This window comes from Vicia villosa, linkage group LG3 (genome assembly GCF_029867415.1).
Source record: "Vicia villosa cultivar HV-30 ecotype Madison, WI linkage group LG3, Vvil1.0, whole genome shotgun sequence".
Classification (NCBI taxonomy): Eukaryota; Viridiplantae; Streptophyta; class Magnoliopsida; order Fabales; family Fabaceae; genus Vicia; species Vicia villosa.
In genome coordinates this window covers 51,607,542-51,678,156 of record NC_081182.1, presented here as the reverse complement: position 1 = coordinate 51,678,156, position 70,615 = coordinate 51,607,542, and the positions used below count along the sequence as shown (strand labels likewise).

General features: G+C 34.0%; 8 protein-coding genes and 1 long non-coding RNA gene across 13 annotated transcripts; 4 read left to right on the top strand and 5 right to left on the bottom strand.

Moving 5' to 3' along the window:
* The first annotated feature begins 5,419 nt into the window (after positions 1–5,419).
* Positions 5,420–7,731, top strand: LOC131655704 (agamous-like MADS-box protein MADS9). The gene is made up of 7 exons (XM_058925527.1): positions 5,420–5,830; positions 5,929–5,995; positions 6,342–6,403; positions 6,492–6,591; positions 6,687–6,716; positions 6,917–6,961; positions 7,394–7,731. The coding sequence occupies exons 1-7, from the start codon at positions 5,643–5,645 to the stop codon at positions 7,445–7,447; spliced, it is 546 nt and encodes a 181-aa protein (XP_058781510.1). The 5' UTR covers positions 5,420–5,642; the 3' UTR covers positions 7,448–7,731.
* A 7,205-nt stretch (positions 7,732–14,936) lies between these two features.
* LOC131655703 (uncharacterized) lies at positions 14,937–15,503 on the top strand. The gene is made up of 3 exons (XR_009299854.1): positions 14,937–15,121; positions 15,222–15,305; positions 15,473–15,503. It is a non-coding gene; the product is annotated as an uncharacterized LOC131655703 (long non-coding RNA).
* Positions 15,504–29,382: 13,879 nt separating this feature from the next.
* Positions 29,383–32,148, bottom strand: LOC131658042 (uncharacterized). The gene is made up of 4 exons (XM_058927379.1): positions 31,323–32,148; positions 31,009–31,182; positions 30,041–30,898; positions 29,383–29,960 (listed from the first exon to the last, which is right to left on the bottom strand). Exons 1-4 carry the CDS (start codon positions 32,146–32,148, stop codon positions 29,383–29,385), a joined length of 2,436 nt encoding a protein of 811 aa, XP_058783362.1.
* Positions 32,149–32,328: 180 nt separating this feature from the next.
* Positions 32,329–34,776, bottom strand: LOC131658041 (uncharacterized). Its single transcript, XM_058927378.1, has 5 exons — positions 34,173–34,776; positions 34,033–34,090; positions 33,649–33,969; positions 32,645–33,561; positions 32,329–32,558 (listed from the first exon to the last, which is right to left on the bottom strand). The coding sequence occupies exons 1-5, from the start codon at positions 34,774–34,776 to the stop codon at positions 32,329–32,331; spliced, it is 2,130 nt and encodes a 709-aa protein (XP_058783361.1).
* Positions 34,777–35,752: 976 nt separating this feature from the next.
* LOC131658040 (uncharacterized) lies at positions 35,753–36,718 on the bottom strand. Its single transcript, XM_058927377.1, has 5 exons — positions 36,694–36,718; positions 36,481–36,614; positions 36,165–36,374; positions 36,012–36,065; positions 35,753–35,932 (listed from the first exon to the last, which is right to left on the bottom strand). Exons 1-5 carry the CDS (start codon positions 36,716–36,718, stop codon positions 35,753–35,755), a joined length of 603 nt encoding a protein of 200 aa, XP_058783360.1.
* A 605-nt stretch (positions 36,719–37,323) lies between these two features.
* LOC131658039 (uncharacterized) lies at positions 37,324–38,437 on the bottom strand. Its single transcript, XM_058927376.1, has 4 exons — positions 38,300–38,437; positions 37,784–38,051; positions 37,590–37,680; positions 37,324–37,492 (listed from the first exon to the last, which is right to left on the bottom strand). The coding sequence occupies exons 1-4, from the start codon at positions 38,435–38,437 to the stop codon at positions 37,324–37,326; spliced, it is 666 nt and encodes a 221-aa protein (XP_058783359.1).
* Positions 38,438–45,250: 6,813 nt separating this feature from the next.
* LOC131661391 (histone-lysine N-methyltransferase ASHH2-like) lies at positions 45,251–58,215 on the top strand. 2 transcript variants are annotated; one of them, XM_058930921.1, is made up of 18 exons: positions 45,251–45,462; positions 45,701–48,453; positions 48,657–48,867; positions 49,546–49,712; positions 49,944–50,023; positions 50,869–51,000; positions 51,090–51,206; positions 52,154–52,246; positions 52,362–52,439; positions 52,766–52,822; positions 53,601–54,321; positions 54,399–54,454; positions 54,742–54,821; positions 54,966–55,048; positions 55,160–55,239; positions 56,369–56,448; positions 56,781–56,826; positions 56,989–58,215. In XM_058930921.1, exons 2-18 carry the CDS (start codon positions 45,798–45,800, stop codon positions 58,060–58,062), a joined length of 5,811 nt encoding a protein of 1,936 aa, XP_058786904.1. In that variant the 5' UTR covers positions 45,251–45,462; positions 45,701–45,797; the 3' UTR covers positions 58,063–58,215. The 2 variants fall into 2 exon arrangements, with proteins under 2 accessions (XP_058786904.1, XP_058786903.1); XM_058930920.1 differs by having other exon boundaries at positions 48,654–48,867.
* A 641-nt stretch (positions 58,216–58,856) lies between these two features.
* LOC131661392 (glutathione S-transferase TCHQD-like) lies at positions 58,857–61,521 on the bottom strand. 4 transcript variants are annotated; one of them, XM_058930923.1, is made up of 3 exons: positions 61,328–61,521; positions 60,736–61,017; positions 58,859–60,585 (listed from the first exon to the last, which is right to left on the bottom strand). In XM_058930923.1, the coding sequence occupies exons 2-3, from the start codon at positions 60,942–60,944 to the stop codon at positions 59,991–59,993; spliced, it is 804 nt and encodes a 267-aa protein (XP_058786906.1). In that variant the 5' UTR covers positions 60,945–61,017; positions 61,328–61,521; the 3' UTR covers positions 58,859–59,990. The 4 variants fall into 4 exon arrangements, with proteins under 4 accessions (XP_058786908.1, XP_058786906.1, XP_058786907.1 ...); XM_058930924.1 differs by lacking the exon at positions 61,328–61,521 and adding an exon at positions 61,185–61,308; XM_058930922.1 differs by having other exon boundaries at positions 58,860–60,585; positions 61,324–61,521.
* Positions 61,522–63,905: 2,384 nt separating this feature from the next.
* LOC131658038 (glutathione S-transferase T3-like) lies at positions 63,906–64,436 on the top strand. Its single transcript, XM_058927375.1, has one exon. It carries the CDS (start codon positions 63,906–63,908, stop codon positions 64,434–64,436), a length of 531 nt encoding a protein of 176 aa, XP_058783358.1.
* Positions 64,437–70,615: the final 6,179 nt, after the last annotated feature.

The window sequence follows — 70,615 nt, the reverse complement described above, 5'->3', positions numbered from 1 at the left end:
ATGCTCCCTCACAAAATCAACCATCTGATTGTGTTGTTGTCACATCCAACGCTCGCAAAGCATGCAGGTGTACCATACTCCTCCACCAGCCTGCTACACTTGATCCAGGCGCCCAGCTAAGTGCATTTTCTATTATTATTATTTTTTAATTTCAATTAAATAGTTGTTTTTCTATTTTCTTTATTCTACTATTATAATCATTATTTCTTTTATATTTATTTAGTTATTCCAATAAATTAATTGTTATAATAGATGTATAATTTTTATCGAAAGTTCAAGTTTTTACAATTTTATTCATAATTATGATTATTATTCAAAATTCAATATTATTTTCCAATGAACTGTGTCATCAATTAAATAACTAGGATTACACCAATAATTATTTAATCGATATATTGATTCGAACTCTCGATTTTTCTCCGTTAACTTTGGTATTATTTCAGTTGATATTTTATTCTATTAATCAAGGTTAACTTATACCCTAATCAGGGTTTACGGAGATCGTTCCCTACACTAAAAAATCTTCTTCTTCTGTGCCTTTTTCAGGATTGTCTTTTCAAATGCCTTCCGAATACGCGCCTATCCCAAAAGCCAAAGTTAAGTACTCAGTTTAATTTAATTTAAATTATATTTGATTTATATTTTAAATTAGGGTTTGTTTCGCCTTCATCTTCTTCTGCCTTGTCTCTTTTCAGGGTCAACCTTAAAGCGTCCTATCAACCATATCAGATCAAATCCGAGCTAAGTACCCTTACCTATTTAATTATTTTTTATATATACTTATTTATTCTTTATTTTAGGGTCAATCCCGTTCACCTTTGAATTAGCCATACACTCACCCTAATTTTTTTGCCTTTTCCAGGGTTTGTCAAATTGCCAAAGCCTCGAGTTTGGTAACCCTAAACCCTAACCTTTTATTTTTCTGTTTAATTATTACTTGTGTCAAACCCTATTAAGGGATCCGCTGGTTACAATTTCCCTCCCCCATATTACTGTTTCTTGCCTTATATTATCTGCGTGGTTAGTAAAATAGGGAGTGGCAACCATGAATTAAATTTAGAATCGCTAATTTACAAGATAATATAATTGAATATAATCACGTGATTGGTGCACACACGCACGCTTTTGGGTAACCTCTCTCTGTTGCCTTGTTGCCTGTTGCCTTGTTGCCTGTTACCTTGTGTTTTTTGCAGAATAAGTCAAGTCCCTCGAATACGAGGATACCTCAGCCATGTTGCCTCGATAAAAAGGTCACGACCATAAATGATGCTGCCTTCGATACACAAATGACCTCGACCCTCAGAAGTTGCCTACGAAAAAGGCTGAGGTATCTTCTGGTTGCCTAACGAAAAATGGCTTATTCTGATCCTTGCCTTAGACTACCTGCCCCTCTATGGCATGGGACAGTCTTATGGCAAAGGATGCTTCGATGACCCTTCAACCTCCAAACGAAAGGCTTCTTGCCCTCTTATGGCAAGGATAGACCCTTTCATTCTGAAAGGCTAAAAAGAGACCTATCATCTGAGTTTAAGGTAATTGCCCCTAATTGCTTTGCAATGCTCAAACCTTTTTATTATATTCTTTCTCATATTTTTTCGAAAGGGCAACGCTTATTCACAAGCTAAAGTCCCTATCTCTTTCATCTACATTTTCTAAACAAACGAGCAAGCAAAGCAATTAAGAGCCCATGGAAAACCATGGATGCAAAGGGTGCCTTACACCTTCCCTTTGCATAAATTACCCCCCGAACTCAGATTTCTTTTAAAAGGTTTTTTTCTGTTTCTTTTTGCCTTTCCGAATCTGTTTGGATAAAATAAAAGTCGGTGGCGACTCTTGCTTAACCGCGACATTTTCGATAAAAAGTCAGTTCACCGTATTACAGGAGGCTATGAACAACAACTTGAAGTTACAATTGAGCAACATTAAAGTGTAATTTGAAAATAATTTTTTATGAGGTTAAGCATGTGCACACTAGTCTATTTTATGGGAATCTCTACGAATCAGATTCAAAAGCTACTGTGAGATGCATTGCTGAAGATTTCTTGATGGTTGATTATGTGGGAACAAACACCCAAATCTACAAGTCACAATTCAGGACTTTCCTTTCTTGCCAACAGTTAGAAAATACTCATGAATCCAACAATGTTACAACATAATAAATAAAAATAAATATGTCTAAATAATAATAAATAAAAATAAAGAAATAAAAATAAATATTTGTAGCAGAGTGGCATATACGTCGAGTTGCTTGTAGACAAACATGGAATCATCTCCTAAATATTTGTATAATGTAACCAATGCAGCTGTGCCACAACCATGTTTACCACATCTGGACACACTCTTAAAAAGAGGTATATATCTTGCCTCTAAGAGAGTAAAAGTCTTGTCTGCAAAAATAGTGCAACCAATCAGCATTATCATATAGGCTCTAGCAATATAGTTTAATGAACCAACAACTAGATGACACATGAATAAAGTGTACATCCATTCCAACTTATAATATGCACCACTACAAGCATGGACATGTCGGGTTGCCTCCTCTATAGTCACTTTCATTAGTTGAACGACAAGAAAAACAACATTTTCTTCAGTGATACCTGATAGGGGGTCCTAGAAATCACCCTTGACCGGAAGGTCAAGTAGACAAGAAACACCTTCCAGCTTAATGGTCATCTAATCAAATAACATATGAAAGGGCGATGTCCTTGAATGTCATCTCTCTACAAATGTTGATACTAGGTTTTAGTCAATCCTGCTCAAATTGATTCTCTAGAGTGAAGATAAAACAGAGTCATCCACCTAACTTTGAATCATTGGTGGGAGATATAGGGAACCAAGTCTATCCACTTACTTCCATGCCCTTTAACCTTTAGTTCTTTCTTCGAACCTCTTTCCTAAAAAATTTAAATTTTAAATATAAATTATAAATAATAATTAAAATAAAACATTATTCAATATAAAGTGTCTCAGATTTACTTACCTCACTATTCCATAAATGACGAGCAACATGGTACTCATACTATACGAGAAGAGACGTGTCGTACGACCCGTCACGGTATTGAAGCAGATGCTCTTGAGGTGCACGTACCAAATCTTCTTGTACATCTTTCATCGATTGAGCTCTTCGTCATATACCTCAACGAGAAATAATTCTATTGTTACATCTTTGACGAATCGACGCTAATAAAATTAGTTTTAATTAACTTTGCAACAAAAAAAAAAACAAAATCAATTGACTATCACCCAAGATATCCGGTGGCTAAAAAAACAAGACTGAAGAACTTACTCAAAAGATTTTTGGAAGTAACTCTGTGGACGAGATAACTTGGAAGAAAGACTTTCGGGAGTAAGTTTATGGATCAGATAACTTGGAAGTAAGATTTTTGGGAGTTAAATTTGTGGATCAAAAAATTTGGAAGTAAGACTTTCGATTGTGTTTGGTGGTTCGGAGAACTTGGAAGTAAGAATTTTGGGTGTGTTATGTGGTTCGGAAAACTTGGAAGTAAGAACTTTTGAGTGTTTTGTAAATCGAAGAACCTAGGAGTAAGATGTTTGATAGTGTTTTATGCTTGAGAGAACTTGAAGGTAAGACTTATGACACACAAGATTCTCAAGTTCTCTTAACTTTATTTTAGTGGATCAGATAACTTCAAATTAAAATGAGGGAAAAAATGAAAATTTTGAAACATAAAAGTATTTTGACTAAATCAAATAAATTGTAGGGGATGGAGGATAATGGTAAGGATATGGAGTAAAATTTCTGAATTTTTTAATGAATCATCCAAATCAATGAACATAATTTTGGGTCTATTTGTTTTAAGTTTTAAAAATGATTTTTTTTAAATAAAATTTATGAGGTTTTAAAAAAAAAATTGTATTTTAAAAAAAAAATGAGGTAAACTTTCTTTTTAAAAAATGGTTTTTAATCTTAAAATGAATCAAAATCACAAAACTTGTTTGCTTTAATTTTCCTTCAAATTTTGATTTCTTTTTAAAAAGTTGATGGGATACTACTACTACTAACCCAAGCATGGTAATTAGATTGTTTTGATTTGACTCTGAATTTGTTTAAGAGACACATTATGAATTGAAGATTAGACATAATCTTTAAGTATAGTTTGTCATGTCATGAAGTCTTCCGGCCATAGCACATAGGTAGTGAGTGATTTGAGGGTTGTGGTTTTGGTTTCTACCAACCGCAGACATTTCAAATCATATCAATGGATTCACTCACCACCATCACCATATTTCACCAACAACAAGAACAAAAACAAAACAAGTGCTTATGCCAAATTCCAAATAATACATACTATATCATAACATGCTCTCCATTTTCATGGATAATACTATACCTTGAGTTGAGCCTAGTAGTATACTAGGCATTCATTTTCCTTTTATTCTTTTCTCACAAATAGGAATAATGAAAAATAATGAAATCATTTTTCATTTGATTTGATTTGATGGTTGTGCGGCTGTGAAACACATATGATATAACTATAGTTACACATCACACTCATTCAAACCCTAGACAACACTAGAAACAAAATCACGGACACCAATACAAGTTAAACACCGTTATATCCTTTCTCTCAAACCTTGTTTTACCTATCTATATATAACCATACCCTAAAAATCAACACTAACTTTTACTTTCCAATCAAAAAGCTCAATAACTTACTTTAAAAAAATTATATTTTTTAATAATATATTACTATAAAAATAAATAAAAGTCGCAATTAATACAAAAACAAACAAAAAAAACATCAGGAATGTGCAGGAAAAATAAGTCTGACCTAAGTCCAAGACGAACTATAGAGCAAAAAGCAAAATGACTATCCGTCAGACAAAAAAAAAAAACATCAGAAATGTGCAGGAAAAATAAGTCTAACCTAAGTCCAAGACGAACTACATAGCAAAAAGCAAAATGACTATCCGTCAGACAAAAAAACACAAGTCAGACAAACTAACAATTCGAACTATACTGAAATTCATATAATACAGACCTTTGGAGAAAGAAAGTTGAAGGAAGGAAGACATGACCACCTGCACAAAACATAAACGAAAAGGAGGGAAATTAATCATTCATCGTACTTCTAAATACCTAACGTCTTGAGCGAATCTCGCCCTTAGTTAATTAAAGAAATGATCCAAATAATGACATATCCATCTGAGTGTAGATACAAATTCAAATATGCTACTTATTCACCTTTAAAAAGTGAAATTCTAGTCATTAAACTAAAAAAACCTAGAAAAATGTTAGTAATATCTTCTAACCTAATCAAAGTTTGAGTGTTTGAATATGAGCATTGATCAAACTAATTAAGCTAAAGATGCATAAAGAAAACCAAGGGTTAAGAAAATGGAACACACAAACACAAACAGCTTGAAATGAAAGCAAATTAAGAAAAGATAATAATAATAATAATAAAAGCAGTAGCATTGAATTGGCTTTATCACAAACCCTTAAACAAACACATCCTTTCTGTGCCACTCAGAAAGTTACTCATCCACAAACCTAAAATAGAATGGTCATCTATTACTTTACTTGCTTTCTATATACACCTCTATGAATCACCACTAGCCATTAACATCACACATAGAGAAACCAAAACCAAAACCAGTTTCACAAGAAGATCAAGAAGATGGGAAGAGGTAAGATTGAGATCAAGAGGATTGAAAACTCAAGCAACAGACAAGTTACCTATTCAAAGAGAAAGAATGGTATCCTCAAGAAGGCAAAGGAAATAAGTGTTCTCTGTGATGCTCAAGTTTCTCTTATTCTCTTTGGTGCTTCTGGGAAGATGCATGAATACATCAGTCCCTCCACCACGTAATATTAAGCACTTTTTCTTCTGTTTCCTTTCAAGTAAAAGCAGAAAAATAGCTTATAATATTAATCTCACTTTGTTTTCTTTTTTCTTGGTTTAGGTTGATTGATGTTCTTGACAGATACCAAAGAGCTTCTGGAAAAACTCTCTGGGATGCTAAACATGAGGTAGGTTTGTTTTCATACAAAAAATATTATTATATAGTTATTTTGTTTTTGCTAAAAATATGATGAGGAACAAGAACCAATAATTCTGTGACCAGATCTACATTTGGAACACATAGATATTTCATTGTTATTGAGAAAGGAAAGATGAAAAAGTGAATGAATGTCTCTATGTATGAACAGATCTAGAAATATAACAATATTCATTATTACCTTCCTTTTCTTTGCTAACATATTTCATGTTTTTCACTGACACTGTAACCAGCTTTAGAACTAGATCTACACAATAATCTTCATTTGTTGATGATTTTTTCATTCATTATTCTTTTTTTTTGGATTGAACTCATAGAACCTTAGCAATGAAATTGATAGAATCAAAAAGGAGAATGACAGCATGCAAATTGAACTCAGGTATTATATTTATTTTTATATTAAGTGCCCTAATTGTATATTATATGATAAAATAAACTTTGATTATCTTTGATTATTACATTTTTAGGCACTTGAAGGGAGAGGATATTACTTCATTGAATTACAAAGAGCTTATGTCCCTTGAGGATGCCCTTGAAAATGGCCTGACTGGTGTTAGAGACAAAAAGGCAAAGTCATTTTTCTGATAATTATTATTATAGTTTATTATCATTAATTGTTTTTAAAATGTTGCCTCATAGTTTTCTTTTTGTTTGTGATGCAGATGGAAGTGCATAGGATGTTCAAGAGAAATGTAAGTGTTTTTTTGTTGTTGAATACATATAACTTATATGTATGAGCATAAATACATAAGCAATATTAATATAATATGTCAAACAAACCTCAAATCTTTTGATATAATGGTAAAGGAAAAACTACTAAATCATGTATTTTAACATAAAATACTAGTTTAATTCTTTTTTTTAACTCGTTAATTTCTTTGATAATGCTCAGGGAAAGATTCTGGAAGATGAAAACAAGGAACTCAACTTTCTTTTGGTAAGTGTGATAATCTATGTATTTTTATTGATGATGCGTGAGTTGTCGGGAGTTGAACCCTAAACAAGGAACTCAAATTTTTTTATTTCATGTTCTCCTTGCATGGAACAAAAGCTATTACTAATTTGAGAAATGTATATATGATTTGGATAATTAAATTGGTGTCTTGGGAGTGGTTTCTTGCCGCTAACAAAGATAGTAAGGATCATATCTAATTGGAGTGGTGTATTAATCCGGAGAGATGTTTTGCTTAATTTGCCTTTGTGCGTTCTTTGTATTGGTTTAGAGTTGGTTGTAAATTCGGATTGAGTTATAATGATGTATATAACTTATGTTTGTTTGAGTTAATGAAAACTTTTAATTTTTTTTCAGATTAACTTGTCTATGATCATGTTTTCTTAATGTTGCACTCTTTTCTTTTTTCCAACACAGCAACAACATTTGGCACTTGAGGGCGTAGGAAACATGCATGGACAATGGATTTAATCAGATCATAAGGGAGATACTTTGCTCAATATTATGCCTAAATAGTCATTAATATTCTAAAAGAATGTATGTTGAATTAATGGCTTCTACTATTACTAATTATATATAGTGTGCTCTAAGTCTTGTGTTGTGAACTTAATTGTAATTTTCATTTCTGATTTCAGTAGTGTTTGCTAATTATGTATCATTGGAGACCAATGAGTCTAAACAATATCCAAAAACTTGTCTTTGAAGTGAAATTTATTGGCTTTGAATTTCACTACTAAATAAGTGTGCTTTTTGAATTCTATTTGTAAGCAATGTGAGATTTGAAAATTTTCCTAATAGCACATGATATCAATATTATATGGTTTTTAAGGTGAATATGGTTTGCAACCATAGAATATCTATAATTCACTATTGTTTGGACTAATATTAGTCACAATCATTATTGGGTATAGAAAGTGATTAGTTGTCGTTTCATAAATGTCTTTCTAAATGGATGATAACTAACTTTTTCACACTTTAAGAGACATGTTCGTAACATAGAAGTAGAGATAAGAATGCTTGCTATTCATGACATTTTTTTAATAAGCAAAATGAATTAATTGAAAATAAGGAATACTTTGGCCAATTACAAAAATGACTTTATTCAAAATAGAAGCATTTCATAGGGTTTGAACACTTAAAAAAATGTGGCTGAAACTAATTCAACCCTATATAACTGATTTGTAGGGTAAAAATTAGAGATGACAAACGAACATGTTCGTTCTGTTTAGACTCATCCCACAAAAGATCATAAAAAAATATACGGACTTTGTTAAAGACGTGGGCTAAAATTTTGCCCCGCCCAGCAAAAAATTGAGTGTGGGGCGAGTTAGGCTCTCGGGCATTACACCTTTTAAGCTTGAAAATTGCAAATTTTCATGTTAATGTCTGCGCCCGCAAAATCCTACAAAAATGAGGGAGCGGGACAAATATAATAGAGGATTCGAATCTAAAACTTTGGTCCGTCCCGCAAAAAGTGCAGTCAAAACAAGCATGTCCGACGGATCAAACCCGTTTTGTCACACCTAGTGAAAAGTGCCTTTCCTTATAAGCATGTGTTTAAGTTATATATTATTTGATGTGAGATTCTTAACACACCCCTCACCCTCACGTCCAGGACTGGACGTCTAGAACGTGGAAATAAATGGTGGGTGACTCGAGAGCAGAAACCTGATAATAAGTGGACCACCCAATCATAAACGAGGCATTTGTTTCCCTTACTCTGTCCAAATTTAATTATCATTCTTTGCCACGCACAATTAAAGTAGTCATTCTCTCCAAAAACAATTAGGGTTATGTTAGCTTGATTTTTTGACATATCCCAAATGATTAATGAGTTAAGAAAAAGGTAAAACAATTGAAGAAATTCAGCCAAGTTTGCTGATATTCCTTCAACGAGATGTTAAATGGATGGTTTGACATATTGGTTAAAATGAACGTGTCAAAGTTCCCACGCATGCATTAGTCTTGGGGACTCAGTGAGTTTTTTTGATTGATTTGGAGGATTTTTTGATTGAGGAAGTTGAAATGTAAGATCCTAAGTAATTGTTTTCTAACCTTGTCTGCATGCGAAAGACGCGTGGAAGCAAGGGAAGGGCAAAAAAACATGCAAGCGAAGACGTGCCAACTGCTGAAGAAATGAGTGTTCGCGAAAATTATTCAGATTTCTTTATAATTCGGAAATCCTAGTGTTAGATTTTGGATGTTGCAATTATTACAAAAACTCATTATACTCAAAGTATCCGAGCGAAAGTGAGAAAAAAATTCAACTGCATGCAATGTATGTGTTCAAACACCACATTTTATTTATACAAAATCTTTTACATTAAGTTATTTTCCGACACTTTTACTTTCTATTTAAGTCTTTAATTTCTCTGCATTTACATTCTCTTTCCTCTTTTCACTTTATCCTAAAGATTCCGTCTACGTTGAAATCTATTTCATTTACACAAAAACCATACAAAAATACTAGAAACTTCGTACACATATGTCTTAGGCTCATTTAGTCGATCCTGCAAGTAACCCTTTGGAAAGACTACCGCTTGTTTGCCAAATTTATCAGTGAACAAATTGGCTCGTCCAGTGGAACCCTTTGTGTCAAGGATTAAATTTCAGCTTCTTTTTAGTATTTGCTTATAAAGTTCTTTGATCGTGAAACTTCCGTGTCTTAGTGTCCATGAGATTAAGGAGTAGTAGGATTTCTACAGATTAGCCTAATAAAACAAAAAGAAAATATATTAGAATGGTGAATCCAAGAAACAACAATAATGGAGAACAACCAGCTAATACAATAGGGGAAGACATTGTCACTGTGAGTTCGACTGAAGCATTTACTTCCACAGCCAATGCGGTAGCCATACCGTCAATAGTGCAAAGTGGTCCAATATTATCCCCGACAACAACGTAGAGTCATCCTTTGATTCCTAAGCCAACAACGACTAATGATATTAGGCTCTATATGCCTAGTTTCACGATGCCCTTGAATGGTTGCAAACAACCTTACAGTATGCCTACGTCATTTATGGCAGGTTTGCATACGAACACGTCGACATTCGCTGACAATGCGATGACTACACATTCGCCATTACAAGGGTCGGGATCAACCGTAAGCGATTGTGGTGGAAACACCTAACCCCTAGGCATGAGATTTTCTTCCCAAGCAATGTCTGCGCTCACCACAAATGGCGTTAAGATAGAAAATAGATGAGAGTAACCATGATATGGTTAATTTGCTCACGCGACAGATAGGTATCATAATTAACCTTTGATACAGAATTTGACTCAAAGTTATCAGCATTTAGCAACTCAAATGATACGAATTGTTGTTTTTTTCAGCTCCCCTCAGGCACAAGTTCGACCTAACTTGTTAGTGGTTAGGCCAACTCAAAAGGAAGGAATAATCCTTGGGGAAAACACGGCTAACCAGGGCCAACAATTTGTGTCCCATGTCATCGAACAACTAAGGCCTAGAGAAGTCAAATGACCATCATTCGTTGTAGTCAATCGAAACCAAGATTCTAACAAACTATTTCATCAAATGCGACAAGACGATTTGGTAGAAGAAAACAACCTCGCACCCAAGGTCGAAAGGATAATGATGTGAAATGACGTAATTGTTGGTCTATAGAAGCCAAGTAATTGTTGGACAAACATCAGATAAACATCATACGAAACATAACATAATCGTAAAACAGCAAAAAAACCAAAAACCAGTGCAAACAACATAAACCAGATCTGAAACCATAACAATATTTTTAAAACACACCAATTCCAAGATCAAAAACTTACATACATGAATAAAAATAATCCCAAATCCAACAATAAAATTACCCACAACAAAAAAATTGAAAAGTTCTCTAAAATATAATTTCACTGTGACAAACCCTAAAATCTACACATATAAATAAATCTTGTAAAAAACATGCACATATAAAACGAAATTTTCATGATTATGTTTGATGAACATGATAGAGAATCTGCAAGTATGATCAGTTATATATCTAAGAGTAATGATAAAACCATTTTGAATGTGGAAGATGGAGGATGAGAATAGGGAGGAATAACTCTTGTTTGAACCGGGGTTTCAAATCAAACTCCTCCTCAGGAGGACAGATAGGGCAATTCAGGTGAGATCCAATGTAAATCCAACTTTCTATTCACTTGTGGGATCCAGGCGGTCCAGGGGGAACCATCATGGTTACTCCCCTCTCGAGAATTCATACATCCCTTATCAGTATATGGACAACTATCTCTCGAGCACAGGTTTAGGTTTGGCCTCAATGGGAAAATAAAAACGGAGCACCTAAGAACGTATCTTCACATACCAAGAACTACAAGATCATCCCTTTTATTCTGGGGTAACGGCGGGATCGTACCATTCTCTTGACTCAAAATAGGAGCAGGTTTGAAAAAGGATCTTAGAGTGGTCTCACAGAACTGTTGTCTTTGATTGTGAAGAAAAACCAATAAATGCAATAAATTTAGAAAATAGGAAAATGAAATATTTGGGAAATAAATGAGGAGATTTGTTAGGAAAGACACGTGACTTATTTTGGGATCAGAAAAGGGATGTGGCTTAATATGGGATCAGAAAAATGTATTCTTTTATTATATTATAGATATTTGATGATGAGATATTGAATTAAAAATCACACTATTTTAATTTTTTTATGAGACACTATTGTTATTTTTGAAACGTCAATTTTTTTAGTTTTTAATTTTAATTATTTTAAATTTAAAAAGTGTCTTCCTCAAAGCTTTACAACTTTTAACAACACCATTTAACCTTTTAACATCAATAAAAACTTTAACTTTTCCTAATACACATGGTAATTATTTATTGACGACTATTCAATATTCTTTCAGATAATAATGTTAATGCTAACTTTTCCTTTCAAAACATTAATAAAACTCTATACAATTAACTATTATCCACGCTATGGGTTTCTTTATGTACTGCTACCACCACCCTTTAACTATTATCCACATTATGAGTTTCTCTAATTGCATCGTGCTATGTACTGCTATCTCATTACATATTGTTCTGAACTAGCCAAATTGTTCCAATTGGCTCAATCCACTCATAGGTATAAATAGCCCAATAAGCATTGGCCCAATCCATAGAACCGGCAGGAGGCAATCTCCCCTTCTACCGGGCACGGCTAATCTCTAAATCTTCCACGACTAAGGATTATCCGAGCACCCTGGGCATTCATCCCCGGCAATGGCTAGTTCTTTATGCTCATCTAGTCAAGACTTAGTCAACTATTTCCTATATTTTGGGCCCTGGAATTACGCCCATGCCTACAGATATAGCATGACCCAATCTACACCGAAGAGTACACTATAAATAGCCCCTACCTCTAGAGGGCAAGGTAATCCAAACTTTGGCTAAAAACTCAATACTTTCTGTTGTACTTTTGTTCTCTTTCCTACTTTGACATCGGAGTGTCTTGCAGGTACAACCGCCTTTTTTTCTCTCATCCATCACGGAAGATCAAGTTGTCTGTTGCCGGCCATTTATTCTACATCAACCAGACACATATCATTTTCTATTACAATGGATTACTTGAAAATACAATGAAAAATGGACAATAGTGATTGAAGAGAAATCAACTACACTCCGTAGAGAGAACTTGATGCTTATGATTCAATGAATGAATGAAAGTTTGTAAAGTCACAATTCTATAATATTGGTCACCAATTCTATAATATTGAATTATCTATATTTATCTTGCTATCTTTTTGCTTTTGTATTGTCACAATATATAATTGGTGCTATATATTTTCCTCTTCAACACATATGATGAGTTACCTGTAACACAAATTACCCGCAACATAAAGCAAATAAACATTCATGTTTACAAAATCAACAAAATTAATAGCACTCTTAGTATATTTATGATGCATAAGAACATTATTACTTTAAGAAAGTAATATCAAAGGCACTCTTAGTATTATGAATATTGAGTTACAATATTGAAATCCAACAGCAAGAGATTAGAGTGCAGTACTGTAGGAATGTCAATTTTGCATTCAAATGTTCACAATTCTCTAAACGTTTAAGACAAATTATTTCCCCAATCAAAACAAATAGAGAAATGTAAAATATATACTTGTTTTGCCCAAGGCTGTTTATATTATATTTAACCTCTACTTGCAATAGAACACACCACCTGACACAATCTTAATTTCTCTCCTGCAATACCCACACATCAAATAAAAGTTAAAATGAATTAAGAAAAGTATTCGATGAGCTTCAAACAAAGAAATGAATTCATAAACCAAACACAATTCAATCTATTAACACCTCAAAGTACTCATAAACTTAAAGGACAATACAAGGAAGTCAAACATCAGCATTACACACAAGTTCAAAAATCCAACACTTTTCAACAGTATGCATCAGGGGTGGACAAACGGTCACCACCCGACGGAGTCCGACCGAACCGACGGGAGTTTGGAGCTACGGGTCGATTTTGTTCGGGTTACGGGTATCAGTGGAAGATTTAATTGGGTGTGAATGGATATGAACTGTCGGTTTCGGTGTTGGAAATTTCACCCGTCGGAATCCGCAACCGACCGATTTATATTATATGTTTGTATATGTTTGTTTCAGAACTGGGATGGGCTTAAATGCAATTGGCCTAGAAGCTCAGATTAGGGCTATTAATTTGTCATTTTCAATCTCCTTTTCACTTTCTCTCATTCCCATCTAGGGTTACAGCCGCCACCATCATCCTTAATTCCCCGTCGTCATTCCATTTCAATGCCGCTCGAAGCTTCAAGCTATCACCATCGTTCTCATCGTCATCCATGATCCTCTTCTAGGGTAAGTCTAATGCTTTCTCCCCTACTCAGTTGGTTTTCTTCTTCATGATTCCGTGGCTTACTAAAGACTTACTTATCACCTAATTTTGTTCATTGATTTACATGTTAAAAGCTGGTTTGTGATGTAGCTATGGAGTTATGATCAACTGAGATTACTTCACAATTTCAAGAGGTAGTTTCTCTTCATGTCAACTCTTACATTTTCTTAAATTCAGATTTTGGTTATTGTTTTGTTTTGGTGAATGTTTTCTGCTTAGATCTCTTCTATTTTCTGCAAGTTTATCAAGTTATAAAAAAAGTTGGAGATATGCACAGATTTGGAGAAATCAGAGCTGGAGATAGGCAAAGTAACTGTTGGTTTTCTTCTGTTTTGTCTGTATTTGAGTTATGTATTGTGTATGCTTATTGTCTTGAGTATGCTTATTTGAGTTATGTATGAGTGTAGAATTTTTTGGACCAGAAGTTGCAGGATAAGGTATAGATACTCATAGTCATTCTCATTCAAAAAGAGATATTGATATTGGGAGCTTGTGTTAACTCATTCTCATTTAAAAAAGTGAGATTGATATTTAGTAATAGTAAATTGCATTATTTTCACTGATAGTTCTTTGATTTTGCAGTGCTACTTCAACCAAGTGTTGGTGACAAGGTCTTGATATGAGAACTACCTAGTTAAGCATTTTATCTTTCATTTTTTTGATATATTGCTGAAGTGTTAAATAAATTGCACTGAAGCTGATAGTTTTGGACCATTCTCTTTTGATGTTAGAGTATTTAAACTCCTTGAACTTATCTCCTGATGAATACCAAATGCTTGTTGATTATTGATGTTATGATTTGGTGTGAAGATTTGCCAAATTTTTCTTAATTATTGTCGTAACTATTATTCTTTACACAATATTTTGACTCTAGATGTTTTTCTCAAATGAAATGCAGGTTTTGGTGTGTCTCAAGAATGTACTGGAGTTAAATGAGAATTATGGAGATAATTTTCATTTTTAATGATTTTTAATATGCTGGTTTTATGCTTTTGGTGAAAGATCTTCAAACAGAGGTATTGTTTGATACACCTTGCTTATGGTAAATTGATGAGTTGTAAGTCTTAAATTATATAATTCTTAGATCACTTCATTAGTAGTTTTGTGGTCTTGATTTTAGGTTGGTTTGATAATTATAAATTTTGACTGCAGGAGATATGTGCATATGCCCTAAAAATCAATTTGTATACAGTCTAACGTTGGTGTCTGATGTTGGTCCTGCAGAAAGTTTATGCAAGATGTAATGTTTCATGGTCAATGCTCAATACTACTTGAAGAGGTGATGTATAGGTTTTTTATTTGGGGTTGAGAAACTTTTATTTTGACTACTCATGATAGTTTCATTTCACTTATTGTTGTGAAGTAGGGAATGTTTGCAGAGTTTAAAATCAAGGTATTTATCCTTCATGGCCCATTGGTTAGAGCCATGCCTGCTCATGCTTAGAGTATCAGGAGAAATCAAGGTACATACACATACCTTTGTGTTTTTTTTTTATAAATTTTGAAATTTAAAATATGTTTACATCTCTAATCTAGGAGTAACTATCTAACTGGTTATGTTTGTTGTAGATTTTTAGCAGGATTGATTTAGATAAATAACATATGGCATAACTGGTTATGTTTGTTGCAGATTTTTAGTGGGGCTGATTTAGAGAAAAAAACATATGGTAAGTTGTTCCAAATATGACCCTTTGATTTAAAGATTTCATGTTAGTAAATTAACTTGTGGTATGATATGGTAGTTCTGTGTAATTCTGTGTATGTTAATAAATTGACTTATTATAATTTGTTTTGTTCCATCTGTGAAATTCTGTTTTTATTTCTTGGTAAGGAATTTTTTAATGTGTATAGATGATTATAAAGTGTTTTGTTTGGATTTTTTGGATAATTATAAATAATATTTAAACTTATTTTATTTGTGTGTTTTATGGATGATTTATTAGAGTTTATGAGTTTTAATGATGATAGGGAGTAAAATCAAATATTGACTGTTTGCAATTATTTATAAACTTAGTGAAATTCTTTTGAATTTATGAGTTTTAATTTTATGATGTTAATTAAGTTTAAATAGCATTAAATTAATATTATTTATATTTATCAATTTTGAATTTTGTTATGTATTAATTATCATTCATAGAATTGTTATACTTGTTATTATTATTTCTATTTCTACTAGAACTGTTATAATTGTTTCTATTTAGCAATTTTAGAGAGATTTTGTTGATAATATTCAACTTGCAATCTCTAATCCTCTAACTATCTTTTATGTTACAGGATTTGAAATAATTTAAATATGTTGAAGAATTAATGAATTTAGGCTTTGGAGAATGGAGATAATTTATTATTTGTATTGTTTATGATATTGTAATATTATATAATTTTTTATTGAATTTTTTATTTATGTTATTTAGAAATTTCAAGATAAGGAATTATTTAATTTTTAATTGTCTTTAGATAATTTAGCAAAAAATGAAAGTTTAATTTAAAGGATTAAATTTCTTTAAATAATTCAATTTTTCTATAATAAATTATTTATTCACAATTTTTAAAAAATAAGAAACAAAAGTTCATTGTGTTTTAGGGCTGAAATATTCATGGCCCAATAACAAATAAAATTAGTGTTTTGGGTTTTTTTGGTCGAACAGAGTCAAACAAAAATATACAAAATTGTGATTATAAGAATGGGCTCAAGTTTTCAAATAAGCCAACTATCCGAAAAAAACCGATTTTACTAACCGAACCCGATTTAAACCGAATCCGAAAAAACCGATAATTAATTTGGTTGAAATTGGGCCAATAGATTGCACCTGAGGGTTGGGCCGGATTGGGGTTTTGGGCCCGAACCCAAACCGGCCCGAATCGATGTCCACCCCTAGTATGCATAACAAATGAGCACTGCCATCAACCACACACTACAATTGCAATAATCATTACCTTGAAGAAGCAATTTCTTCTTTGATATGCCCGCCCTTCCTTTTTGACTTGTTATCCATCTCTACTTTTGCAACCTACAGATTATAAGATAACTTAGAACAAAATAGAGAACAAAATCATGAGTATTCAATTATCTAAGTGACAAGTTATGTACCTTCTTGACCCGCCCCTTAATCTTACTGACTGTTCAAATAGTTGCACCTTCAAATCGAATATCTTGCATGGATAACTAACCATTTTGATTTTCATCACTATCCCAACAACATGATTAAACTCAACGACAACTACACTTGCAGTAATCCTAAAGTTGTACTGAAATCATATACAACCTTTCAGTCACTAAGCAAAACAAAAACAGTAAAAGAAAAGAAAACAACAAAACCATAGAAATACAAAATGCAAGATATCATCTATCATTGATAAATAGTCGTGTTAAGTCATAGAACATCATCGATCATCAGTTATTTCTCTAGTCAAACTCCCGTTGATTTCAAGATATCCTGTAATCGTAGCAATAAAAAAGAAACACAATTATTCTTTTTCCACCCCTTTGAAAGAACATTTTATTTTACATATGATCAAATAAGTTTTTCTCACATTGAATTGCTTGTACGCAACGTTTGTCTCCAACCATTGTTTGTCCATGGCCACAAAAGAAACGCTATAAAGTAAATCAAATGCCCATTCATTTTCTGCAAATAGTGACAGTGATATAAGAATGTTAAGAAATCAGTCTTCAAAACTATGCCACAGTTTTGATCAATTCAACTTTTATACAATTTATAATTCTCACCTGAAAGCATTTGTAGAAAAACTGTTCTAATTAAAGTCCTAGGTTTAGCTCCAATAGAAGAAACTTGCCAGCATTAGCAATATTGTGTTCATTTAAGATGAAACTGTCCTAATCAAACTCATTGTTAATCCAAATAGGCATAAAAAACTTAGGAACAAAATGCATTGTGACAATAAGGCTCATCCTCGTGACGTACGTGCTGCATTAATGCTAAGGAAATAACCAGAATTCAGAATGCATTGTGACACCAAAAACTAGAATTCTTACTTTGGAGCAAAATGCATTGTGACACCAAAAACCAGAATTCACCTTCAATATGAAACAAACACACAAGATTTGTATGCAAACCATAAATGCCAAGGAAATAATTAAGGTTTAACATTTGCATAATCATGAAAGTAATATTTGTGCCAGCAACAACAAAGGGATGATGAGCCAAAATATAACCTGAAATCAGTGGAAGGATCTCTTCACTGCCATCCCATTTCTTTCCATTGATCAGAAACCAAACCTTGGAGCTCATGACCGGAGAATGAAGCAGACTAAAGAGCTCTCAAAGCATCCTGTCGTTGAAAGAATTTCTAAACGAGTGACTCAAAATAAAGGTTAAAAAATCTTTGATCGATAACACCTTATATAGTCGAACAACATTGGGATGCTTTATTAACTTCATCGTAGTTACTTCCTGCTTGAACTGCAAAATACATTACACATCATAATTCAATTCCTAACTAATCAAAAACCAAAATTCACCTTGAATATGAAACAAACACACAAAATCACTAACTATATGAAACAAACACACCAAAAATCAGAATTCACCTTCAATATGAACCAAACACACAATATTTATATGAAAACCATAAATGCTAAGGTAATAATTAAAGTTCATAAGTTCAAAATCATCATAAATTACTCACAGACATCAAATATCAGTCACCTTCTTTTTCAATATTTGCATACACATGGCTACTGCATATCATTCAATCATCAGCAAAATCAATTTAGTGAAGAAATTTATTTGATGTGCTTCCACCAATGTATGCAAAATATTTATGGACAGTTTACATCCAAACCGGTCAACAATGAAAGCCCTCCCATATTTATGGGCTGTTCACCTTGTTGTACCATCACGAAAGCTGAATCTCAAGCTACAATGAACAACGCATCATTACTCTATTAGTTGTAGAACAAAGACATCTTTACAAGCTGAATCAGAAGCGGAAATAAGAGGAGGAAGAAGGGAAGATGAATGGTATTCAAAGTGAGAGGAAAATATTAGTTGCAACTTGCAAAACAAAGATAGTATTTTTACAAACGCAAAAATAAAATAAAATTCCACAGTGAGAAAAAAAATGTTAATTGCAGAACAAAAATAATATTACTCACATACACTCATCGTGAATATAAAACCTTAACCCTCACAAGATCTATTTTCTTAGCAATCGTATCATCCTGTACAAAATCCCAAATACATCAACCTGCAAAAGTTTCAAAACTGAAAACAACAAAAGAAATATGGATTGGAGAAGAGGAGTACGCTTCACCCCCTTCCCGACCACGAACCAACAACAACGCTGGCCACCCGCTCCGAAGTCCCACCATCCCTTAACAACACCTCACCCCGCGTCTAAGAGAGAGGAAGAAGGTATCAAAAATGAGAGAACACAAAGAAAGAGATAGGGTGGAGAAAGATAGCGGCTATGTTAGGGTTTGTTAGGAAAAGTGAGTGACGAGAGAAAATGGGAGAGAGAAAGACTGATATAAGTGTGAGAAAACTTTTAGGAAAAAACCAATGGATATTAAGAAACACCCAATAAAAATATTGGAAGGGAAATGCCACTTGGAGGAATGAATAAATGTGATTCGTGGAAATAAATTTTGAATTAGAAAATTACAATAAATGAATTTTTTAAGGGTGATTATTTTCTCATTAAGGATAAATTAGGGTGTTTGGTGGTATGTTTTATTCTTAGTTAGGTAGTTTATTAGACAACATTTAACATAGAAATGTGAACGTGACAACATAACAAGGAAGGATGGACTTTCCAATACATTGAATCTTATTATATTATAAACTAGTGGGAAACCCGTGCGTCCGCACGGGTTCTGGTGTCGGTTTGTGTATCGCTTTGTTAAGAATAAAAAATGAAAATAAAAATAGAATCGATTAAAAAAATTAGAATAGGTTAATGAATTTGCTTTTAAATAAATATATGAAATGGGAAAAAAAATTGGTTATTAGTATATATAACAATGGAAAAAACATGGGTTGATATTAAAAATTTGTAGAAATAAAAATAATGGGATGAGTTTTTAAATATTGTGTTATAAATATTTAAAGAGAGAAAATAAATAATTATAATGTTTATGTAGTCAAAATTAGTGGGACCTATATGTCAAAACTTGGAAAAAAAATTGAAATGCAAAAAGGGCAATAAAAAAAAGCAATATTAGAGTTTATAAAAAATATAGTTGACATCACAAAGTACTAAAGACAAATTTTCCCAATTAGTAATGTATCTGATATAATAGTTGCAACAATTTTGTTTTTGTTAAAAAGGACAAAAATTGTACTACCTTTAATGGGCCAGCATAAAGACATTAGGCTAAATATAGTATTAATAGGCCCAAGACATATACATGCAACAGAAGCACATATAAGGGTTGGAAGGAGAAGTTGAGTTAGATATTTTCCCGAAGAGTTAGGGTTTCTGGACGGTGAGGAAAAGTTTGTCGTCGGAGCAACGATCGTTATTCGCGGTGCAATGACGGATTCCGGACCATATGACATCCCCCAACGGTTAGTTGCATGTATTTATATTGTTCTGATATTGTATTAGTTATGCAGTTTTTGCTTAAATGTGAGCAGCTTTCATGGGTTTATGTTCTTATGAGTCCAATGTTCATCTTTGTCGTTTTAATGTTTCCATATCTTGTTGAAATATCAGGACCAAAGAACAACTTCGAATGGAGGACAGCTGGGAAAGGCTGAAGAGGGAGATTGAGATTCGCCGGGTCTTGGAGCTGATAAGTGTTGTGGGTAAATGGAGGAGAGGTTGGGAGAGAGTCAACCGAAGGAAGTGGGTGGGATGCCTCTGGAAACGCGAGAGTCACTTTAGGCGTGTAATGGGAATTCTCGACAAACGAATTACTTCAATAAAATGGAAGGCAGGATGGCAATCCGCCCACTCTGGAAAAGCTGAAGGAATTGCCGTAGATGAGGTTGTTTTTGGTTCTGGGGGTAGGAAAAGGAAGTCCCGAAGAGAGGCCGAATGTAATGTAATTGTATTGTCTTCTGACTCCGAAAGGTAAAACCTTGACACGATATATGTTACTTAGAAACTATGATTCGAGGTGATACTTATGTAAAAATGTTTTGATAGAAGATGTTTTTGATGTTCTTTTGGATGTAGGGAAGAACAACATGGTCAAGAATTTGATAAGTGTAAGAAGAGGCAAATGAGTAAGGAAGGACAAAGTACAACAGTTGAAGAAAGGTATAACTTAGAGTAACTATTTGGTAGTTACAAATCAAAAGTATAATAATAATTTGCCTAATGTGAAATAATTAGGAAGACTGGTTCAATTTGTTTGTTCTTGTTGTAGGGAAGGGACTGTTGGCACAGGATGCAAAAAGGTTGATAACAGCAGAAAGAAGCAATGTGGACCAAGTGGCAGTGTGAAAGAAAGGAGCTCTGACTGGAAAGGAAAAGAAGTAATGGGAGAGGCTGAGGAGGACCACGTTTCTATTTCAACTGATGAGCCAAGGTAGATATATCAAATTCTGTTAAATATTTAGAAGGTAATCCAGAACCAAAGTGAGAACTTAAATGTTTTGATTGATTCTATAAATCATAGAAGGCATTACAGCGTAGATTGTGAAAACCTGTTATGTTATAGTAATAGGGTATAGTTAATTATAGAATAGTTTTAAATGCCTACAATTACATTCAGGAATCATGATGAGTTTGTTGTTATCGAAAATGAAAAAAGCTGGATCAAGGAGGTCACCAAGCCTGCAACAATGGGGACTCAGGTTATGGTAAGTGATATATTAAAACTCTATATCTGCATGACATTATTTAGATAGTTCTTGTGAGTTCATCCTGTAGCAAATTATAACTGGAGCAATGTATAATTAATTGTAGCAAATTCCTGCTGATGTAATCACTGGGTGTGAAATGGAAGGCAAGACCAGCATCATGTTGTATGACAGGGACAGACATAAGGGCTATAAATGTGTTCTCAAGAAGAGAGATGGGAAGACTGAAATGTTTCTGTGCAGGGGGTGGTATGAGTTTGCCAAAAGCCAAACCTTCAAGAAAGGTGATATTTTGCAGTTCACCATTAGGTACCCTCCTGTGGAAGAAATTGTTGTCTCTGTTTGCCGTGGGAATCAGTTAAGAATGTGATGCCTCTTAGTTGTGTTTTGTTATTGCAGATTGTGTATTAAGTGGTGTGATTCGCAGTGTTATAAGTAATGTTGTTGTAATATTTTGCTGGACAACCAAACATGGAATGTGTGTACTATGGTATATGGTGATTTAAGTAACTTTTGTTGTATTCTGTGTTGTTTACATTTTCTTTCTGGGTTTTGGTTGGCTATATATATATATATATATATATATATATATATGGAATGTGGTTATTTAAGTAATTATATTTGTTTTCATTAATAATTTGGAAGGAATGTAAAAGTTGTTATTAAAAGGGTGTTAAAATTTTGGTAAAAAAAAAACATGACAGAATATTTTATTGGAAAAGTAAATTTGAAAGAATATGTTAAAAATAAGTTTTAGAGATTAGTTTATATGACGAATTAAATGAGATGTATAAGGTCAATATATAAGGTTAGTATTAAGAAAAAATTAGATAGTGTGGAAAATATAAGATTATAGGAAAAATAAATGGTGTGGTTAATACTTATGGATGTAATTTACATTGAATATAAAACTCATTTACAAATAAGAATAATGAAATTATTGGAATATTGATTTATTTAATAAACTGAAATAATTTAAAATGAAATTACATATGAATTAAAAAAACGGGATATATATTAAAGATTAGAAGATATGTTTGAGTAATTGCAAAGAAGGTATAATTGCATTAAAATTTAGAAGATATATTGAGTAAAATTATCATTAAATGTGACACTTAGAAATTTAAAATAGTTTTTTAGATATCAAGATATTTGAAAGAAATATATGATTTAGTAATAATAATTAGAAAATAGATAACAAAATATCTGAAACAATGCTGATAAGAAAGAGTAGTTATATTTTTTACATCTACAATACAGGGAAAAAAATAAATAAATAAATAAAAAAGTAACTGTAAGGAAATGAAAAGGTGAAATATAAAGGGAAGTGTTCCATGACATTAGTTACATTTATCTCGAACCATCCATTCAAGTTATTGTTCTTCTTTCCCTAGACCAACCTTCTACAGTGTCCCAAATGGAAGGAGACGCACAAAATCTAAGGTCGGCAACAGCGAAGACTACGAATTCAAGGTATGTTACCGAACTTGATACTGCGAACCCCACTGCATGCACCGTCGTGTCGCACCGTCAACCTATTGTTTACATGAGGTTTGTTCCCAAAGACACTGTTTATGTGTGTTAGTGTCGTAACACATCATTGTTACAGAAAAAACGGTTGATTTCATGTATTAGGTTTTACAGGTTGATTGCATGTTGTGATTCTTAGTTTGGTTTGTGTAGATTTGTATCGTAGACCGTCCACGCAGGCTATATAAATTGTTTATTAAAGTATAGTATATGGTAAGATCGTTTTTGACACAGTAATCGTCACAGCGATTGGTAGTTAACGTGTTTTTTTATGCAGAACTGAAGATGGTTGCCGTATAATGCAACCTTCTGGGAAACGTACGCGGAGTTCCACTCTCAAAGCTATGTTGGAGGAATTAGAACGTGCAAAGAGGGAGAGGAAAGATGCAATGGAGGAGATCACCGGATCGCAGGTGAAAACTGAACCTGGAAGTGAGGATGAACCTCCTGTTGAGAAGTGTATAGGTGGACAGTTGGGGCAAGAAGGAATAGGAGGTTTCCATAAAGGAAAAGGAATAGGAAATGTAGTCGGATCTGGTGTTAGTTCTGAGAGAAACATGTATCATGCAACTCTTTATCGTAGATATTTATCCAGAAGGTTTCAGTTTAATTGATTAATTACAATGAACATGAAAAGTATTTGTTAAATTCTGGTTCAACATGTATAAATCAGGAAATAATATGATATTGTTTTGTCTGTGTACCTATGCAGGAGTAATAAACGTGGCAAAGCATTGGCAAATATACATGGAAAGGCTGCATCAGTTGGTAATTGTGAATCATCCGCAAGGTTGGAGAAGAAAGGAAAGGGGAAAGTTATATACTCAGGAAGTGCAGGTGGTGCGACCGATAGGTAATTGTGTTATAAACATGTGTACATACTGCAAGGTCTTATATAACTTTAAAAGTTATGTGTAGTATATGGTGAGGTTTTGTTTTTTAACAGATTTTATCATGTTTACAATTCATGTTCGTTAATTTGATAGCTGTTATGTTTTTCCATGAAGGATTGATGTTGAACCGAATCGACTGGCTTCTTCCAAGCATAACAAAGATCATAAGGCTGTAAATGAATTAGTCAAGAAGAACCCATCAATGAGAAAACGCAAGGCGGTAGTCGGTTTGTCGAAAGAAATCTTGCATGGTAAGGGGAAGTGTAACATGGTAAATCGTAAAAGTGTCAGATGTGTTCAAGGTGGACCTGGAAGCAAGGACAAAAAGAAGGGCAAGGTTGAAGAGACATATCCTGGACCTGTTGGTGGAATTCCGGCTCGGAAAGAATACTTTACAGTCGTATCTGATAGTGAAAGATTGCACACTGAAGGGTAAACATTTATTGTTTTGTTGTATTAAAATCGGTTTCCAAAGTAAATGATTCCCCATGAATTTAGTCAAATTACATAATGTACACTCCCATTTATGAGGAGGAGGAAGAAGAGTACTGGATACGTGAAGTCATGGATCCAAAGAATATGTGTACCAATGTTTTGGTAAGTGACTCATTTACGTGAAATTGTATATCCAGCGTAGCAAGTATGATATAGATAAATGTTTATAATTTATGTCCGTTGTGCAGCAATTTCCGGCATATGTAATCAACAGTTGTCTTCATGGAAGAAAAGGGAGAATAGTTATCTACGATGTAGATAAGGAAGTGCCGTATTACTGCGAGATTAAGAAGAGGGCTTTGAAGAAGGAGATGTACTTGATAGGTGGCTGGTACGATTTTGCAAAGGAAGCAGAACTGAAAGTTGGTGACAAACTGCACTTTGTCATCCGATACCCACCAGTGGATGAAATAATGGTTCATGTTGAGCGTCGCGGTTCGGTGTAACTTTTGGTGATTTATTAATCAGTAGTTTTCAATGCCTTTGTTCAGGCATTTGGTATTATACTCTTAATTAACAGACAATGTTTTGTAGTGTTTGCTGGTTATGACTTAAGAACCTGGCATTTTGTTATTTTGTATTGGTGATTTTATAGTAAGTTTTTTTATTCCAAGTTTTTTTGTGTCCATTGAAGTTAAGTTATGCTTTTCCTGCAATACTTCATATTGCATGGGATTTGGAAAAAGTTTTGATCAGTAGTCTTTAAAATAGTTTTAAGTGTGTGTATATTTAATTAATATATATATATATATATATATATATAGCAGATTTTAAACAGCAATTGTAACAACAGGAGAATTATAAATATATTGTTATAGTGTTGAAAGTTGACTAATAGGTTGTGCATGGGAGTTACATTAGGCAGAAGTGTCGAATGTGAATAAACAAATTTTATTATTCCGAATGCCCATTTAACAAATTTGACATAGGTTAATGATTAAATAATAATAAATTGGGGTAAAAGAGTGCATAAATGGCCAAAAAAAATTGGTGTTTTGTTAAAAAAAGTTAAAAGTGGTTAATGTTGCAACCGATATAAATTTAAGTACCTTAATGGTTAGTGTTGTAATAGAGACAATAGAGATAATAAGTTATAGAATAAAAAATAAGAGTATGGCATTGTTCCAATAAAATTATTGGGCTTAGGAATCAGATGGGCTTTAGGTCCATGGTATTGATCCATTATCCGCAAAGTATGTATGATGAATAAATATTTAATGCAAATTAGTGCCGAAACATTGTATTCGGCTGCCGTTATTGTAAAACTTGGAACATTTTGACTCTTTCACATTTAGTGTTCATCAAGCTGTAGGAAAATGGCCAGTAATGGTTACGGGAACCCATTTTACGGTCAACGACCAGAAAGGTGAGTAATAAATTGGTTGTTTATTGTTTTCTGCCTAATAAATGTTAGGTTATATTTGTTGGAAAAGTTCAGCAACAAAACTGGTTGCATAAATAACTGGTTCTAAACTATAAAATAATAATGTAGGTCACTTCGATCACTTGAAGCTGAGGCCAGATGGAGAAGAATGAAGATCGATAAAGAGATGGAATTGTTCGTCCAGAACAGGTCGGTTGAAAGCGAAAAGGAAATGGCATCGGAACTGGGTAACAGGGTTGTTGGTTCTTCTGGTACCAAAAGGAGAAATGAAGTGGGTAACTCAAGTGAGGACACGAAGATTGTGAAAAAAGAATGTGAGTGGATTGACTGTGTAGTTGATGCCGAGGATGCAAAGGTGAGTGCGATTGAAAAGGGTGAGTTCCTAAAAGAAGATCGGGTTTCGAAGAAAATGAAAAGTGTGATAGGTGGTGGGACTGAGTTTTCAAAAGAAGATAGGGTTTCGAAGAAAATGAAAAGTGTGATAGGTAGTGGATCATCATGTATTTCCATATCCTCAGACAGTGACAGGTTTTGTTTAACATTTTTTTCATTAATCTTATACATGTAAAAGTTATAGTATGGAAAAAAGCTTCTTATGTAACTGTTTTTTATTAACAGTTCGGAAGATGAAGATGAGTTGAAAGAAAAAATAGTTGGAAGGACCACAACATACCATGTATGGAAATTGAAAGTAAAGTGTGGGGAAACAGTTAGAAAACATCTGTTGGTGAGTTGGTCATTTTAGAAAAATATCACACATTAGTAATAACAATGAGTTGGGCCATGAAATTATTGAGTTACAATTATGTTGTATTCTGCAGGAAATCCCTCACAAAGTTGTTGGGATGGATTTATTGAAGGACGATCAGGTGCTACAGATTCACGATGTTGATACAGGAAAACACTATGCTTGTGAAGTCCACCTTGCAGAGAAGAAGAATAAGGTTGTTAGGTTCATAGGACGTGGGTGGTATGAGTTTGCCAATGAGAGGGAACTCAAAAAAGGAGACAAGCTGGTTTTTGCCGTTCGCAGTCCTCGTGCATCAAGAATAGTGGTTACTGTTGTGAATCGTTGAAAGTTGGGTTCGGATATCATGAGTTACTCTGTTTAAATGTCATTTTGGTGTGCAAAACTAATGAAGGTTGTGTCTTGCATAGGTTGTTGCTGAACCTTTTTTGTCTAAGTAATAGAAGCATTTATGAAGTTCGGTTTCTGTTAATTATGGTAAATGTAATATTGCTGCCTGTTTTGTAATATACATTGAATCAAATCCTACTGCAAGTTTTATGTGTTATAACTTGATATACCCTCTTGTAGTTGAAATTTTGGCATGTTTGCACATGTACGTGTATGAAAAAAATTTATATTAGTGAGTTATTAGTAAAAATAACAATGTATAGAAATAAATATAATAGAATGATTCTGTAAATATATTGCTATAAATCTGTAAATTGGGTAATTTAATATTTAGATTATATATTTAGTATTAATTAGTAAAACCCAATAGTAACTAATAGTATGTGATTATAATAATGTTAAGCGCAAACGATAATTTGTTTGTGAAAATAAAATGCAAATATTGTAACATGGAATTAAGACAAATATGATTAATCAATGGATTTTATATACATGACATTTTTTATTTGGACACCTGACATCAAATCTAAACCTAATAGTGTCACCAACTTTAAACATATTGGTTTGACAGAATTCTTCCCAGTCGGGTCCTAACTTTGTCGGGTACGTAGTGTTTATGTATGCCAAATTCAGGATTGTCCTCGTACCATTATCACAGCACAAGTTGAGACAGTTGTAGTTGTAATCTTTTAAAAGTGCAGCAAAGTCTTCATCCAATCTCTGTAGATAGCAGGAACCAGGAAAATCAAAGCATTAGAAGTAAAAAAAGTTGTAAGAAACTGTAAAAAACAAATTCTTCTTACCAATTTGGTTTGACATAGTTCAACATTTGTTAGACCGAGGTCGAAAACCATAATGTTGTTTGCTCCCCAAAACCTGCTATGGTAAAACGGCAATTGCTCGATATCCTCTATATTTTTTATGTTGAGGATGCTAAAATTGTCATCCATATAGTAACCCACCTCAAGAACGGCATTGGAGGGGCAATTATAAAAATCTTCAACGTCTTTCCATCCACTAATTATAAGTGGATGAATTTCATCTTTGTTATAAATGAGGACGTGATGCACTCCTTGGTTGTTGAGGATGGTCCATGTTTTAGTTATGTTGTTGCCAAAACGACATATAAATTTGGGATCAATTTCTGCAAATTTCTGCCAATTAATATAGAAGTTATTAAAGAATGCAAAAATAGGTGTCTTAGGAAGCTATTAAATAATGCAAAAGCACTAAAATAAACATAAGTTGAAACCTGTTCAGATAACTTTGCTATCGTGAAGGAGTATTCCAAATCACTGTGAGAAAGTTTTCCCATCAAAGCCATGTGAAATTTCTTCTGGTTGTTGTTGGGGTAGAAAAAGAGATTTTACTGTGTTTGATTTATGTTCACAAGTTGAGGGACCATATATATAGAGAAAAGCATAGTATACCAAAGATGAATAGTACCCCTAAGTATTGTTAAATATTGTGCATAGGATTCCATATAAAATAGTGCATGGGACCCTAATAATGAAAATATAGTGCAACCCATTGCATGTGAAAAGTGGTAGGACCTGATATGCAGGAGATAAGGAATATATTCTATTAGCATGTGATATGTGGTGGGCCTCTTTGCCTAGAAGTTGCCGTAAAGAAAAGTAAAAAACTTCCTGGGAGAATATATTCCAACAGGGACGTGACCATGTGATGCCAAAGTAGAGTCCCAGATGAAAGTAAATTTCGGACAAAGAAATGATGCATTATTGAAATAGTTATGTTAAAGAAGAAACCAGATTCTACACATAAGTGGAAGAAAACAGGACAATAAAGAACTGGTGTTCAGATAATGGAAAAAAAGCAATATGGAATTTGTCTAAGATGAAGGCTAAAGCATTGCTATGGCGTGAATCATTAAAAATCATACTGCATTCTCAGGTAAAACATTCATATTGTTGCGATTATGATGGGTTGGTTTCTGTGAATATGAAATGGATATTGATTGTAGTTGCATAGTAAAAAATTAGACTTTATGTTTCTTTTTTTCATCTTTGTAGGTTTTGGTAGGGTTACAAAATTTGGAGTAATTGAGTTTTTTACTGCAAATAAAGAGAAGTGATACAATAATGTTTGCAATGATACTTTGACAGACAAAATTAAATAGTCAAGCGTTGGTGTTAAAGTTGGATGGGTTCCTCTGAACTTTGATTGATCTGCACAGGAAGGTATGTTTTATTAGAATGCAAAATTAGGACATTTAGAGGGTATAAAAACGACAGTTTGTACAGGTTAGAAAATTTTATCAACAAATATTGAGAACTATTAACTGGCAAAAAGACATATACGTACCGTCTATATGTTGTTAAAAACCTCCTTATATACAACATTACATGTTGAAAGCTTTGGGATGTTTTTATCATCATGTATCAATATCTTGATACCTCTTTTAGTTGTAACTCGTGAAACGGCAACATAAATCTGTCCATGTGTGAAAACATCTCGAGGTATATAGAGTCCAACCCAATCCAACGATTGGCCTTGAGATTTGTTAATGGTCATGGCGTAGGCTACAATAACAGGAAATTGTCGTCTTGATAACTTGAATGGCCAAGGTGATTGAGACAGGGACATATCCATTCGCGGGATGTATATAACTTTCCCATTATTGTTATCACCCATCAATTTGGCCTCAAGCACATGAGCAGCCATATTAGTTATTATAAGCCTTGTCCCATTACACAGACCTTGGGATTGATCAATGTTTCGCATAAGCATGATTGGTGTTCCAACCTTTAACTTTAAGTGATGGTTGGGTAGGCCAGAAGTTCTTAAGGAGCTGAGGAATTTTGGGCTAAGGACCTGAAGAATATTGCTGTCATGGATTTCTGATCGATCCACTGAGTTAGAGCTGTAGTAATCTCTTATTTCCCCTATAAAACTATCCATTAGGAAAGACATAACAATATATAGTGGAAGCAAGATCGTGTATATAGGTAAAGCAGAGCTATACCTGGCATAATGGCAAGGATATGGTCATTGATATTGTCAACAATGTCCAAAGTGGAAGCAAGAATGGCCCTATTTTTTAGATAATCAGTCGATTGGTAACAATTTAAGAAATCAGGATACGTACTCTCCACTATAGCTTGAATAGGGTCATCGAAGTCTGTAATTAAAAGTTCGGGTGGTATGTCAATGTTAGCATAACCGTCGTTAGGTTCAGAAATTCGTCCCTCTCCTATCTTTAAAAGCCAATCAGAGAAATCCGCAATTTCCTTTTTATCTTGCTCAGTTGGTCCGGAGGATAGACGCATGTTTTTGGTCAAATTCAATACTTTAACATAATGCCAAATGTAGGAAGCGTTAATTGTTGAATGGACAATGTCAGAACGACTTCCTCCAGGTACAACGGGTAATATCTGACGAAAATCCCCACCAAAAATCACAACCTTGCCTCCGAAAATAGTATCGGAGTTACCGTAATTACTCATGACATCCTTCAAAGTCCTGTCCAGCGTTTCAAAACAATATTTGTGTGCCATTGGGGCCTCGTCCCATATAATCAGCTTTGCCTCCCTTAGAAGACCAGCGCTAGGGTCATTGAAATTAATTTTGCAAGTCGAGTTCTCAACACATGGAACTGGCAACTTGAACTTGGAATGAGCTGTACGACCCCCTGGCAACAAAAGAGATGCTATCCCACTTGTTGCAACAGTTAGACAAATCTCATGCTTAGATCTCAATGCACTTGCAAGTGTTCTCCACATATATGTCTTACCGGTTCCGCCGTAACCGTGCAGGAAGAAGACACCACCTTGTTGTTTGTTGACGGCATCCATGATTTGGTCGAAAATCTTCCTCTGTTCGTCTTGTAAAGATCATAATAAGAAATAGTATATAATTAGATAGTTATTGACATATTTTGACATAAGCATGTAATATAGTTATAAGAAATATGTTAAACTTTGATTTTATTACCAGTGAGACACTTGAATAGCTTATCAAATTCCACCTTCATGTCCTGGATATTGTACTGTCTTTCATCGTAAATAAGCCGGTTTCCTAGTTGTTGAATAACATAGTCATTCGGATAAGGTATGGGCTTGAAATCATGCAGGGTGCGATGGTTAAGTTGCAGCATTTTTTCAATCTCTATCAATGTCAGCTGCTTGATTGCATCATCCGGTAATGTCAAATCTGTGGTTTGTAGTAAGAAGGCATCGTTACGTTGTAGTAAGATCACAACAATATGATACATTACGTGGTAGTTAAGAATATAAATAGCATGTGACGACAAAGTTCTGTACCTGGATTGTTGGCAATTTGTTTTTGTTCGTACAAGAGACCATCGGCTAATAGAATCCATGATTCCTTCCATACATGGGCAGGACGGTTTACAGCACCTGATAAAAACATAACAACAAACAGCTTTCTAAGATAATGACCTGTCCCCCAAGCGCTTGCCTCCTTTAACGCACATATGTATTCTCGATCGTCATCTAAGAATCCCATAGCAAAGCATGCTTCTCTAAAGGTGTCATATTGTGTTTCACCGACCCTCCTGATATCTTCATAGCAAGTTGGGCCCTTAGCCACCGTCAACATCATCCTCAAATAGAAAAGTTCACCGGTTGTCGGTGGAACCCACACCAAATGTCCGATAGTGAACCCTCTTTTACGTGGCTTCCACATTCTGTTTCTCTTAACATAAACAAACTTTGTAACAAATTCACCATATGTCAATGACCGGGCTTCCGCATATGTTGCATTTGCTACAAGCCAAGACGTGAACATGGATTCTGTTACGCTTGCACTTTCTAATACATGCTCCATTTGTTCACAATCTTTATAATAGACAGCCTTTTCACCGATGAGATGGAAAAACATTCGCTCAACAGCAGGTTTCCTTCCATGAACCTTGTATGAAAATATTCGCCAACACGCCTCACTCGGAGAAACATACCTACAATCGAGATATTGTTTGATCTCATCTACACATTCATGTTGTTGTCCGGTGTTTGCCTTAGAAGCAACCACACTTGCACCAATTCTGTCATATCCTTTGTGAATGTATTTGAATAGATACTTGATAGAAGTGCATTGGTTACACCATTCCATATTAATATGTGCTTGATATTTCAACAATAACCGAGTGTTATAGGGGACAACATTTCTATTATCCAACTTGATATTATTTTTGGTAATGACATGGGTGTTTGATCTTCTTCTATATAATGGATAACCTTCAGCATTAACAACCGTATCTTTGATGAAATTTTTTGGATAATATTTAGAACATTACCGATTTCTCATACAGCGTGAATCAGGCCGCGAAAGACCGCACGGTCCATGAATCATATGGGATTTCACCAGTGCGTATAAAGCAGGATGAATTTCAGGATCAGGAATCTCTGTGCAAATTATGTTATCAATGTCGGACGGAGTTGGATACTTGCTTTGGGGGTGCAAGAAGATCAAAATGTGTGCATGGGGTAAGCCTCGCTTTTGAAACTCAATTGTATACATAACTGCATATGTTAGTCATAAAGAACTGGTAAATGTGAATAATAAAGAAGAGTTAATAGTTAGAAAGTTAATGGTGTGGAAAACTTACATGCCATAACTTTTCCAAGAATATGTTTTTTTGTTAGGTCAACCATAAGCTCTTTAAACTTGATGTTGAAAACTTTAGCAACAATGTCTGGCCTATCATGGGGTTTTAAGTTTTTCGGGGACAGCAACCGTGTAATCTCAGGCCAATTTGGGTTGCATGTGAACGTGATAAACAAATCTGGGAACCCCAATCTGCTTGAAATGGCCATACCATCGAAGTACAGTTGATCCATGTACCGTTTGCTTCCCACAAAAGAAGAAGGTACAACAACACGTTTACCTTGTTTGTTACCTGGATTCTTTTCTCCCTGGTCACACCTTTGTTGCAAATTATTGTATTTTCCGACCCTTAACTTTGATTGATTATTTCGTAGCCAATTGAGACGTTCTGATTCCATCATAGCGTAACCATCAACCAAAAATTGTTGAAAAAGTTTCCTTGAGTACAATAATGTTTTAGGTTCATCTGTGCGTTCTTGGAGACGAAAACACAGCCAATCCTTGATAGATTGCCTATTCTTCCTTGTAACAGTTGTCTCATCTCGATACTTGTGAAGGATATTATTCCGGTAACCGTCTTCACCGTAGCAAAAAATCAATGGGTATTGATATGAAAGATAACTTGGATTGAATTCATCAATTCTTTGTAATTTACCACTCCGGTATTGGACCACAAGGTCTCTCATTTCACCTGTGTCAACATCTCCAACAATAAGGGCAGCAACCTCCGCAACAGTCGGCATATTATACACACGACCATCGTCATGTCTATCACTGATAAGTTTCAGCCTTAATTCGACGTATGGATTGGCCTTAAACATATCACGTGCCATTCTAAATGCTTTCACAAGAACATTGTTATCATCCAACATCCTCTTTAACTTAGCTACAATAGCTGTTTCAATAGATGTATTGTCCCTGAAAAACATAATAGCAAACATGGCATTATTCGTTTAAGCAATAGGTAAAACAGAAAGGTAAATGTTGGAATAGAATCCTCATTACTTGAAACAACGCATTCTATTTGTAATTTCGTGGTCAGTGTCGTAAATGTACAATTGGGCATATTGTGGTAGTGCACCCTGCAGTGGTACAAGACTGCCTATCCGGTGACATGTTTGACCGTGAAGGCGCATCGTTGGAGGACCTCCTCCCTTGGGAATGGTGGTGTCAAATTTCATCCCCGGAGATGTAAAAGAAAACATTGCATTGTATGTTCTTATATTGGCCTGAAAGTTCTTGCTCTCAGGATCAGTTTTGTGATGAAGTAACTTTTCTAACAGTAAAGGTGGTTGTTTCATGTATGGTAAAACAATTTTACCGCTCCTGCAACACAATTCGAATTTTGGAACATTGGTATGTTTTCTCATATTTTTGCACTCTGCATACCACATGCAAGCTTGGCAAATTAAACATTCCCACACCGGGTCACCAATGTCAGAATAAGCTGCAGAAATGATAAAAATTCGTAACAAATGGGTAGCAATTTAACCGGATATAATGTCAAAAGAAGTTAAATAGCAACTTACACTGGTTGTGTTGATCAAGAATATCATGAGGTTCCATGGAATCATCTGAATCAGAGTTGTGTCCAAATGAGTCGCAATCTTCAGAATCTCCATTGGAATCATCGGAGGAATAACTTGTTCTACTTACATTAGGATTAGGATAGGAACCATAATGTGGATTTGTTATATCAGGAGGAGTGTGGGGATTGTTAAGAGCAGCAGGGGTTGTAATGAGTAGTTGTTTTTGGGTGAATCTTTGCCGCTTGCTGATGTTTGATGATTCACCTACATGGAACGATGGAGAAGTGTCTGCATTGTTGAAACGGTTGAACAGATTCACCCTATTGGCAGCAATAATTCTTGATCTTTTTTTGTTTTGCAAAATGTCCAAATGCCACTGAGATGGTAGAGTGTGGGAGTCGTTAGAGTTAGTGGACTGGAGAGGATATCTTGTTGCAGTGTCCCTGGAACAGCCGGGCAATGTCCCAGCAGTAGGTGTTGATGTTGGTTCGTTTTCTTTGTTCTGGCCCAGGTTAGAGAGTTTCTTTTTTGACAACAAAAGCCTCCTCCTTTTTCTTGCAAGAGTTGTTGTGGAATCATGTCCATTAAAGGAGTTACCATCCATTGAAATTTAATAAGTTGAATTGAAGAAGTTGATTGTATGAAATGTAGTTTAAACCAAGTGATGGATGTACGTTGATTATATTTGAGAACAGAAAAAACCAGACATGTCAATGCTTTGGACTAAGGAGGGAACCATTTGTTCCTTATTCAAAAAAAAAAAAAGAGGGAAAGAGGATTACATTTTTGAAAAAGCTGGGAAAATTTCAAATTTGAAATTAGGGCAGTTTTAAATAAAAAAATGAGTTGTGTTCAGAATATCCTCTACATAAGAAAACAAATTAAGGGAAAAAAATTGTTAAATAAAAGTAGCACCAGATTATAGGCTGTAGCAGGCTGTACTTTTTCACAATTTCTTGAATCATTGTGCAGGTATGAAGCCTAATCGATGGAAGTGTGACATGAAAGGGGGCTACCTTTCCACAAAAGCAGATAGCAAATCAATTGACTCAAGTAAGTGTCTAATAAATTATTATTTAAATAAGTTGTACTACTTGATACAAAAGTTAAAGTAATTTTAATAGACATAATTCTCTGTATCCTCGTTTAATATTCTTTATTAAGTTAGAATGTAGCATATACTTTTCCTGTGGTTTCCCAAAATTTTGAGGCAGAAGTAAAGTAGCTCTTTGTGAGATGCTGAAGTACATAATTATATTAGCCTGATACGATATATAAAAGATATAAAGTTTGGGAATTGGCTGTCTCATTGATACAAATATATGCAGCACTGATTCGTGAAATAGAACTACAAAAAAATGCAGTCGAGTAATTTTGTTAAAACATCAGATAGTAAAGTAATACCGAAACCATACGTTACATTGGATTCACAGTAGTATGATACTGTAACATTAGCTGCGTTAATCGAACAGTAGTCGAATATAATCCTTATATAATATGACCCTAATTAATAGCCAAAATGTTATATTACAACAAAATATGTAGTTTCAAAATAGAATCCTTCCATAAAACATTATAAACTATTTTTCAATATTCACCAATTTCCTAATGATTCTGGTCGGTTTCTTAAGTTTAGTGGAAGACAAATCTCCTTCGCTGTGTGTTGTATGACCTGTAGATTCAATGGATGGATCGGGGCTCTGTCTTTTAGCCGTAGGTGTGAGTGGTTCACTGTGCAATTTGGAAGTTATTTCAGGATCCTGCAGTTAAAAAGAAGTGAGAACGAAGTAAATTGATGGCGGTAAATAAGTGGCATTTGTATAGGACTTAAAACCACACCGTAACAATGTCTGAATCATCAAGAGGAACAGCCTCATCAACACTCTCTTTGATCTAAAAATTAAACCAATAAAAGAAATTCAGAAATAAAACTCGACATGTATTCAACTAAATTAGAAGACAAAGTTAGACACAGCGCAAGACAAATGTTACATGGTTCACAGGGGCGGAAAGCTGTTGTGTATTAACTGTAGTTGCATCCACCCATTCAGCTTTTAGTTGATCCACAATAGGTTTCTCTTTCACTAACATGATGACCGAGCAATTAGACCAATCTGGTTTCCACTTGACTTTGAAGGCAAGCTCCTGATCCAGGAGCTTGTCAAGTGCCAGTGGAAAATCGAGGGGATCAAATATTCCAGCCTACATAAAAATAAAAATATACACCGTATGTAATTATATGCAGTAATTATACACCCCTGTTGCACCAGTATGTTATCAAAATCATCAGTGAAATTTTAGTTGCTACCTGAAACATGGTTTCGCGCATATGAGCAGCCGAGACTTCCAATAGTTCTTCACTCTCCTTGTCCCACAAAACAAACTTGCATTTTGTACCAGCATGAAGAACACCCACCTCTATTTTATACCTAAGCTTGTAGCCTTAAAAATGTAAGTTCAGATTGCACAGACAAAAATGGTGTGAAAAACAGTTGATATGAAAAATTATTGGCGTTTAGACCTGAAAATGGCAGTTTCAGTGTCATGTCCCTTGACACACTTGTAGGGAGGTTTATCACCAGTCACTTTGTTCGGGCATTCATGGCATGCCTGGTAGTACCAGCCATATTTTGAGGCAAAGATTTTTGTGATTGTGGCAACCGTAGCACAAAAAGTGGTCTGAGTTTACAAAACGGCGGTAAACAGAAGATCAAATGTAATAACAGTTAGACTATATATGATAAAAAAAAAATGAAAGATTAGTACGTCTTTGAGTTTAACGATTTGCTCAAGAGGAAGAAGAACAGCATTAGACAACAATTTTTGGGTAGGTGATTGGCGAGAACTGTATGAGTTTTGCGACCTTCCCTGAGACTGCTGGCTGCGAAGTCCCGAGACAGCCACTATAGTATCCTGTGTAAGCCTAAAGACGAAAATAACATTGTCAGAGTTAATTAAGAAGGATGATACAAAGTGCAGGATATTGTAATAAACCAAGTCAGGACATTTTAGCAAATTGTTTGATTGTTTCCATGTCTTCATTAATAGACACTTTGGTGACATTGTAAGTATTGGTAACAAATAGAGGATATTTGCCTGAAAAGACAAAATAAGTTAATAAGAATATGTACTTCAAAACCTAAAACACACGTTATGAACCGTATGAACCAGTATGGGAGTAATTTATACCAAAAGCTTCTTTGACTTTGGCATATTGAATCATAATCACAACAGGAATTGCAGTATCGACCTGCTGTTCAACGTAGTTGATAAACTGCACCGCGTACGCCTCCCATAACGTAACCGTTATAGTGTTGTTGCTACAGAAAAGAACATTTAAACTACGATATCAGTAAACATATAAGATATAAAGGGATACCATTAACATGTATGAAAGGTAACAAACAAACTTTAAACCTCAAGTCGCGAATGACAAAGTTGACCTGTTGCTTTTTACTTCCCACCTGGACCTGTGTGTACCCAATTTCATCAACCACTCCGATAACATCTGTACAGGTCATTGGGAAAACGTGCATCAGGTTAAACCAAATATGAGATGCAGAGTTCTATATAGAATATCAGATTGTATGAAAACGTAAATAGAGTTTAACCTAAAAGTTGATCTTTATTCCATTTCCCAGTTAAAATATCAAGGAAAGGAGTGAGCCTGCAAGCCTTTTCCTGAATCTGATGTACATTTCTATCCCCAACTTTTGTCCCACCAGTAAATTTAAGGAGGTACTTGTGAGCAGAAGGTTTGAACAGCAGATCATTCAGCTGAACTTGGAAGTTTGCAATAGTGTAAGTATCATTAACAACAAACAGCGAATCAAAATTCTGCCTATAAATGGGAGGTACGATAACATGAATATCACTTCCCTAAAAAAAACAAAAGAAACAAAATCCATCAATATCAAATAAATCATAAGAATGCTGCCCACATCAAGCGATTACAAACACAAATAATACACTTTTTAACACCTCCATGCAACCAAATATAAACCTATTAGAACAAAGGCACACGCTTTACACAAAAGAAATGAGGAATCCAAAATATAGCAACTCACGAACAGTTTATATGAAACAACAAAAAAACAATGGCTTTTCGCAAAAATGTTGAAACTAACCTCAGAATCATAAACAACCATCTCGAAATGTTCTTTGTTGTTAGAGATGACACTCCATTTGTGATGTATTTTAACAGCAACTTTCCAAAGTTCCTTTTCATCGTTAATATCAGAGATCTTTTCCAACGGTCGTGCCATTTTATTGGCTCAAGGTAGGGTTCAAACAATGGCTACAGTTCGGTTCGCAGAAGAAGTTTTCCAATGGTTTTTAGGGTTTGAAACGTAGAAGTTGAGAGAAAGGTGAGTGACAGAAGAGGAAGAGGGAGAAAATCTCCAAGATTGCATCTGGGATTGTGATTAGAAAGCAACATTGGGAGTAAGGAAAACCTGAAAAAGGGTACGGTTTGTGTTTAGAGGAGCAACTTTCCTCAACCATTTCGGTTACATCACAAACAATAGGACAAATAGTACATTAGTTGACCAATAGAGAGAGCTGCAACAGAAACTAATAGTTTGATGATAACCAAAGTCAGAATTTAGTCCCAAAAAGTAATATTTGGACTCATTTTAACCCTCAATTTCATAGGTGGCATTTTTTAAGCAAAGGGCATGTTGGTCTTTGCCAGGTACTTGTATTTTCTTATTTTATAGATTTTTGTCCAAGTCTCAATTTCAATAAAATATAAAATATTTATTATGAAAGTCGAATATTTTACTTTAAAAAAAGTTAAGATGTTGTATTATCATTTAATAATAAATTAATTTTTTAATTTTTTTAATATTAGAATATAAGATAGCACAACTCATTTAAATAAAATTAAATAATTTTTTATTAATTAAATTGATAATAATAATTATTTTATATTTGAATGATAAAATAAAAATAAAGATAAGAAAGTGGTAGAAAAAAATGACAAAGAATAAAAAATAAAATTAAAAGACTGAGAGAAAAAATGTGTATTAGTAAATTAACATAATTTTCTCTAAAAAGAAGACATTATAAAAAATAAAATAAAAAGTTTATTTTAATCAAACTGAAAATATAAAATATTTATTTCATAACAATGAGTTAAAAGTTTAAATTAATAATTTTTGGCAAAATACCCTTTTTCGTCCCTTAACTTTCACTCGGGGTCCATTTTGGTCCCACAATTTTTAAAAAGTTCACATAACTCCCTTATCTTTTAAAATGGTGCCACATTTATCCTTCCGTTTGGTTCCGTTAGTTGTCTCATTATTTTATCATAAACGTGGCATTACGTGGCATTTTAAGAGTGCCGATGTGTCAAATACAGTATTATAGGGTTATTTTCTCATTTCCACTAAGTACCATTTTCCAGAATACTTCATTTCTCTTGTCCATAGAAGACGAAAAGCTCGAAGAAACTCTGAGTACCCTTCTCGTCTGTGCATTGCAATCTGAAGGAATAGCGAGGATTGACACCACTGAATCACAACAGGTATGTCATTTAGGGTTCGTATTTATGTTTCGTATCTAGGTTTCGTTTTTAGGGTTCTCTTTTAGGGTTCGTGTTTAGGGTCCGCTTTTAGGGTTCGTAAATCAGGGATTGTTAATTTAGGGTTTGTTTGTTCTGATTTAGGGTTATTAAAGCACGAATTTTATTTAGGGTTTGCTTTGCTTCAGGTGTAATGGACGAGTTTCTGAATTTAACCATTCACCATAGTGGTGGATTCGTTGATATTAACAATGGTCTGTATGAAGGAGGAGACGTTGCAAAGTTGAGAATAGATGCAGATACGTGGGGTTATTTTGAATTTGTTGGTGTTCTTAAGGAATTAGGTTATAGAGAGTTTGAGAGAATTTGGTACAGAGATCCTACTTAAGGCATGCTTGAATTAGTTGATGATAAAGGAGCCTTAGATATAGCTGATCTTTATAGGGTGCACTTAAAGGTTGACATATATATTCAACACACAGTAGCTCAGCCAGAATTTTCTGATATTCCTATTGAAGCAGAAGAGTTAATGTCAAAAATTAATGAGGAATTTGCTGGTCTGGATGAAGATAATGTTGTGAGGGCAGAAGATAATGTTGTGATGGCAGAAGATAATGTTGTGAGGGCAGAAGATAATGTTGTGATGGCAGAAGATAATGTTGTGAGGGCAGAAGATAATGTTTTGATGGATGATGACAATGTTGTGAGGGATGAAGAGACTATTGTGAGTGAAGACTGCACTGCTGTGAAGGATGGAGAGAATATTGTGAGGGAAGATTGCACTACTGTGAGGGAAGATTGCACTACTGTGAGGGATGAAGAGACTATTGTGAGGGATGAAGAGACTATTGTGAGGGAAGAGGTACATACTGTGAGGGATGAGGACAATGTGGGTGAGGTGAATGATGGGTCTACTACTGATAGTGGAGATGATAGTGCTGATGAAAATTATGAGAGTGCTATGGAAGTGGGATTTGATGATTCATCTGATGGCTTTGAAGAATTAGAGGAAGAAGATTTGGATGATCTTCTTGAAGATCTAGAGGGGGAACAAAGCAAACAACAGTTGGATAAAGATGGTTTGGAAGAGGAAATAGCAAATGATAGTGAGGAACTTGAAAGTGGTTGTGATAGTGAAGAAGGTGATGTTAAACATAAGAGTTACCCAATGTTTAATGTGAAGAAGGACATGGCAGATTATAAGTGGGAAGTAGGAGTGTACTTTAGGTCAAAGGATGACTTCAAGGAAGCTATAACATCATATGCTGTGCAAAGTGGAAGAAATATGAGGTTTACAAAGAATGACAAAGTGAGGGTGAGGGTTAAATGCAAGGATGGGTGTCAATGGGAAGCATATTGTGCTAAATTGCCAAATGAAGAAACATGGCAACTAAGGAAATTGGTTGACAAGCATGAGTGCAGTAGAGAGTATAATGTGAAAATGTTGACCACTAAATGGCTGAGCAAGAGAATTCAAAACTCTCTGAAAACCAATCCAAGGATGAAGATTAAGGACATAAAGGCAAAGGCTCAAAGGAAGTGGAATGTGGGTGTTAACAAGACTAAGGCTATAAGGGCAAGATTTAAGGCTAGAGACATGGTGGATGGATCTTTCTTAGGGGATTATACAAGGATTTATGATTATTGCCATGAGTTGCTAAGAGCTAACCCAGGGTCTACTATCAAGATTAATGTTGATCCAGTCCCAGATGGTAGTGAGGACCAAAGACCATATTTCAAAAGGCTGTATGTTTGCTTTGCAGCATGTAAGGAAAGCTTTAAGTTATCTAGGCACATCATTGGTCTAGATGGTTGCTTCTTAAAGGGGTTGTGTGGTGGCCAAATTCTAGCTGCAATAGGGAGAGATCCAAATGACCAGATGCTTCCAGTTGCATTTGCAGTTGTGGAAGGAGAAAACAGGGATAGCTGGACCTGGTTTTTGCAGTTGCTGATTGATGACCTAGGTGGTCAAGAAGAGTGTTTGACATACACATTCATCTCAGACCAGCAAAAGGTCATGGTTTATTTTGTTTGTGCAGAATTATGTCTTTAGTATCACATTACACTTTTTCATTGATGCATTATATTCTTATGTGAATTTTCAGGGTCTACTACCAGCAATGGATGAACTTTTGCCAGGTGTTGAACAAAGATTCTGTGTGAGGCACCTTTATAATAACTTCAGGAAGAACTATCCTGGTAAAATGTTGAAAGATGCTATTTGGAAAGCTGCAAGGTCAACCTATGTACAAGCTTGGGAGGACAGGACTGATTGTGAAATGCAGTAGATGCAAAAAGTCAGGGCACAACAAAGCTACATGTAAGGTGATAGGGCCTGCACAGCCAACTACTCAACAAACATCACAACAAATTCCTCAAGGGCCTGCACAGCCAACTACTCAACAAACATCACAAGTAACAACTTCACAGCCAGCTACTCAACAAGTTAGTGCACAACCAGCTACTCAACAAAGTCAACCAGCTTCTCAGACATCCAGAACAAGACAAAGTCCTGCAAAAAAGGCAACAACAAGCAAGGCAAAAAAGCTGGGTGTGAGAAGGCCACAGACTCCTTGGGTACCACCAGGACCAACCACAAGACTAGGTGCATCAAAAATTGGGCCAACAACTAGGAGGACAACACCAACAAAGAGAGCCTCATTCAAGAAGAATGTCTAGCACTTTAGATTTTATATTAGTTATTTAGCACTTTTGGAACTTATTAACAATTATGGTTTTATGTAATTTGTCTGGTAATTTGTCTGGTTTTATGCACTTTTGTAATGTTTGGAATCCTAACTGGTGTATTATAAGTACTCTGCAAGTCTAATGTATCTTTTGAACCTCTATGGCACTTTTGTTTAATGTGATGCTCTGTTCTGGTTGCATTATAAGCATTTTGTTGTGATACTCTGTTTTCAAAATTACAACACTAAACTGAACTGGTACATAATTCTGAACTGGTACATATTTCTGAACTGGTACATAATTGTACATAATTGATACATAACTGAACACAACATAATGCTTTCAATTTGTTCATAAAACTGGTACATAACTGGTTATAATTGGTTCATAAGACTGGAAAGCTGATTTATACACAATTGATACATAATTGAACACAACATAATGCTTTCAATTTGAAGATTAAACCTGGTACATAACTGGTTCATAAAACTGGTACACAATACTATTTCACTAACATAAAACCTAATCCTTAATAAAACAGGTTACAAACAAAATTATGATAATCATCAAGCTACAACATTTTCCATATTTCATCATCTTCTTCAATTGACTCTGTATGTGATCAGTCTCTTTCTTTATTTCTTCAGTTGACAATCTAATTTTGGCAAACTCCTCTTGTATGTGTTCAATATTCTTTCCAATCTTCTCCAACCTAACCATCATGATTTGCCCATTGTTTTCTTCAGATTCTTCGCAGAACCACTCGAAAAACCCACACCCGGGATGATCAGGCCCCTACATGTCACACACCCTCATGTTCAATTTCATAAATCTAATAAACCAACACTATAAATTAACACTCTGTGAAAAATAACGTACCTTAAAATGAGGACACCCTCAAAATTGTCTTCCAAAACTCTTAGTGGTCTTTGCCCTTCTTAGAATGGCCTTATCTCCACAGTAGCAAACTTGTTTCCATGGCAGTTCCGACTTCGTACCAAGCTGAGAGATGAAACTTTCATGGCTTCCTTGTAACATAGTTGACGAAGAAGTGGACGATTTCATTGTTCTGGATTCAGATAAACCCTAGCAGCCCGTAAATTATTCTCACGATGGTGTTTATTCAACAAACCCTAGCCCCCAAATTGATAAGAATTCGTTTTCCAGAAGTAACATTCCTTTTAATGAAGGAGAAGAAGATCCAGGTCATACGCCACGCTGGCAACTCTAAACGGACGTTTCAATGAAATAGACGGAAAGGATAAACCTGACACCATTTTAAAAGATAAGGGAGTTATGTGAACTTTTTAAAAATTGTGGGACCAAAATGGACCCCGAGTGAAAGTTAAGGGACGAAAAAGGGTATTTTGCCATAATTTTTTTAATTTTTAACAATAAAGGAAAATATATTAAAAACACATAATTTGTTTAAGCAAAATAAAATAAAATGACTATTATAAAATAGTATATAGGTGATTAAAATAATTAATATAAATTGTTATCTCTTTTAATATGATATAATTTATTTTTATTTTATATTTCACACATTTTTAGCATTTGAATTTGATAATGAACAAATCGAAGAAGAAAAGTGAAAACCTCATAATAAAAAATATTCCTCTCAAATTAAGGAAAAAAAAAAGAGATAATAAATAATTATAAACATTATATTATATCTCAATTTAAGAATAATTAATTATATCAAATTTAATTAGCATTTTTCTATCTAGTAACTCTATTATTTTAAAATTTATCTATAATTACATATATTTTTCAAAATTTATTTTATATATATATATATATATGTATATATTAAAATTATTAATTTATAAATATTAATAACTTTGTTATAAGTATAAAAAAATATTGTCAAATTGAATTAAACTATAGATTCAAAGTTTTTAATTATTTAATTCAATTAACATATATTAATTGAACTATCTTACCTAATTAAAATTTATTATATTATATATTTATCATCTTTAGACCTCAATCCTATGTAATGTATATCGAATAGTATCAGGTAGTTTTTTTTCGGTGTCATGTTGTTCGATTTTGTTATTTTTACGTGGTTAGAAACAGATTGGTAATCTTATTATCGAATAGTATCAGTTAGTTTTTTTTTTCGGTGTCATGTTGTTCAGTTTTGTTATTTTTACGTGGTTAGAAACAGATTGGTGTAATAACATTTTGTAATCTTTCAAGTATGTCTTGTACTTGCAGGAAGGTTTATTTGTTTGTAATATATCTTTTAATTTTTTATTATTAATTCAATATTATTTTTAATTTATTAAATTAGGTTTTTTGAAATTATCAAAAAGTTTTCTAAAATTTTATGTCTTTCTATTTTGTCGTTATTTAATCAATATTTTCATTAATTGTAATGACATATTTATTTTTAAAAAATACTCTTTTCTTTGACTTTACATTTTTATTTTCTATCTTATGAAAGTACTAAAAAATATAATATTATTTTCCACTTTTGTAAAGTTTCTTTTCGTTTTACTTTTTTTTCTATCTTTGTTTCAATAACCATCTAATATAAAGTGCAAAAAAATGAAAAATAAATATTCTTAAATTAATATTATAAAAGACTAAATTATGTTTTCTTCTAGAAGCTAAAATAACATTTCATTCAAAACAATGTTATTTACTTATATGGCAACTATTTAATCATAGTAATTGATTTAATATTAATTTTTTTTTTTTATGAATTTTTCATATATATCCAATTAAACTCTCTTTATAAAAAAAATAAATCAAACTCTAATAATTAAAATTGAAATAAAATATAATAAAATAAAATAATAACAAATCGCAGAAAGATACACCGGTCTGATACAAATTGTATTCCCTTAATCTGAAACCCTATTTTTCTATTTTCCTGTTTTTGTTTTTCAATAATTTTGTTTTCGTTGAAGTCACCACACCAACCATCCCTCTCTCAAGTAACCCTTTGCGCGCGACGGAGACTCAACTCTCTCCTCGACCAGAGGGAAAAGATTTTTTTTTTTTATTCTATTTTTATTTTTCACAATTTCATTCTTCATTATCCTCAATCTCCTCAATTCTCACCAGGTATATCTTCAACAATTTCAATCTTCAATTTTCTTACTTCAATTTTTATTTTTATTTATTTTCCCCAAATTATTAGTATTGTTGTCGTTATCGTCGGCATTATTAAATTCTGAAGCTAGGGTTTTATTTTTATTCGATTTTTATTTCGATTTCGTCTCTTTCCCTGCTTGCAGAGGTTCTCAGAATGATGATGTTACTTTCTAGGGTTTTCATTATGTGCTATGATTTTTATTTGCAGGTAGTGTTAATTCTTCAAGCTCATGCATTGTGCTACCTCAGGTGGTGATTGTTGTTTTTGTTAATCAGAGAGTGAAGTAGATTTGTTTGTGATTGGAATGGGCTCATGTGGTGAACCTGCAGCTGTTGGTGATCCTGTTGGATTGTCTGTAATTGAGCAGCAGCCTTTGAACTCGGGGTTTCCGGAGTCGTGTTCGGAAGATCCTTGTAATGTTTTAGACCTTGATGGTATGGCGGATGGTTTTATGGGAGAGGGGCATGTGGGTTGTTCTGGAAGCTTTGTTGATGTTAATACTGAGGGGTCTGGAGATGGTTTGAGGAATGAATGTGAGATTGATGATTTGTTACAGTTGGAGATGGGTGCTGAAGATGGTTGTCGGAATAGTTTGGGGGTTTGTTCCGAGGAAATTGACGTTTCCGAATTTATAAGTGATGGACTGCTGCACTCGGAGGGAAATTTTCAAGAGGAAGGTAAGGTTGACCTGCCAAATGATTTGCAGAAGGATTGTGGCGAACAGGGTGAGCAGAAGGATGAGAAGAGTGTTGTTTTACCATTGGCAGGAGATGATTCGGAAGCTGTGGAGGATAAAAACGACAGTGGTGATTTGATAGCAAGGGCTGTCAACTGTGTGCTTGGTGCTGGGCATTCTGACGTTTCCCTTGAGTCGGATTTCATGAGAGATTGGCTAGTTGATTGCATCCAAAAAGATGAGCCAGAGGGGCTTATGAGAAATGCAGAGAGCTTGCCGAAGGTTGAAGAAAATTGTGATTATGATGGTTTAGATGGGATGGAAGCCAATTCTTGCTGGCAGATATCTTCTTCGTTGGATGTGGAAGTGCCGTCAGGTGCTTTATTTGTAGACACAAAACTAGAAAGCACAAGTGATAAGCTGCACGATCAAAAAAATGGCGTGGATTGTGACAGTGCTTGCGAAGAAAAGATAAGAGCCACTGTTGATAAAGAAATCACTGATGATTCACGTGTACAATCATTGCCGTCACCAGATTTTCATAGGACCTCGAGGACTTCACCTGTAGTTGATTCACTATGTCAGCCTACCTCGCTGGATCCAGGGAATGAATTGAAGAATGACATATTGCAAATAGAAGATAATTTCTGTATATTGAAGGATAGTTCTGCAGATGCAACTGGTAACTCTACCATTAGAAAATCATTTTGTCCAGAATCAGGACAGTCCTCTTCTGTTTTAATCACCAGTAGCTCTCCAAAGGATGTGCCAGTTCTTCTATCCAAGGGTAACGATGTTTCCATCAAGGATACTTGTGCTGTAGACAATCCTGGACAGACAAATAATGATGGACAAGAAGCTGTTGAAGTTGATTGTATCACTGAAAGCATACTGTTACCTTCTCAAAGTAACAGTCAAACAACCAAATTTGGTCGTAATACACAAACCAGAAAGGCTTCTAGAAAATCCACAAACAAAGCCAGTGTAACACATCCAAGCGGGGGTATGAAGTTAAATTTAGAGGCTGCTAGGAAGAAAAGAAGTTGTTTATCCAAACCAGCTAGGTCTTCTGCCTGGGGATTACTGGGGAATGTTGAACAGTTTTTTCAGTATGAAAATGAGCTTGATGTTAGTGAAGCCATGTGCCAGAATGTTGGAAAGGCTAGAAACAACTGTCAAGGTGGGAAAACAACTAAGAATGGTACAAGTTCTAGCTCATTAAATTCAGTTCCAAAGGATAATGTTTCAACTTCAACTACTCGTTTTCGTCTGAAGATCAAGTATGGAAAAGAAAATGATTTAACGGGTTCTGCTTCCTACAAGGGGCCTGATTCAGGTTCTCAGAAAGTAACCAGCAAATCTGCTGATAAACTTTCCGTAGTGTTGGCTTTAAACAGTTTAGAGCCATTCAGAAAAGACCCAGACAAGGATTGTGTGGTTCTAAATGGACACACTGTAAATAGCCAGTTAGAAAATTCTAAAATAACAGAAAAATCAGAAGGGGATGTAGAGGAACCATGTCATGCAGTTCCTCCAGAGAGAGTGGTTGAGGCATTAGTTAAGCCAATTAATAATTCAGCCATAGATCCCGGAACATCACCTGATTCAGAAGTTATTGATTCAATTCCTGAAGTCCAGGCTGGAGAAAGACATGAAGATGTAAATGTTTATGTGTTAGGTTCTTCTAATGAGTTAAATTCTAATTTGGATGTTACCTTCCGGAAGAGAGGGAAGAAAAAAGACAGCCTTATTGGTTCAGGCAATTGTATCACTGAGGATGGATCGCATGGTCAACCAGGTAATAATGGAGCTATGCATTCAAAAAACCATAGACAGAAGAACTGTAGTGATGTGGTTAGCTCTCTAGAATTGTCTACTTCCACTGAGCTAAGCAAATCTATAAAGAGTAAAGAATTGGCGGCAAAATCATTGCCCCTCTCGGGAGAGACTGTACTCGGAGGTTCCGCTAAGGGTTTGAAAGTTCAAAGTCACGTGACAGTCAAGACAGTTGGCAAAACATCTGGTGATCATGAAGTTTCTGAATTCAAGGGTTCTGAGGATTTGCCATCTTCTACAAGACCTTTGGGTCGTAAACTACCTAAAAGTCTTGAACCTACTAGTAAATTTAGCAAGGCCAAAACCAACGCTTCTGACTCGACAAGCAGGAAAAAGACTACTACTAGACGCAAGGAGAAACAGAAAGAGCCAGTTAAAAAAAGTGAAGTCAAGGGAAAGGGCCTCTCTCTCAAAGTTACACGTGAAGTGGAAGATTGTCCTCATCCAGGTAATTTTATATGTCAGACAGCCTGCACCATAATGTGATATTATTCTTGCATTTGGAATCATCTTTGATATTCCTTTTTTAAAAAAACGTTCGATGATGTTCCTTGATTCCTTCTTGACCGTCTAATTGTTGCTTTCTAGTGTTGTTATTTCTTAATCTCACATGTTGCTTGCAAATAAATGTTTTTCGTGTCATGTCAGCAGATGTAGATGGAAATCAAAAGTTGGACGCCGTTGTAAAAATTAATCCCAGTGACAACAGAGTATCAGTCAATGCAGACATCATACCTGGTTCGGGTTTGGGAGAACAACCTCAGTCACCGCGTAATGCATGGGTGAGTTGTGATGATTGCCATAAGTGGCGGCGGATTCCAGCTCTGCTTGCAGATCGGATTGATGAAACTAACTGCACCTGGTATACAATCTTCCTTTCATATTAGTTATTATCCATTACCAATTTTTTGTAATTCTTGAATAGAAGCTGAAGAGAAAGAATATGATATAAACATATATTTTTTATGATACAGTTAGTTTTAAAACAAATGTTTTTCATGTAACTCTTGCTTCTAACTAATTGACTATGGAACATCAATTGATGTATGGGTTATTGGTTTTATATTGGGCCTAGCTCATCCTTATGAAATCGGATTGTAAGGTGAGTGAGACAACTCTTTATAAACTCATTTTATACCTTATTGGTATTTAATGCGGGACCCAGGGTTTTTCCTAATACACCCCCTTCACGCTCCTATTGGGGTTTTTGCTTTAGATATAAATGATGGGTGGCTTGATTGATTGATTCCGATGCCATATTAGGTTTTATATTAGGCCTAACTCATCTTTGCAAAACCAGCTTGTAAGGTGGGATGCCACTTTTAATAAACGCATTTTAGTCCTTATCTCTATCCAATGTGGGTCTTGGGATTTGTCCCAATATGGGTTTCAATTACAATTCTTAATTATATAGGTCTTGTTTTGTATTTGCAGTTAACTTGTTTTTACATAGAGGTACATTTGGTAAATACTTTTTACATAATATTCCCAAATTTTAATTTATTAACTTGTTCTTGTCATGGGTGATTTTCTTTTGAAGGACTTGCAAGGACAGTGGTGATAAAGCGTTTGCTGATTGTGCTATTCCTCAAGAAAAATCAAATGCAGAGATTAATGCAGAATTAGGATTATCATATGCATCTGGTGAAGAAGATGTACGAGACGACTCCAAAAATTATAAGGAATTGGAATCTCGACTACCAATGGGTGTGTGGTATTAGCTAGAAAGTGTTGTTGTTGTTATTATTATTATTATTATTATTATTATTATTATTATTATTATTATTATTATTATTATTATTATTATTATTATTATTATTATTATTATTATTATTATTATTAACAGAATTAACATTGAAACTAAACTATTCTAGCCTCTTAGAAATGTCATTTAATCTTCCTTGCTGTCTGATACACACTTTGCTTTTTGCATTGCAGTTTCCCAAGGGTCATCTTTCACCCACATTTCCACCAACGAGTTTCTGCACCGCAATCCGAAAACTCATACTCTTGACGAGGTCCTAGATTGTTCTAACTTTTTGTTTGTTACATGTAATCATCATATTACGTTATTGACCGAGTTCAAAATAGGTTTTAGTATACATATGATCATGCTGATGTACTCTCTCCGGACTCAAATATTAGTAATAAAAGTCATTTTTGATCTCAGATCTACTCAAATTCCTTACTTCATCATATTTAATATTATATCGTTCCAAATATCCTTTAGCTAATGCTCGTAGTTTCAAGAATTCACTTATGTTTTTGATTATACCAATACAATTAAGAGAAGTTAGATTGTTAATTAACTTTCTTAATTAGTATGTAATCAGTTAATTCGCTTATATATGAGTATATAAGTAGTATGTACTTAAATGTCAAAACTGGTCAAGTTGCTTTGCTTCTTAGATGAGCAAATGTTCTTTATTTTTTATTTATATGTGCATTCTTTTTATATTCTTCTCTTCCTTTCTTTCTAATTTCTCTCCTTTTAAAAATAGTTATAAGTTTCCTCTCTTTTAATAATACAAAGAGCATACACTTTAATATTCCTGAATTCTTTTGGACTCTCGTGTACAATATGATAATGGATGTGCATTGCAGAGAATGGAATGGATTATTGGCCCTCCATTATATATGAGGATGAGTTGTATGCTTTGAATAAGTAATTTAATTACTACATATATGGGACTTTCTTATTTTGCTCTCACATTAGTTGCCGATAGCTTTAATTTTACATTTTGTTTAAGATTTATACATACAGTCATGCGGGATATCTCATAAGTTTCAATTAAGCTTTCTGAATTTGCAAATTTGCGCATCAATTTTATATCGATTATTGAGTGTACCTCTGAACTTGTAGGTAATGGTTTGCCATTGCGAGCCACCTCCAGAAGGCAAGTTGGGATGTGGGGATGAATGTCTAAACCGGATACTTAACATTGAATGTGTGGAAGGAACTTGCCCATGTGGGGACCGTTGTTCTAATCAGCAGGTTTCTAAACTAAACATTTTCCCTCTAAAATATACTTGTATCAGGCCTTGCCAAAGAGCATGATTGTGATTTTAAATGTTCAATTTCAGTTCCAAAAGCGCAAGTATTCCAGACTGAAATGGTTTAAATGTGGGAAAAAGGGTTATGGACTGAAGGCACTTGAGCGGGTACCGAAAGGCCACTTTATTATTGAATACGTTGGAGAGGTGACTTTGACAATATTATTCTTCCTTTCTGTTATCTCTATACTGATGTAATAATTTTACATATTATTTTATTTTAATGTACCAAATATTGACTTTTAAGGCGGAACCTCATAATCTTATAACTCATTGGTCATTTGTGGGTTGGTTATATATTTTAGCTGAAAATTTTGGGGAAGGAAGAATTAACGTTATCTTTAACAAAGTCATAGGTAAAAGTCAAGTTATAACTGTATTGCTTCACTTCCTCATTTCTTTCTTTCCTCCTTCGATATTGTTGTGAATTCTATCCTCCTGAATATTTCTTTTTGGCGCTGGAAAAAATGTGACTTCATGTTGTTGATCAACTGAGTCATATTAGGAATTAGTTGGGAGTGTACTAGTTTGGTTTGGGTTGATCACTACCGATATTCTTCACTGGGATTAAGAATGGATATTATTGCCTATTTTTTTTTTTTTTGAGCTATTGAATTTATTCTTTAAATAGTGGTGAAGAGCCATTACAAATTTTGGTTGAATAGTGTGGCCAGAGAATATTGTATTGATCCCTACTGCACTCACAGATGTGAAAGGCTTTTGGGCTTGGATTATATACAAATAACACATTTGTATTGAATTTAACATATTACAAGTATTAGCAATAGATTAGCTAAGATGGGTTTGGTCTACTTAAAATCAGTATAACCTAATCTGATAGCCTGTGTATCTAGGCTAGGGCCAAAGAATAGCTTATGTTTAACTGTGGGTATTTTTCTTGTAAGGAAAGACCGGGAGGGGGTTTTCTTTGCAGAGTGATTCATGTTTATTTATTTATGATACATTATTATGCCTAATAGAGTTATCGTTTGTCTTGCTCTTCTACGCAGGGATATCATGCAATAAGTTTATTTATACATGCATTGATGATGCATACCTTTGTATTCATAATATCTGATTCATGTTTCAAACAGGTCCTTGATAATCATGCATATGAGGAGCGTCAAAGAGAGTATGCTTTGAAGGGTCATAGACATTTCTATTTTATGACCTTGAACGGCAGTGAGGTATCACTTTATCCTACATCTGCATACTTAACTTGAAACAACTTCATTTGTTTTTTATCTAAGAAATCTTTAATTTGTTACTTCTATTTTTTAATTCACATCTCTTTATTTACAGGTGATAGATGCAAGTGCAAAAGGAAATTTGGGGCGTTTCATTAATCATAGTTGTGATCCTAACTGTCAGACAGAAAAAGTGAGTATTATTTTCTCTAACTTCTTTGTTGTTTTCTAGGATGAAAAAAATGTCGTATTTGAGAAGCTTAATTCTCTTTGCAGTTTCATTGGAAAATATATTCATGCTATATTAGCGTACAAGTGTATATGAAATTTTAAGACATGCATCGCTGTACTGTGATTACTGTCATCATCTTGGGTTCTTTCCTATCCATAATGGGCAATATCTATTTTTTTTCTTCAGAATATATCCTTAATGTATTTTTGTACAGTGACTGGACCATGAAATTCATAATTCTCTTGTTTACGCATCAATTGACATCGATTTACATCTTTTTTCAACAGTGGGTGGTTAATGGGGAAATCTGTATTGGATTGTTTGCATTGCGGCATATCAAGCAGGTGTGCTTTCAACCTCTGATATTACTTTCATGAATAGTTCTTGGTTAATTCCATTAAATTTTGTAGCTCTGTATTTTTGAATTTTTTTTGCTGTTGTTTTTAAGTTGTTGAGTCTTTGTATTAGTTATGTCAACTTATTTTCCTGTATGCTTGTCTGTTTTGCATCATGATTATTAATCACGCAGGACAATTTGAAAATGTTTACTTTCAGACTAGGAGTCCGAAAACAATTAAATTTTACACCTCTCCTCTACCTGTGAAATAATATGAATGTTTGGTCAGTTGAGCCAAACTTATTCCACAGAAATGCTTAATTGAATTGAGAAAGTCTTTGATCAATGCTTGTTGCACTTTCTCTTTTATGCCTGTAATTTTATAAAGTCAAGTTGTTTGAACATTCCATTCTTACTAGAAATTTCATGTATATTTTATTTCTTACTTGTCCTGGCCAATGCTATTTAGTACCCTGATTATGCTTTCTCCTTTTTTACTTTTATTTTTTAATTTGCGAGAGTGAGAGAGAGAGAGATAAGTGTCCGCTTCATGCGTAGATTAACCATATTTGTAGATATATGTAAATTTGTTTCCAATCCATAATCATTTGTGAACATTATTAGGTATAAAACAATTCATGCAGTTAATAAAATAGATCTACAAGGGGTTTCTTAGCTTATGAATTTGGAATATGAAACTTAGCTGTTAATTCCTTTCTTTGGCTGTAAGCATGTACGGGAATTATTCTGTGTCAAGCTGATGTTTTTATGTCGACCTTCCCCAGGATGAAGAATTGACGTTTGATTACAACTATGTAAGGGTTTCTGGTGCTGCTGCTAAAAAATGTTATTGTGGCTCACCTAAATGTCGAGGTTATATAGGTGGTGGTGATTCACTTAAAGATGAGCTTATAGTTCAAGGTGATTCAGATGATGAGTTTCCTGAACCATTGATGCTCACTGAAAATGGTGAAGTTGAGGACTGCACACGTATGCCCAAGTACTATGATAATGTCGATACAGAATCTTCTAGGCGTTCATTTACAGACATGGATGTATTGGACAAGTCTGCAACTGCTATAGATGCAGATGGTTCTCCAGAGAAAGATAGTTCTATGAACCATGCCTCTGCTGTTTCCCTGTTGCACAGTTCGGTTGAAGTGGAAGACTCAAAAGGCAGTTTACCATCTTCTGATCGAATAGAAGAAATTTCCCAACAAATGGAGGATACAACAAGCAAACCCATGCCAGCTGTCAGCAAAGTATTGTCGAATTCTACTGATAGTAGAGAATCAAAGTCTGAAATGGTTGAAGGCGGAAATGGTTTTTCACAATCACATCTGCCTGTGAAAACTCCTCAAAGAAGTGCTTCTGGTAAAAAGGCTAAAGTCATTGCTAATGCTGCAAATGCCCTTACAGCTGAGGTGGCAGCCAATCGATTGCCAGTGTCATCTATCAAACACAAAAAAGTAGTCGAAGGTTCTTCCAATGCACGGTTTGAAGCAGGTTTGTCATCCTTAATTAGTATGGCAACATGGTTATTTAAGCAGGTTATAATGGATAAACCTTTTCCTTAACTGCAGTTCAGGGGAAACTTAATGAGTTGCTGGATGGAAATGGGGGAATAAGCAAAAGAAAAGTAAGTACTTTATGCATGCAGGTTCTGGTGTGCTTTCTTGCAGTTTCATATCTATGTTCTGTAACAAAGCAAGAAACTTCTACCTTACTGCTGTAGTATTTTAATTTTACGTTGGTAGTATAATCAATTATGAGAAATAGTTTGTGTCTTTTGTCATATTCCCTTCAATTTTGTTTCTTGATGCCTTATTAGTGGAGGTATTATTGGACTTGTTACCTTGCCAGTTTTATGGTTTCTCAGTTTGCATCATTAATCATTTGACTCACCCCACCGCTTTCTTGTCACAGGATGCCACCAAAGGCTACTTGAAACTATTGCTTCTCACCGTGGCTTCAGGTGATAGAATTAATGGTGAAGCAATTCAGAGGTCATCTCTTCTCCTTTATCCTCATAATTAGTTTACTCTTCCTTCATTAAGCATATTTATAGTTAAACACACTTATTATAGACTTGTTCAATGTTTAAGGACATATACATGATCGCTAAAAGAAAATAAATCTATTTGTTGCAGCAATCGAGATCTTTCCATGATCCTTGACGCTCTTCTGAAAACAAAATCTAGAGCCGTGCTGAATGATGTAATTAGTAAAAATGGTAATCTATATTTGTTTAGCATTTAATGAAGACTTTTTCCCATATATCGGGAATATGAGACCCATCACACCTTTGGCTGTTTTGTAAATTAACTAAAGTATTGGCTTTCAGGTTTACAGATGTTGCATAAGATCTTGAAGCAGTACAGGCAAGACTTTAAAAAAATTCCAATACTCCGAAAGCTTCTTAAGGTACTTAGATTGGAATCTACTCATATTTTTGTTCCTAAGGGAGAGTGAGGATTATTTTAAATATTTATTGCTTGATTCAAGTTTTGGGAAGTTAGAGGAGGGGAGGGGGAGCAATATCTCTCCCGGTCCAAGAGAAGAACCTGCTTAAAATTTTGACTCAAGTGTCCTTTTAGTGTTACTTTTAATATTTGAAAGTTGAAAAAAGTAAATTTACACTTTCCCTCCATTAAAATCTCTCCTTTCACCTCGTTGAACCTAACGTAACACAAATCCCTCCGCTACGCTCTCCTTCCCTCCTCTCTCCTCCCCCTATTGAACCAAACAAACCCCAGTATTACATGTACATCCCATAAACAACCCCTAGGATTACGTGTACATCCTTCCATTTCAAATGATTGCGCTGCACATTGTTGGATCAAAAGTTGTCTATGGTATAACTCTATAGTAAAGTCTGTGTTGTGAATTTGAACTTTTGTCATGTTTTCTATCCTTACATAAGATTTCATAATAGACATTATTTGTGTGGGGTCACTTTGGTTCTAAGGTGAGATACAGGGACAATAATACTATACTTTTGTTTCATTAATTTTTTAGAGATAAGTGCTCCATGCAGTGTAGTTTATCTTCTAATTTTATAAACCCTTGTGATATGTGTAGTTTTACATCTAATTGGGTGTGTGCCTTTCCTAATGCCTACTAAATTGGGGAGGTTTGCGGAGTGGTTGGAAACAATATTTATGTTGACATTGTCGTTGTCTTTCTGAATATAATTTGTGTTATATTCACTCTTCATGAATTTGTACGATGCTGTTTGAAATGGTCATTTAAAGCTAGCGTGCAATTTGTAACTGTGGTTCAATGCCCATATTTTGATATTTGTGTGATGTTTATGCCATTTTTTTCTATCATTTTAGATGTTAGCTAATCTCCTTAGTCATTGATTTTTAATGTTAAAATATGGTAAATATTCTCTTTGGGGATATATTTGATTTGACCATCATCCTATACTCTTCACTATGTTGATAGCTGGCTGGTAGATCCTAATATTTTTTTTGCTTTCTTCTTTTTTACCTCTAAATGGAGGATTAAGAGATTATAGAGCATGCGCCTAAACAATTTTCTTTTACAGGTCTTAGAGTACCTGGCAGCAGGCAAGGTTTTGACACCGGAACATATCAAGAGTGGCCCTCCTTGTCGTGGAATGGAGAGGTCAGGGAATTTCAAATTTACCCTTCTCAAATTTATTAAAGCTATTCAAAAAATTGCTGAATCAGTTAACAGTTTTAAATTTGACTTTTTATTCATTGCCTATTTTGTTTGGGCTATATTATGATTGGCACAAACTACAAATACATGTTTTTTAAGTGCTTAGAAGCATGACACGTGTTACTTTAGTGTTTCCTTTTCCATGTTATGAGACAATTTCTAATGATTTCTCCCTGCCAATTCATTACACTATTATCTTTGGTGTAACTCAATTGAAACTATTCTATTTCTCTCTAAGTTTCTATTCTTTTACTAACAATTGGTTTCATGTTCAGTTTTAGGGAATCAATGCTGTCTCTGACAGAGCACGATGACAAACAGGTATCGCCATGACCCACCTATTGTAAATTGATATATTGATTTCAGCTTAGTCGAGTAATGTGTATAATTCCCAAAATATGCTGTTTTTTTATTATTGTTTTTTAGTCAAAATGTATTAATGGGTAGGGGTTTGAATATTTTCACTCTTGTTTGCACATGTAGGTTCATCAAATTGCTCGAAGCTTCCGAGACAGATGGATTCCAAGACATAGCAGAAAACGTGGCTATATGGACAGGGATGATAATAGGGAATCTCACAGAGATTTCAACTGTAACAGATTTTCAGTATCTCATAATCATAGGCAAGAACAGCGAGTAAGACCTAAGGAAGCAATTGATTGTGGTCAGCAGTCAAAGCCTGTGACAACTTCAACTTCAGTAGATGCTGGTGCCCAGGAGAGTTGTTCTACACTGTCTTTGGATGGAGTTGAGATCAAGGGGGAGAAGAAACGCAAGCGCAAGAGCCGATGGGATCAACCGGCCGAACCAAATTCATATTCTGATGCTGTTATTGGCTCTACCAATGAAAGCCTCAATGAAGAAATTCCACCAGGGTTTTCATGTCCAATACGGTCATTAAACAGTGCACTAAACTCTGGTGGTCCTGTTTTGCCAAATGCAAGTCATCCTGGATGGCCCTCTAGTTTGGTTACTGGTCAGCCAAAACAGAAATTTAATTCTCGTTTGCCTGTCTCATATGGAATGCCATGGTATGTTGCCCAGCAATATGGAACTCCTCATGCTGAAATCAAAGGGGGTTGGGTCACTGCTCCTGGTGTGCCTTTCAACCCATTTCCTCCATTACCCCCACATCCACGGGATATCAAAGACTGTCAGCCTTCTAATACTGATGGCATGGAAGTTGATCAACCTGCTGAAGTTAAGCAACGGGAAACCGATGGTCTGGTTAATTGTTGCTCAGAATCAGATGATACGACTCCCAGCACAACTGGTGCTAAGTTTGAAGACACAAACCTTGAATGCAATAATGATAAACACGACCCCAAGCGATTGAAGGGTGACTCCAATGATTTGGGAAAGAATGACTTTAGACAGCAGAAATGGAATAATTCAAAAATACATCGAACATGGTTCAAGAGGAATGCAGGAAAATGTAATGGGAACAACTCTAGTGGTGATGTGTGCAGTGTAGATGTAGGAGATGTATTAAAAGAATCAAAAGTTAATAGTTATTCGAAGGATGCAAACTGTAGAGATGAGACAGGTGGGAAATAATATTTATTAGTATTCACAACAGCAAAAACATTACTATTCACAGGAAAAAAAGAAATTGTTTTTTGTTTTCTTTTTTCATCTATATACATTAATGTATGATCAATTCATTTGTTTCTGGATCTATTATTCAATGAAAATTCATTTGTTCCTGGATCCATTATTCAATGAAAATTTCATTCAATTACAGCATTCCTCCTTCACTTTATAGGATGCATTGTATATTTCAAATGAGAATTTTGGTCCATGATGAGCTAATTTTGTGATAAGGCTGATGACTATTGACATGGATTATTCTATTTATAATATATCAATGGTTGTTAGAAACATGTCTGTCTGTGGAGGAAAGCAAACTTGTTTGAACCATACTACTCCCCACTTTCTGGACTGTACTTAGAGGCTCCTGCTCTTTTGGATACCGATCTCCCCGAGCCTTCAAGAGGTAGGTGTTTCTATAGACTTGCATAATTCTCTCAAAAAATAGAAAACCTGTGACTCTCCCTTCGCTCATTGACGCTCTTGCTATCAAATACTTCTGTCTGATTTATTATTTGAATTCAAATCATTTATCTCTCTTGTATCAATTTGTATGTATGCAAAAGTTATTCCAAAAGATTCAAAAGTATAGCTGTGAATGTAATTAGGAGGAAGTGTTTCAGCTTCATTATGTTACATTGTTGAAATCTTTTTGGGTTTTGCTTTCTCAACTCTTGTGTTTGGCTGAATTTGATCTGTCCGATTTTAAATGCCAACCAAGGCTAATTGGCGAGGATGTGAATTACAACCAAGAAAGGTGATAGCATTTTTTGAGCTTTGAAGCCCTTTTTCAATTAATATTTTTCCTTTCTTGATTTTTTATTTATCATTTATTGGACACTTGTTAGTAAGACCTGTTTTTGGGGTCTGCTCATTAAATCTGACAAAGTTGATCTTTCCATTGTTTTAAGCAGAGAGAACTCCAGTTATTTGAAGTGGTGTATTATATACCCAGTTTTAACCATTTGATAAATCCATCACGTACTTCATTAATGAATTCAACTATTAAAATTATGAGTGTTTCAGTACACTGTACACCATTTTCAAGGGTCACCCTTTATGTACATACATGATACAACACTGGGTTGCATTAGTTGGAAAAGAGTATGAAAAGACCTTGTTTTCAGCTTCCAAAGAAATTTGATAATTGATGCCTTGTTTGCAGATTATTTATGTTTATGTATATACATACAGACTGATTCTGGGATCAGCTTGATATGGAGTAAAACAAACTGATATAAAGACAACGATAGCTTTGCAAATGTCTCAATTATAGATAAGTGTTCATTGATTTGTTATTGCAACCTTCTGTAGTCAATACTATGTCACACAAACTAGGCATTCTATGTCACACACATCCTGTCATTTGATAGACCGACGAGAGAAATAGACAAAAATTTCATGCTACATAGTCATGTGAAATAATATCATCATTCTTACTTTCTTGATCCATTTGATTTTTAGCTTTAAATAGTGTCACACATTAAAAGCAGCAATCCTTACACAGGAAAGGCATTGTTCCAATATCAATATACATACACATTGCATAGAAATTGCTAATTGATTAAATACACACAAATTTGCCTCTTCTTTTCTTTTGACAATAAAGTAGAATGCAACACTGGATTGTTTCAGTACTGGGTCCAATGAATTTTTGGAGACAAACCAATAACATAACACACTTTGATTTCCCTCTTATCTCATTCTAGAGTAACTGCAAGCACCAAAGGGTAAGGGAGAAAGAAAAATGGACCCCCTTCTATTTCAAGAAAAATAAAAAGATAGCTAATGGTTTTTTAGAAACCTGGCTTATCTACAACACAGAAAAAGTACTTTGATGTATTTACTTATACAACCATTTTTTAACAACCTTGAGTTTATATATATGTACCTCACTAGTACCTCTTAAGCAAACTTCTAATACGAACAAAGCACCAAGTTTTGAACAATGTTTTGTGCTTTCTCCAACCATCAAAATGCTTACCAATCACCTTTTTATAACTAGGCCTTTGCTGAACCAAAATCCAATACTCAGCAATGTTTGGCCTCCCAGTTATGTACTCATTCTCTAAATCCAAGAGTTTTAAACGAGCCAAAATCGGAATGAGCATCACATCGGCCATGGTAAATTCTTCGCCAGCCAAATATGGGGTTTCACTCAGTTGTCTTTCGGCTTCATCAAGCAGTCTAACCAAATGCTCCTTACTCCTTCTCAAAACATCAGGGTCTTTCAGTTTTTCATCGGTTTGATAGGCTTCCCTTAACTTCCTATGGTAAGCACCTGCTAATTCAGGGGACTCCGACATACGAGCTATCACCACACGCCTTATGAACTTGGAAACATAAACTAGATGTTTGTCCGGTATATGCGAAAGGGTAAAATATTTAGGATTCCATTCTTGTATCTTCTGCATCCATTCAATCACTTCCTTCCTATTACTACTGATATCCTCAGACCCTGCAGAGACCACAGCAATTCTTTCTATGTACCTGAAAATCCACAGCCCTATAAGTCGTCCGTTTCTAACAGAAACATTTAAAACATATACTCAAACTCAACATTTGATTCTTAAACGCTGCTTAAATTGGCCTATAATGCAGCGACGATAAAATAATGAAGAGGGTTTGAAGGGAACATACTGAATAATATCAATAGTCTTGTAAATGATATGAGATCCATTTTGAAAAACAGGGAGGCTTCCGCTGGGATTCATCTGGAAGAGCGTCGAATCCAAGTTCTTGCCAGTTACAGGATTGGCATGGAAAGATGTATAATCAATGCCCTTTTCTTCTAATGCAAGTCTCACCTTCTGGCTATCCAAATCAAATGGATGATGATATAACTGCATTATTATCACCACCTAGAAAGTTTCTGGTAGATATTTCTTCCAAGAATTATACACCGTCAACCGCAGAAATCATCTGCAAAACAATGAACGATATCGAAACTATCATTAATGCTACAAAAATCAAAGGCATTAGTAAGTAACATTTAAATATAAATGTGACCTAACATTAAAAGTACACTAAGTTCAGAAGTAATAATATGGAAAATATGAGAACATGGAATAATAAACTACTTATCAAACCTAGAAAATGGATGATTCATATATTTGATAAATGGAAAGGTACTATGGACCCAATTCAAATAATTTCAATTTCAAAAAAACAAACAGTTAATAATAATTAAGAAAGGGTTTGATAAAGGAGGAAGAGAGAGATATATACCCACAGAAGCATAGGAGTTGAAAAGGAGATGAAAAGAAGGAAGCTTTTTAGGGATTGAAAGTGGAGTTGTGGAGAGTGAGGAAGGAGAGACCAAAAGAAGGTTGTTTTGATTTGACTAGTTTGCAGAAAACTGTGAAACAAATGGCGAGAGAGAGACAGCGAATAAAAGAGGAAATAACCTACGCAACACAACACATAAGTTAAGATAATGAGAACGTGTGCTCGACATAACTGTCTCGGCCCACGTAATTAATTTTTGGTTTAAACGAAATCATATGGTAGTAATTTCTTTTCTTCTACAAAATGGCAAGAGAGAACAAATCGAGAACTTTTGTTATCAAAATAACTAAATTTCTCGAATTTAATTCTAAAGTAATCAACATTAGGTTGAAATTAAACTTAAGACTTTGAGTAATTCTAGATCAATTTTGATGAACAAAATTCAATTAATCCGATTGAAATCTCCTGTTTTTCACTTGAGTGATTCAACCAACCTTAGTTGCGAGATGATTATCGTTGCCAATGACAATGAAAGAAAGAAGAAAGAAAAGACGAATAGAGAATTTAGGGTTTGAATAAAAGGAGAAGAATATTTTCTGCAGAGTTTCTATCTGTTTCCAATAATAAGGGTTACTCCCTCTATTCACACGTCTCGAAAATACGTTTTAATAAGTAGCCATGATGGCGGTGACGCCAGTGCGCAACTTTAAATAGTGTTATAATTTTAAAAACACTATATGCCTCTCAAAATAAATCGAAAATCGCATATTTGAGGGACAATTTGTTAACCAACAATTTCACTATGCTGACTTGACAAACGGAAGTGGTCGAAACTTATGCACAAGCGTAAAACAAGATGTTGTACTCTTCGACCAGAGGCAAGTTAAAGACGAAATATCAATGTTCGACTTACTGAGACTTTGGTATGATACTTAGCAATATTTTTAAAAGTTTAGAGATGACTAATTCGATAGATCGAAGGAGACTCGACTGAGGTAATTCCAAAATCATACTAAGTAACTATTTTTTTGATCTTATCTAAAAGCTCCCGAGACACGTGGAGATCGATTAGAGGCAAGCGAAACATGCAAGAATGACGTGTTGAATGGAAGTTAGTCAAACGTTGAAGACAATTATTTTTACAAATGCAATAAATAAGGATTATAGTATTAGAATTTGAGGGTGACAAAATCATTGTAAACTTCAATACATACTCAAAATATCCATACATAAGCGAGAAACGACTCTCTAAAGAAAATGTATGAAACTTCCAACCAATTTTACTTAAGCAAATAAAGTTTTTCCATTCTTTCTAAGTTTGTTTGTTTCTTTCTGTTCAAATTGTCAATTCGACCCCAGTCGAATTGTTGTTTCCTTTAAACTTTTAATTGTACTTTTACTTAACCCTTTTTCAACACAATTGATATTAAATTCACGACAAATTTAATGCACGATTTTCTCAGAAAAATCAAACAATCTGCTCTAAAATTTACTAGTTTGATCCTTCAAGCAATAAATTTAAAACTAAGTAATTGTTTATCAAAATCACCGGTAAATAATAGTATCTATTTGATGATACTAAGTGTTATCGATTCCATCATTAAATCATCTTAAATTATGCTGATAATCATGTATACAAAATTTCAATTAATTTAGACATCCATTGATATATGTTTAATAAGACCATCTCCAACGGTAATTGTTTATCGTTTCGTACGCCAGCTGGAAGAAAGGTTTGGAAATTGAAGTGCGCCAACCATGCAAACGTAATAGTGCAAAGCAACGGTATTTTTCAATAAAATAATAATATAACTTAAAAGCTGTTGTTGTTCAACGACTCTTTTTCTTTTTAAATTTTTTTTTATAATTTGTTTGGTTATAAATAGAAGCAAATGTTAGTTAAATTTTATCTCATAAATTTATTCCTTACTCATAGTATTTAAATTTTTCTCTCACAATTTCTTCTTATTAGCCTTCAATTGATCATATATTTTACCAAATTTTCATCTTCTTAGTTCAAATTATTATTGTGCAAATGGACCCTAATCAATATAATTTTCAACAATCTATGTTCCATCTCATGCAAAATAAGCAAAATTCTAATCCGCAAAATTCTCAATTTCCCCCACCGCCAACAAACTCTACCGTATTTTTTCCGCCACCAAACAACCCAAATATTTATTTTAGACCACAGATAAATACTCATGGGGTGAATTTTTCTCATCATGAACCCGAAACACCAAATGGGTTTATGTCTGAACGCCAAGTTCCACAATTTTCAACTCAAGTTGGTATTGAAAATACTACAATTGAAAAAGAACAAAGGCGTTCTGTTAAAAAAAACCTCGAGAGGTATTCACAAGGGAAGAGGATACACTTCTTATGCAATCATGGCTCAATGTTTCAAAGGATCCAATTGTTGGAGTTGATCAAAAAGTCGATAGCTTTTGTTAAGAATCACCGATAATTATAACCAATATCGCGGGCAGTCACGAGAAAAGCTACAAGGCCAATTAAAATCTCGATGGCATCGAATAAATGGTTGTGTTCAAAAATTGTTGGGTGTTACAAACAAGCTGTTCATGGAAAAAAGTGGGGCATCAGAGAAAGATATCTTAATCAATGCGCATGCATTTTATGAACAAGATGGAGGTGCACCATTCAATCTTGAGTATGCATGGCGTCTTTTAAAATATGAACCTAAATGGATGGGAGCATTCACCAAAAATTCTTCAAAGAGAACAAAGAATTCTGCTAGTGGTTCATACACGGCATCGCCAAACTCAGAGACACCTTCAAGTTATGAGTTAAACTCATCATCTCCAATGGAGCGTCCAATAGGACAAAAGGCGGCAAAACGAAAAGGTAAGGCAAAGGAAAATGCAAATGCAACTGAACCTCCTTCTAGTGTTATTTCCGATACAAGGAATAAAAGAATGGAAGTAATGGAATATCTAGCACGACTTAAGGAGGAGGAAAACAAATTAGTCGAGGAAAAGATGGAGTTTGAAGCAATGCAATTCAAAATGTCAGACACTTCTAAGATGAATGATAGTCAACGTGAATTTTATGAAAAACGTTGTAATAACCTAAAAGAAAAATATGGATGGTAATAATATGCAATGTTCTAGTATTTATTAGGGTTAAATATGTATGAGGTCCCTATAAATATGCGACCTTTCAATTTTAGTCCCTACAAAAAATTTCTTCAAACTTTGGTCCCTGTAATATTTTCCGTCCCCATTGTTAGTACCTCCCGTTAGATTCCACTAACGGAGGGTGACATGTCATGCCAGTTGTGTGAATTTTTTTACAGCTGTGTTAATTGAAGAGACACGTAGGATAATTGTGTAGAATTAAAAGGGATCGTGAAAAAGTTTTAACCCTAATTTCATTCCACCTCTTGTTACAGGCTGCGCCTTTCCTTCTTCATCTTCCATCGTCATCTTCACAGTCTCAGATTGAAGGCCTTCTTCGCCTTTCCTTGTTCCTCTTCAATTGAAGTCGTCTTCCTTCTTCCCCTTTCCCTGTTCCTCTTCAATTGAAGTCGTCTTCCGCAAAGTTACAATGTCATCTTCATCAAGGAGAACGAAGCCAACATCGTATCAATCCACAAGTGTGAGTAACTGTCCAGGTAGAAGGTGTGCGTGTGATGCTCGGATGACTTCATATTACTGTAAGAATGGACCTAACAAAGGGCGCCTGTTTTGGAGATGTCCATTTTGGCAAGGTGAGGAAACTTGTAACTTATTTATATGGGATGATGATATTGCATATTGGACCGATGTTCAAGAAAGGTCAGATGATGAAAGGATAAAAAATGAGAGCAAGGTCAAGGAGGTCCAAGCTCTTGAAACCATGAGGGAGTTGTATGAAATTTCACAGAAGAAGAACAAGAAATTGAAGTTGAAGATAAAGTCAGATGCTATGTATGGAAAGATGAAGTCTTGGTGTATTGTTGTTTCTGTTATGGTCAATATTTATTTTTTATGGAAATGTAATTGTTGAATCAGTGTTTGGAATGTATACTTTGGATGTAATGTTGTTGTTATGAAATCTGAGTTTGACAATTGTTGTATCAGTGTTTGGAATTTGAGTTGGATAATTGTTGAATCAGTTGGATAATCTGTTGTTGTTCTGTGATGTTTTTATGGCCAATATGTATTAATGTTGTTGATATAATCTGAGTTGGATAAGTTGTCTATAATTTGTCTCTTTCAATTGACCTATAATCTGAGTTGAATCTGAGTTGGATATAATCTCTTTTTGTCTCATTCAATTGACCTATAATTTGTCTCTCAAATGACCTATAAGTTGTCTCTAATTTGTCATTCAACTGACATATAATTTGATCATGAAATTGACCTGTAATTTGTCATTCAACTGACATATAATTTGACTCCAAAGTTTGGTCATAAATTGGTCATAAAAGTGACTTACTAATGAGCTATAATTTGGTCCAAAATTTGCACACAGTAAGATAAGACTCCAAAATACCATTGACATACCATTAGGTTTGTTATATATGTTCATAAAACACAAAATAGATTGCAATAACATCAAAATAGTTAAAGGACTAGCCTCACTAACATTACAAACATAACAGTTCAAAATAGTTCAAACTAAACAGCATAAATATGTCTCCCAATTTTCAAACAGCATAACATCATTGAGTCATCCTTTTGCAAATGGCCTCCCAATTTTCTGACTGTTTTCCACCATTAGTATGGTCTGAGGTTGCTTCATCTTCATTAATGACCAAAGGGTCATCAGGCTTCTTTCCAGGGCCACCAATATTCTTTGTCTTAAGGGTCCTAAGTCTGTCACTTTTCCGTTTTTGAACACTCATATCAACACTCTTCTTGTGCTTAGGCTTCTGTTTTGAAATGTTGACCTAGGGAAAAAAACAATTACAGTTAAGGTTCTGACAGTTAAGGTTTTGAAATGTTGTAATGAAAAATTAAAACTCACAGGTTCTGAACATGTTGGCCTGGATGAAGATGAACCATTGTCTTTGGAAGGTTTATTGGCCACCTTTGGAGCTTTACCAACAAAAGTCCTGACAGTTATTTTCACAGGTGTTGTGTCAACACTCAATGGTTGAACATCTAGAATTTCATCATCATCAAGCAGCTTAGCCAATGTGTCAGCATCTATACCACAATACTTTTGAAGAGAAGACTGTGAATCATTGATGTCATTATTTCTTTCAGCTTCAGTATTGTGAGCAATAGGAATGGGTGAATCAGGAACAACATTTTCAGTTGGAATGGGAGAATCTGAATCAGGAACAACATCTTGATCAGGAACAACATTTTTAGTTTGAACAGTATTTTCAGTTGGATCAGCTTCTGGAACAACAATTTTAGTTGCCCTAGATTTTTTTGTCTTGGTTTCCATTTTATCTTTCTTTTTTTTGTTAGACCCTGTACACTACTAGAAAAAGTTGAAATAGCCACGGAAATTTAAAATAATGTCATTATCTAAAGAAATTGATGTGATGTATAAAGATTTAAATAACACAATGAATGAAATAAATAAAAATATTATATTATCAATAGAAAATACCAATAGAATTGCAGATTATACCTTTAATAAAATAAAAAATGGTCTTAATGAAATAAATAATATACATGAAACCCTTGATGAAATTAATAGAGATAAAGAAATTGATGAAGATATAAATATTCAAAAAATTAGGAAAATTCTTTGTCAATTAGAAACCTTGTTAAGACATGAAGAAAGTAATAGAAGTATAACAATAAAAGATTTAGAAGAAATATTAGTTAGAACAAAAGAAGTAAACCAACTAAAAGTAGTTAAACAAGAACCTATAACTACATTTATGTTAATAAACCCATCATCTTCATGGAGGGGATAAAAACTGAATACATAGAAGCATTAAGAAGATCTAATGATATTGAAGAAATTAGACAATTGATGGAACAACTACAAATAATAGAAGAAGAAAATAAACAAGTAGAAAAAAAATAGAAAAATAGAAACTAAGGAAGATAATGAAGAAGTAATATTAAATTATAATTCTTCAGAAATAGGATCAGAATTAGGATCTGAATCAGATATAGATGAAATATTTATGGAAAAAGGAGAAACAAGTAATTCTAAACAAAAAAGAAAACGTGAAGAGAGTTGGAATCCTCATAGTTCTTGGGAAAACTATGAAAATGAAACTATGAATCAAAGAGGTTATGCAAAGGCTAGTGGAAAATGGACAAAAGTTGCGGAAGAATTTAAACCTTACTATGAAGAAACTAAATCTAAAAAATTATTAAACTTAGACTGTGTAAGAAATTAAGAGGATATACTACAAAAGTGGTCTAATGATATGATTATGCTTATAGCAATCGATGAAAATTTTTCTAAGATAAACCTAATGGATGTCAAGAATTTAATAGCTTATAGAACAACAGGAAATGTGCTGAAATTCTTAACGAGTATTAACGATGAAACATGGAATCAATATATAGGAATGGGAGAAAATAATCAACAATTTTCTAAACTAATAATGAAATCAATATATAAAGAATTCATAGGCTAAAATACTCTTGAACATAAAATAGAAGTAAATAAACTTTTGTGAGAAAAGGCAGAAATTCATCTAATTAATATGCAAATATGTAATATGTGTGAAATAGATAGTTTCATTTTTGAGTATAAAAAATACTATTATGAATTAGATAATGAGACTAGGGAAATATATAGAGGAGTCTTTATATCTAAGTTACCATGACCACTTAGTGCAAAAATAAGAGATATATGGAAATCTCAACCAATTGAAATAGGTGATAGCTTAGGAAGAATTATTCAAATTCTATATAATGAATTAAGACGACAATGCATAAAGAGTACAAGAGCTATACAATTAAATAGAGGTAGAACCTCACTTTGTTGTGATATACCAGAGATAGAGCAACCATGAAATTATGGTTGTAATCAACGAAGTAGAAAAAGTTATAAAAGAAAATATAAATTAAGAAAAACTTATCCAAGAAAAAAGACCTATAAAAATACTAGAAGAAAGTATTTTAGAAAGAGAAAACAAACACCTAAAAAATATTGTCCAAAAGGAAAAAAGAAATGTGTATGTTGGATATGTAATGTAGAAGGTCATTATACCAATGAATGTCCAACAAAGAAAGAAAAAGATCTTAAAGAAAAATCAAAACTAATAAAGAAAGTATATAAAATATATAATTTAGAACCATTAGAAGATGAATTAAGTGATTCTGACTGTAGTGTATATGAATATATAGAGGATGAATTATCTTCAGAAGAAATAGAGTCTGAATAGTACATATATCAAAATTAAAATTGAAAAAGAAAACAAAGAAACTGAAGCCTATATAGATACAGGAGCAAGTATTTGTATAGCAACCAAAGCATTATTTAGTAAATGGAAAAGATTAGAGAAACCATTAAAGATTCAAATAGCAGATGGCTCAATACACCCACTAAATTGGGTAGCTACAAGAATTACTTTAAATATTGAAAATAAATTATTCATAGTACCTACAATATATCAACAAGAAACAGGGTTAGATATAATAATAGGAAATAATTTCTTACGATTATATGCACCCTTTTGCCAATACTTAGAGTATATATCGATTAAGGCTCCATATATTAAAGGAAAACAACTGAAAGAAATTATAGATATCCCTATTATTCATTCCTCACAAATAATTTATTTAAGAAAACAATCAGAGCTCTCTAGACTAAAACGTGGTGAAATTATAGATTTAGTTTGTAGAAAAATGCGTTATGCATTAATTAATTTAGAACCATGAAGAAAAATCCCAATACATATTGAAGAATTATTAGGTAAAGTGTGTAGTGAAAACCCACTAGATCCTAAAATTAATAATAAAAACATGGAACTAGTTGAATTGAAACTAAAAGACCCAACAAAAGAAATCAAATGTAAACCTATGATATACACAAAACAAGATAGAGATGAATTTTCTGAAGATATTAAGCAAATGTGTGAAAAAGAATTAATAAGACCATAAAAAAGTAAACATTCAGCACCAGCATTTTATGTTGAAAATCATAATGAGATTAAATGAGGAAAGAGAAGGATGGTAATTAATTATAAACAAATAAATGATACTATGGAAGGTGATGCGTATTTTCTTCCAAGAAAAGATTTAATTATCGAAAGAGTTAGAAATATAAATTGGTTTAGTACTTTTGATTGTAAATCTGGATTTTATCAAATAAGATTGTCTGAAGAATCTAAAGCTTTAACAACATTTAGTTGTCCTCAAGGTCAATATGAATGGAATGTTCTTCCAATGGGAATGAAACAATCACCAGGTATTTTTCAACGCAGGATGGACTCTATCCTTAAAGAATTCAAAGATTTTTGTCTTATTTATATTGATGATATATTAGTTTTTTCAAATAAGGATCTAGATGATCACTTTAAAAAGGTAGAATTAGTATTTAATAGGTGTTTAGAACATGGAGTAGTATTAAGTAAGAAAAAAGCTATAGTAGCTCAAAATAAAATCAATTATTTAGGATTAGAAATTGAAAAAGAGAAAATAATAATGCAAAAACATGTATTAGAAAAACTTCAAAATTTTCCCACTAAACTAAAAGACAAAAAGGAATTACAAAGATTTCTTGGATTACTAACATATATTTCAAATGAAGGTTTTATTAAAAATCTTGCAGCTGAAAGAAAATTACTTCAACAAAAACTTAAGAAGGATGCTATTTGGTCATGGACCGAAGAAGACGAAATACTTATTACTAAATTGAAATATTTATGTCGAGATCTTCCTGAATTATATCATCCATCAGATGATGATCTAATTATTATTGAAACTGACGCATCAAATGAATGTTGGGGAGGTGTTATGAAGGCTAAGCCCCCTGGCCAAAAGAAAGAATTACTATGCAGATATATGTCTGGAACCTTTTCAGACAGTGAAATTAATTATCCTACTCATGAAAAAGAAACATTAGAATTAATTCGGATGCTAGAAAAACATCGAATTTATGTTCTTGATAAATAATTTATTGTTAGAACCGATTCTACTTATGTTGCAGGTTTCAAAAATATTAATCATAAAGGAACTTACAAGCAAGGGAGACTTATAAGATGGCAGATGAAACTAGCCGAATATAATTACTCAATTACTCACATTAAAGGCGAAAAGAACGTACTTGCAGATATACTTTCTAGAGAATGGAACGAATCTCAGAAGAAATCTTGAAACAACAATTGAAGTTTAAAAGAAGCACTAAGAATTCACAAAATAAA

Coding starts and splice junctions, on each gene's coding strand:
- LOC131655704 (XM_058925527.1), top strand. CDS start 5,643: ATGGGAAGAGGTAAGATTGAGATCAAGAGGATTGAAAACTCAAGCAAC. Junction 5,831..5,928: donor TACATCAGTCCCTCCACCAC/GTAATATTAAGC, acceptor TTCTTGGTTTAG/GTTGATTGATGTTCTTGACA. Junction 6,717..6,916: donor ATAGGATGTTCAAGAGAAAT/GTAAGTGTTTTT, acceptor GATAATGCTCAG/GGAAAGATTCTGGAAGATGA.
- LOC131658042 (XM_058927379.1), bottom strand. CDS start 32,148: ATGGAATGGTGTAACCAATGCACTTCTATCAAGTATCTATTCAAATAC. Junction 31,183..31,322: donor TCCAGGTACAGAACTTTGTC/GTCACATGCTAT, acceptor TGACATTGATAG/AGATTGAAAAAATGCTGCAA. Junction 30,899..31,008: donor GCTATTCAAGTGTCTCACTG/GTAATAAAATCA, acceptor GATCTTTACAAG/ACGAACAGAGGAAGATTTTC.
- LOC131658041 (XM_058927378.1), bottom strand. CDS start 34,776: ATGGATGGTAACTCCTTTAATGGACATGATTCCACAACAACTCTTGCA. Junction 33,970..34,032: donor ATTTGCCAAGCTTGCATGTG/GTATGCAGAGTG, acceptor ATTGTGTTGCAG/GAGCGGTAAAATTGTTTTAC. Junction 32,559..32,644: donor TCTTGGAAAAGTTATGGCAT/GTAAGTTTTCCA, acceptor TAACATATGCAG/TTATGTATACAATTGAGTTT.
- LOC131658040 (XM_058927377.1), bottom strand. CDS start 36,718: ATGACACTGAAACTGCCATTTTCAG. Junction 36,066..36,164: donor TTTCCGCCCCTGTGAACCAT/GTAACATTTGTC, acceptor TTTAATTTTTAG/ATCAAAGAGAGTGTTGATGA. Junction 35,933..36,011: donor ATGATTCAGACATTGTTACG/GTGTGGTTTTAA, acceptor TTTTAACTGCAG/GATCCTGAAATAACTTCCAA.
- LOC131658039 (XM_058927376.1), bottom strand. CDS start 38,437: ATGGCACGACCGTTGGAAAAGATCTCTGATATTAACGATGAAAAGGAA. Junction 38,052..38,299: donor TGGTTGTTTATGATTCTGAG/GTTAGTTTCAAC, acceptor TGTTTTTTTTAG/GGAAGTGATATTCATGTTAT. Junction 37,493..37,589: donor TTTGTCATTCGCGACTTGAG/GTTTAAAGTTTG, acceptor TCTTTTCTGTAG/CAACAACACTATAACGGTTA.
- LOC131661391 (XM_058930920.1), top strand. CDS start 45,798: ATGGGCTCATGTGGTGAACCTGCAGCTGTTGGTGATCCTGTTGGATTG. Junction 50,024..50,868: donor AAACTCATACTCTTGACGAG/GTCCTAGATTGT, acceptor CTGAACTTGTAG/GTAATGGTTTGCCATTGCGA. Junction 55,049..55,159: donor TGATGTAATTAGTAAAAATG/GTAATCTATATT, acceptor ATTGGCTTTCAG/GTTTACAGATGTTGCATAAG.
- LOC131661392 (XM_058930923.1), bottom strand. CDS start 60,944: ATGCAGTTATATCATCATCCATTTGATTTGGATAGCCAGAAGGTGAGA. Junction 60,586..60,735: donor AAGACTATTGATATTATTCA/GTATGTTCCCTT, acceptor GTGGATTTTCAG/GTACATAGAAAGAATTGCTG.
- LOC131658038 (XM_058927375.1), top strand. CDS start 63,906: ATGGAAAAAAGTGGGGCATCAGAGAAAGATATCTTAATCAATGCGCAT.